Source organism: Malus domestica, chromosome 15, assembly GCF_042453785.1.
Source record: "Malus domestica chromosome 15, GDT2T_hap1".
In the NCBI taxonomy this organism is placed as follows: Eukaryota; Viridiplantae; Streptophyta; class Magnoliopsida; order Rosales; family Rosaceae; genus Malus; species Malus domestica.
Window position 1 is genome coordinate 47736143 of NC_091675.1, and position 72089 is coordinate 47808231.

Here is a 72089-nt window from a genome sequence, read left to right on the forward strand (position 1 = left end):
GAGACGTTTGGTGGAGTATCGGACTGCAAGCAGGATAATAAAAAGTAATTCTTTTTTTTCTTTTCCTCTTCTAGAACTCTCTCCCTCTCTCATGAAACCTCTCTCTTCCTTATGCCTCTCCCTCTTTTCCCGTCAAACCCCATCTCCCTCTTCTCACAATTTACAAAATATAAAGCCCAAATTTTACAAGTTTCTCACATATCAAAATACAAATACCAAATTTCAAAACCTTCTCCCTAATTTCACAATTGAAATCAAAATTGCCGCTAGGTCTATTGTAACGCTCCTGGATTTACAATGTCGGCGATGCTCAGCTTCTTCTCCACCACCGACGAAAACCCCAACTAGTACTTGGGCATTTGGTACGCTCTAATTTTGGTCCCAACTTAAGTCTAGGTCACACGCGAACGCGAAGATCGGTGTTGAGCTTCTAGTGATGGTGGTCTGGTGGTGTTGACCCTAAAAACTACTAAGCCTATGTGGCGCGCAGGCCGAGTAATTAGTAAGCTAACTAAGTCCTTCGGTTGTATGCGGGGCGTGCCAACTCGTTGGCCGAGCTTGGCCAATGAGTAAAATTTGTTGTTGTTGCGTTGGGTGCGCGACTGACTTCTGAATCTCACAACTGCGGCCGAGGAAGGAACACTCTCGGCCTTCGGGTTCTAGAGCCTGAAGACAAGGCTGCTCGTTTTGCGAAGTTCAATATCAAATTCGGCTTTCAATGTGCTGAATGTAATAATTTGTGTTGATGCACAAAACCGGAGGTCTTGGAACAACATAAATCCGACCATGAATTTGTAAGAAAGGTAAATAACACAAGATGTATCGTGGTTCACCCCAAGGTTTGGGCTACGTCCACACTTATATTGTATTTCTGAGGGAGAGAGAGCTCTGAGAGTGAGAGCTTTGAGAAGGGATGAGAGGGCCTAGGAATTGGCCTCTCCTAATTGTGAGAGTGGGGAGTCCTTTTATAGAATAAAGGCTCATCACTTATTACATATTTGCCATTTCCTTTATCACATAATTACATTTAAGTCCACCGAGTATTTGTACGAGATCTAAATACGAGGTCCTAAATATGGTATAAACAGTAGTCCCCCAAGTCTTCAGTTAAGAGAGTTTTTTGGTTGGAAACTTGAAATTCAGTTCATGTGTGGGCCGAAGTAACTAGATGTTGTCTTGAACTGATGCTCGATATAAGGCAATGCTCAATCTGAAATGATGCTCAACTAGAAGTAGCACACACTGCGAAGCTGCTCGGCTCGTGGCTTATGTTGCCTTAGTTGGCTCGGTTTTATGGCGTTTGAAGGTGAGGGAGTCCCTTTTATAGAATAAAGGCTCACTCCTCAATACATGAATGATGGGCTAGAGTTGATGCTATCTAATAATGGTGAGGGAGTCTCTTTTATAGAATAAGGGCTCGCTCTTCAATACATAAGTGATGGGTTAGGAGTGATGCTCACGGCGAGGCGGTTGCTTAACTGGTGGCGTTGCTCTCTAATGAAGGTGAAGGAGTCCCTTGTATAGAATAAGGGCTCGCTCCTCAATACATAAGTGATGGGCTAGGAGTGATGCTCGCGGCGAGGCGGTTGCTCAGCTGGTGGCGTTACTCTCTAATGAAGGTGAGGGAGTCCCTTTTATAGAATAAAGGCTCACTCCTCAATACATAAGTGATGGGCTAGGAGTGATGCTCACGGCGAGGCGATTGCTCAGCTGGCGGCATTGCTCTCTATGAAGGTGAGGAAGTCCCTTTTATAAAATAAAGGCTCGCTCCTTAGTACATGAATAATGGGTGCTCTCTAATGAAAGTGAGGGAGTCCCTTTTATAGAATAAGGGTTCACTCCTTAATACATAAATAGTGGGTTAAGTCCCCCAAGTATTTTTCATGAGGCCCAGTTAAGGCCCAATATATGGTGCATAATGTAGTCCCCCAAGTCTTAGGTCAATAGAGTCTGTTGGCTGGAGACTTCAAATTGAATCCATGTATGGGCCAAAGTGGCGGTTGTTCGGAGGCAGTATTTGTATACCCTGCACTGAAGCTTTGTAGGTGAAGCTTTAAAGCTTGAGCTATGTAAATGAAGCTTTTGAAGCTAGAGCTTTTGTAAACGAAGCTTTTGAAGCTGATTGACATGAGTAATGCTCATGAATGTTTATGTTGATTGACATGAGTAATGCTCATGGATGTTGACATAAGTGATGCTCATGAATGTTTATGTATGATTGATATGAGTGATGCTTATGAATGTTTATGTATGATTGACATGAGTAATGCTCATGTATAATTTGAAGTACTGGGCGTACTTTTGATCACCTGGTTGGTGGCATGAAGGAGAGTACGGGTTGTACATTTCATCACCTGGTTGGTGGCATGAATGGCTAGTTGCCAAATGATATTAGAGTACGGGTTGTACATTTCATCACCTGGTTAGTGGCATGAATGGCTAGTTGCCAAATGATATTTAAAGCACGGGTTGTATATTTCATCACCTGGTTGGTGGTAATAGCGGCAGGTTGCCGAATAATTTTGGAAGTACTGGGCGTACTTTTGATCACCTGGTTGGTGGTAATAGTGGCAGGTTGCCGAATAATTATGGAGTACTGGGCGTACTTTTGATCGCCTGGTTGGAGCTATTTTGAGCTTATGGGCATTCGCCCTCTACACAACATTCTAGCCCATTTATTTTGGGCTTTGCGGTTTTTTTTTTTTTACCCTCTGATGAGGTTTATACAGATGTCTCCGAAAGATAAAAAATAATTTACATCATTCAGAAACAAGAAAAGTAAATCACATCATTCTGGTGGGGTGTTTATTCCTTGCTTTTGCTTTCTCTTTTGCTTTCTGCTTTGCTTTTTTGCTTTGCTTTCTGTTTCCCACTGCGCCTCTCTCTGTCTCATCCCTCCCTGGCCCTGCTCCATTTTCTGAGCACATATAATAAGCTGACTCTTCCTCCCTTGTATACAACCTTATGCCGGAAATCTCATCACATGTGATCAGACATAAAATGACCATGGACCCTGTAAATGCCTATTTCAAGAATAATAGGTCCATTTTTCAGAGCAATCTCTTTGCAGACTTGCATGCTTTACAACAAACACATCTATAACTTTTCCTGGGTGGTCGACAAAAGCAATCCCTGTGGGTGGTCAACTAAAGCCATCCAGACTCATCCTTGACGGTATCACCGACAGAAATGGTTCGAGGAGTTTACGGGTGACGGTGATGTGTGGGACCAGTCGGCTACTAGTGATGCCCATGTCGTGATGACTGGGCGCGGTCGGAAAATGGTGGGCATAGTCGTCGATCCCTGGTAATGACTTCCTCCTTTTTCCCCATGCCACGGCCCTTCTCCGCCCTTCCTGCTTCAAAGACTCTGAGATGTCCGTAGGAACTGGATCTGCAAATCCAAATCCCTAGAAACATTCTTCTCCACCTCGGCAAAGGTCGCGGCTTTCTACTCCTCGATTTGAGCAACGGCGGATGACTCACGCTCCGGGATGAAGGCTTCGCAGTGGTCGAGGGATTACAAGGTTTTGCGGGAACAGGATTCCAGGGATTGGATTTTGGATTCAAGGGAATGGGATTTCTCGAAAATAGATTTGTGGAGGGAATCGAGATGGTCGCAGAGGGTTGTGAAAAGCTTGGTAGAGGTGGAGTGAAAAACCCTTCTCAGTAGCGACTTGTAACGGAAAAAGTGTTAGCGAGTCGCTTATCCGACTCGGGCGAGTCAAACCCGAACTCTAGCTCGATGCAGGCTTTCAACTCATCGAGGTCTTCGTCAGTGACGTTTTTGCTCCGTTTGAGGTTTGATCTGCCATTGATTTTCTTGCAGCAGTGTCTTGCCTCATCACGGTATGTGTCCGGGGACCACGATCACTGCTTGTAGAGCGGTGGAGGAGGAGACGGCAGGTGGGGTTCAGACATGGGCGTAGCAGCAGGTGGCCTTTCGACACAACTTCAACGGCGACTTGGCAGAGCTGCCAGCTCCTGATATCCTTACAAGCTGACCTTAATCCACTGCAAGCAAGGCCTGATGTTGCAACATTTCTAGTTGTTCCTTACTGATACTCTTGGTGAACAGTGGACCCATCTACCCTCTTTTTATATGCAATTTGTGAGAGAGAGAGAGAGAGAGAGAGAGAGAGAGAGAGTTTCTTCATTGTTTTAGAGCTTTGAAGAAATCAAAAATTGCAGATGGAAAAGGGATGGAGGGAGAAAGGAAGCAAAAAGAGAAAGTGATCTGTAGAGAGAGAGATGAGAGAGAGATATGGACTGGTTTTCTTGGGTTTTTCTGGGAAAGCTTTGGGTTGTTGGGTTTTTTTTGCAGATTCACAATGGTGAGGTTTGATGAAAAAATGAAAGAGTACCGACATAGTTTTTTTTGTCGATTCCCACAGACGGAGCCAAATGTTGATGCACAAAACCGGAGGTCTTGGAACAACGTAAATCCAACCGTGAATCTGCAAGAAAGGTAAATAACACAAGATGTATCGTGGTTCACCCCAAGATTTGGGCTACGTCCACACTGGTTATGTATTTATCTGATGGAGAGAGAGCTCTGAGAGTGAGAGTTTTAAGAGGGGGTGAGAGGGCCTAGGAATTGGCCTCCTCTAATTGTGAGGGTGAGGAGTCCTTTTATAGAATAAGGGCTCCTCACTTATTACATATTTGCCCATTCCTTTATCACATAATTACATTTAAGTCCCTCGAGTATTTGTACGAGATCTAAATACGAGGCCCTAAATATGGTATAAACAACTTGTAACACCTCACTTCACCAAAAAGGCTAATGAGATGACCTCTGCCAATAAGGATTCGAAAATCCTTCTCGACCGAGACTTGGATAGATAACCAGTCGGCCTCGACGCAATGTTATTTATCCAAACTGAATATGCTCCGCGGTTGGCTGATTCTACGGCAACAGTGCTGTTTATCCAAACTGAAGATGTTTGTCGATTACCTTCACAATACTGTTTATCTAAACTGAAGATGTGTTGGCAAAAAAGAAAATAAAAAATCTCAAGATGTTTAAGAGGTTTCGCGTAGAGCGAGGGTTTGCGCAGGGCAGTTTGTGTGTTGAGTTGAAGGTCTCCTTCCCATTGTTCGCGACTCTGTATTTATAGTGGCTGATGTACTTGCTTGGCACGGCTAGATAGAGTTTGACTGCAACTCTAACTTGCTGAATAAAATTTGATCTGTGGCCTTTAAATTTCTGCAACCTCCAAAATAAAGCCCATCCGGGCTTTATCACACCACATCATAAACCTAATCCACCTAGGCTTCTAATCTTATTAAAAAAACCTCCAGCAGAATCCTTCACTTCAATCACACAAAAAGCCTAGTCTACCTAGGTTTGTTGTGTCATCATCTCAACCTAGGCTTATCACATCACCACCAAAATCCAATCTTATCCTATCCTATTTAGGCTTCTTCATAATCTTTACCCATGCATGCATCCTGATCCCCACCATACTTTAAATAAACAATAATCAGTTTGCACCACACATTCGCACGCCAAAACACCCAAGTCAGCTTGACTTGTGCTGCCATGTTTCCAGTTGGAAATTTATATCTTATCTTTCATAATAAATTACTATTAAAAGATAATTATAATAAAACACCATAACATTATCCTTTAATAATAATAAAATGAATTATCTCCACTTTTCATCTAACGGTGTGAAATTATGCTCACTCAACTATCTTGATTGTACGGGCCGATGGTGTATATTCGGGTCCAAACAGGTGGTTACAGTCGAGCAAGACGAGGAGAGAGGAAGAGAGCGGTGATGGTCTGATGGTATTATGTCATGAAGAGAGGACAGTGCAAAGAGGGGCCAGAGTAGGAGAGAGGACAAAGAACAAAGAGAGGACGCTAGCAAGAGAGCAGAGACAAAGCCAAGGTCTTAGCTAGTCCCATGGTTTTCTTAGGCTCTCACTAAGAACCTCTAGCCACACCCTTAGTCTAGGTGAGTCCCAGTTAATCTCATTTAACTTTTGTCCCGCATGGTAAGAAACACGAGACTAGACTAATAGTTACTTCAGTCTAGTCAAGTGATAGTGAGGGCAAACAAACACCTCTGTTAGGGCTAAATGTGGCCTATGCCTCTTGACTTGAGATGGCCTTAGTAAACCTAACTCCTTATAAACCTATACAAGGTTTGGACCCTCACCTAAAAAAATTTATTTTATTACTATCTTTAAACTATCACAAAACATGCCACTCAGTATCATAGTCTGATGGTATTTATCTTCACTTATAAGTGAGAGGTCTTAGGTTCGAATCTCATGAATGGCGGATTCGATACCAAATTAGGTTGCTCATTGTGTAACTTAACTGAACTCCCCCCTCCCTTTAGTGTAAAATATATCGTTGTACTAAACTATCACAAAACATTACCTCCTCATCACTATGAATAAAAATTAATAATCAAAAGAAACAATTTATAATATATATCTTATAAAAGGAAAAATTTATAACTTGTGCGGAGAAATCCTATAAAATGATTATAAAAAAAAAAATTTAAAAGGGGCGTATGCTTCACGAGAAAGGACATCAAGATACAGGGTTGTAATACAAGCGATATCCTTTTTCTGGTCGAAACTTGAAGGTAGAAGCAAGACCACTAAGCAGCAGATATTAGATGTTGAGTGACTACATAGACTTCTGAAGAAGAAAGAAAAGCAATTGCTAGAAAGGTACCAAATCCCAGGTTCATCTCCTAGCAAATAGAGAGGTACAAATTCATCAACGATTCAAAGTATCCATATTATGAAGAATTTAACATTTCAAGCAGCAAAGTTAGCACTACGCAGCTGCAGGAATCGTAAAATTCTTGAAAGTTATCAGCAGCATTTCAAACCTGCACCAAGGACGGAGGAATGACATTAACAATTAAGTTTCAGCAACGGAGTCCAATAACCAAGGTTCAATGCAGGTATATCCAAAATTTTCATAATTTGAAAAGGCAACCATGCTACTGTCAAGCAAATATTACATGGTCTACTCTTAAAGACAGCATTGTAGAATGCAGAGTTCCTCAAGATGGCAAATAACACATTTCGGAGTTATCATAATTAGTATGTCCTCCTTTCATTTTCCAAAATTGGCGGTTTTTGAAGTATCGCCTTATTATTCTACGTCCATCTCATGAGTTTATGTCATGAACTTAAATGTAAAATCAGCAACCAATCTACATCACCCTAATAATTCAAGGTCCAGAGAAACTATCTCATCCCTGTAATTCTGATCATTTCTCCATACGGACAGTACTTCCCCGCTCTTCCTAAAACATAATGGCTCGTAGGGTAGACTTCTTCGTGAACCTGAGGAACATAGAGTTATCAACTTGGTCCATGAATCCTCCATGCAATACTCTTTCATGACCCATATTTCAAGAGAAGACTCCTTCGGATAATAATTACGAGACTCCTTGAATAGAGCAATGGACTTCCCGTCACCTGAAACAGACAGTCGCCGGTCCAATCCAACCTGTCTAAAACACTCTGGCACCATTATCTCTCGAAATAACTCATTACCCACATCGAATGCCAATATGACGACTATTTGACAACCACCAGTTGTCAAACACTGCGCAGCCTTCCAATGAATAGCTCCATTAACAAAGGCTTGAGGTACGGGAGGTTCCACAACTTCGCATGCGGGATCGAAAGAAAGTCACTGACTTTCTTATAGACGGGTTGCATATTATGAAGGTATAACCTAATCGCGTTCTATCATCGGCAAGGAAGGCCAGCCCGTTACAAATGCCAACAACACGAAGAAATTTATTCCACGTGGGAACGATTGGAAATTCTAGCTTGCAATACTCATCAAAAGTATGGTTGTCATAATGCAAGGTGTAATGATCCTCTCTTGGCTTGCGATAACCAGCGCTAGGAACACAGTGGACAAACAGGAGGTGAGTGCAATGATCCTCTCTTGGCTTGCGATAACCAGCGCTAGGAACACGGTGGAGAAACAGGAAGTGAGTGCCAAACTGGTTATTAAAATCGAATGCACGGCGGAGGTGAGTGCGAATAAAGCTAGGTTTTTTAATCATAGAATTCCATGGCTTGCACACCGAGGTGCATCTGATCAGAGATTTAGGAGGTAATCTAAGCAGGATATCATGTACGATTTCGTCAGGAAAATTGTGAATCATTGCTTCAAAATCCAATTTCGCTGCTGCAATTTCCAAAGATATAGATTAAGAGGGAATTTAATTACAACCCAATAATCTAAAACCGAGAACCGAGAACAAGAAAAGATCAAGGCAAGTGTTTTAACAGCAGAGTAACATTCATAGAAATTATAAAATAAACAGTAAAATCAAACCCACCAATGTTATAAGAAATAAGCTCTTAAAAACACCATAAAAGGGCTTCAGAAACTCACAATATATGATGAAACAAAAATGGTGGTGAAAGAGCGAGTATGGTTCTGCTGCTGCGTAGCTGAGCCTGAAAAATGGACGCTTTCGGGGTTTTAGGGCATTGCGTTTGGTAGGTGATTGTGGTGAGAGAAAGCCTCTCTCTCTCTCTCTCTCTCTCTCTCTCTCTCTCTCTCTCTCTCTCTCTCTCTCTCTCTCTGGTCCCTGTATTTATATGCCGGTTGCAGATTAAGAGCTTTATCAAGGTTTTATCAACGACTCATTTGGCGCGATAATTGTTTCTAATTTCTACTTTAGCCCCTTATTTATCTTGTCCTACCATTTTGCCCACTCACTAAACCGGCTGCTTCCATATTGACCGATTAAACCAGTTCATTCGTACTGTCACTCAGTATTAGAGTTTGATGGTATTCCTCTTCACTTGTAAGTAAGAGGTCTTAGGTTCGAATCTCATGGATGACGAATTCGATATCAAATTAGGTTGTTCATTGTGTGGCTTAATCGAACTCTCCCTCCCCTCAATGTAAAATATACTAGTTCATTCATACTAGCCGGATAAGTTGATTTACCCTGATTTTGACCATGGAAGAGTTTAATCAGTTCATTCGTACAAACTGTCATCATTTTTTGGTTTTGAGAACTTGTAAATCGGCTAATCAAAGTCAGACCGACGATTCATATGTTTTCATTTATGTTGTTTTACTTTTACACATGTAGTTCTCGTATCAGTTTGTAAGTGGAAAGATGTGTGACTAATGCCTAGATGAGGATGTTAAAATCAAATGTCTAAAATCGGTTTGGTTTGGCTTTCTGTTAAAATCAAACTAGACCAAATCGTTAAATTACAATTAGTTTGGTTGCGGTTTTGGGGAAAACCAATTGAATTTAGACCATGGGCGGTTTTCGGGTGGATTGGATCGAAACCAAGGTTTCAAATTTTCATACCAAAATTTCAAGTCAGATAGAAATTTGCAATTCAAATTATTCGGAATCTGTATAATTTGTAAGTATCAGTGTACGAACTCGTCACAATGTATAGCAAAGGTGTTTTGGGTAACTCCTTACAATTTCCACCAAATGTAAAGCATTTTATGGGGTAAATAAGAGATGCGAGGTTTAACGGAGTTACACAAAAGTACCATTGTAGGAAGCACTACTCACTTGAGTTTTTAGTTAATTACGCAAAAATCCAAGGACTAATGCTCCAAACCTTTTTCTAATAAAATGCATCTATAATTACCATGTAAACAAACCATTTTTTTAATTTAAAATGACCAAGTAGGTAAACACCAGGCACCCGAGGGTTCATAAACTACAAGAAGCAACACAGAGAAAGGTAATCATACATCCACTTTCATTTTCTTCTAATATCGAACTCGAGTAAAGAGACGGCCACATTGCCCTGACTAAAACTTGTGATTCCTCGCCAAAAGATTTTGATAGTTGCTCACTAAAGAAAAATGAGGTATTTTGTAACTGAAAATAACGAAAGAAAAAGACGTATACAGAAAAACGAAGGTGGTCACTAAAATACTACAACCTAGGCGGTATTCTTTTTTCACTTGTTAAGTGAGATTTTAGATTTAACTTCCACAGGAACTGACCTATTGTGTGACTTAACCCAAACCTTCCACAATCGTTGCATCCAAAAAGGCCAAAAAAAAAAAATGCATTGACAAATACATCTAGGCCTCGTTTGGCACACCGTATAAGAGCACCGGATAATATTAATAGTACAAAACAGATGTTTGGTGAGCTTCATATTAAATAAGCACCGGATTATTTAATCCGGGCCCACTCATTTTATACACCTCCCACCCGCTTATTTATCCCAACCAAAACCTCTGTATAACTTAATCAGGTAGAATGTCCATCTCTCTCGCTCACTTCATCCTCCCCCTCTCTTGCTCACTTCGTCCCCCCATTGCTCCGCCACTCCTTCCTTCCCCAATAACACCGACCCCCGAACCTCCACATCTCCTCCGCCGCTCCCAGCAACCCAACTCCTTCTTTCTGCAGAATTCTCATAACTCGAGCTGCAAAACCCTAACTTTTCGAATTGGGTTTCTCTAGGAATTGCAGAGAATTATAGGACTGGAGATGTTTTATGAGTTTTTAGCTAAATTGTTCCCTGATTTTGTTGATGGATTTGGGCGATTTGGGGGTGGGACAGAGAGATTTGGGACAACTTTGTGGCTGCTAGGTTCTTCCTGCATTTGACAACTTTGTTTTTTTCTATTCTTTTTCTTTTCCAGTAATCATCAAACTGGGTTTGGGGGGGGGTGCAGAGAGATCTGCGAGAAAAAAAAAGATGATTTCACTTTTTTTTTTAAATTTTATTTTAAGTTTGATTTCTCTTATCCGGTATAATACCAAACACAGTATAAATAATACGGTCATTAATCCGATACTGCACCAAACGCCCGATTAATTTAGTCAATACTATCCAATGACTATTTATCTTATCCGATAGAAATAGTCAGTACAGTCCGAGTTGCCAAATGAAGCCCTAATGTCATATGAAAACGGTTGCAGGCAAGGCAGCAGGGAATTATATATGTATCAACTCACAAGGCAATAGAGGAACTTTCACTTTCTATTCTGTACACGGAAAGGAAAGCTAACGAATACACAAAAATAACATCCTCATTCCTTATCTACAGAGTCACAAAAACTAAACGAAGAGGGGGAGAAACAACTTTCAGCTGGTACAACTTTACAGTTGAGAACCGGATAATAACATCTCTTATGTTTTCATCAAATTTAGGGATTTGATAATGGTTTTGCATGACTTACAAGATTTCTGCCAACAGCAATATCGGTTGCCTCAGATCAACTTCTGGCATTACAGAAAACAAAAACCCGATTGCCCCTCGTTTACAATCTACCATTATGCATCTGTAATAACAGATAAAAATCAGAACTAGACTCATAAGTATCATGTTATGAAATCAGTACCTTCCACCTCCACTGTCCAAAACAAAAACATCGCAAGCTTCAGTCACGTATTAGTATTAAAGTAGGTTTAAAGGGGCAGATAGCACAACCTGTAAACTACTGAAGTAACCAAGAAGCACGACGAGAGCATAGTCTGTATAACTATAACGTTTTGCTAATTAACAAACTGACAGTCAGCAGTAAAATATGGTCACACCAATTTTACTATTGGGATAAACTAAGACATTATATCACCCATTACACCACTTCAATTTCAAAGAGTATAATCAAAATCGTCATGCCTTTTGGCAATTGGCAAAAGTTGAGGCAAGCCATACAAACGATTGTCCTATACTTCCATTAAAATTCTACTTGAATGTAAGTAATTTCAAAATTCAACAATAAGCATAAGTTTTAGTGAAACTTTGAGTTTACAGTTTACATATAAAATTTGTCAATCAAATATGACCAAACCATAGCTGTATGCCTTGAATCAATTTAAGTTTAATTCTAAAATTTGGCAATTGTTTAATCGATTTAAGTTTAAATGTGTGGGTGCATATATAGTCTTGTGCATGTGTAGATGCCTGTGAGTCCCAGGATACCAAATATAGAAGATTCATCACCCATCATTTAAATGGAGTGCAGGAAGAACAAGAAACAATGGAGTTTGAAAAAAGGAACAAGACAGTAAGACATGACCATTACCTCCATACTTCCATAAGGCTTTGTCAGCTCTGGGCACACTCAAATGGGTGCAAGCTTCCTTCAGCAAACTCATGCATTCGAAAATGCTCCAAAATTTCAGAACGGCTGTACCTACCATATATGGCATTAGTCAGTGGAAGAAGAGAGGATTCAAAGACAGGAAACCAACAGTGCATATATAACTGAAATGAAATCAAGAAATAGACTAGTTAGAAGATCTAAAATTCCGTGTGCACAATCATGGATTCATTTTTCCCAGCACATGCTCGTATTAAATTCAGAATTTAACGCATCATGTTGAGACTAAGTTTGGGGATTTCGGGTTAGACAAGTTTGTTATAATTATATTGTTATTGCAGAAGCACTTTCAGTCTTTGTAACAAATGGGATAATCATATAGAGTCGGACATTTTCACAAGTCTTACAGGATAGTCTCACGATTATGGCTTAATCTGCGCTGATTGGATTCCATGACTACCGAAATGTTAGCATTTTCTGGTCCCGCGGCTCCACCAGCCACAATAGATGGGACTGAGGCACTGGGGGTCCAAATCTAGAATAATGAACCAAAACAAATTAAACATAATTTTGTAATTCCAGACCACAGCCCACCCAAAAGAAAGAAAAGGGTTGACTTCATAATACCCACTTTTATTGTGTTGTCAATTCCACTAGTTGCCACAACACAATCAACCGGATGGCACTGTACACAGTTCACAACTGCAGAGAGAAACGTAAATATGTTAGTAAATAAAACTACTAAAGGAAGTTGGCAATCTCATTATTTTCCGTGGCAGGGGAAAACAATACCAGCTTCATCTCCTTGAAGCATTTTTATCAGTCTACCAGTTCGCTTCTCCCAGACAAACCATCTGCCATCATCACTTCCGCTAGCAACATATTCACCTGCAAATCAATATAGATAACAGTACGATCATGAAATATTTATGACAACAACCAGTCTGTTTGAAAATCAAACTTGTTCTTTTACTTGAGATAAATGGTATAACTGGTAAGTGCACACATAAGTTCCACTAAAATAAATAAACATAATCACCATTCGCACATGACAATGTCAGTATGCAGGGCATTAATGCAATTTTAATTATTTTGAAAAAATATTCTTTAAAGCAAGATGAATTACAAAAAAGACATGAAACTGACAAAATTATCAATGCGCCCAAGATCAGATCCCAAACACACAAATATAATTGAGGATATCATGTACATTTTTATGATGAGGCATTGAGGTAACTCTGCTATGTAGATTCATCTAAAGGAAGTAACCACACACTACCACAGCACATAAATATAGAAAAGATGCAGGTATTTGACCTTTAATACTATCATTCATTACCAAGAATGACCAAGTCCTAATAATATCAAGACTCAATAGCATTGTATTCTTAAGTAAGATCTACACCAAACAAATGTACCTCGCTGGCCAAGAAAGCTGGCCTGTTTTATGTCCGTTCCAACATTACAATGGCCAACATATCTCTGTTTCATATCAATAACTGCCTCAGGCTGAAATTTAAATTAAAAAAAAAAAACAAAGAAGAATGTATTAGATTAAAGAGATTTTATGGACGCTAAGGAAAAAAACAAAGAGGATCTAATTTGGTCCAGCACAAAGTTAATGCAATTCAACCAATAAAATAAAAGAATCAGTGCATGAAAAAAATGGACTTTTCTGAGCAAAGGGTGACAGACACCCTAGATTGATGACAGTCAAAAATGCACCTCAGACTTATTGTAAAAATAAAACAGAGAAAGAACAGAGAATATTAAGATAGAAATAAAACTAAACTAAGAACAACTTCCACTCTAATTTTATGTAGGCAATCCCATTCTCCAACATTTCCTCATATAATTGGAATCCTAAATAGTAAGACGCCAAGTTATCATAATTACATTTAAACATATAATTAACCTCTACATTAATTTTCTAAGCTTGTGCTTAAACCTAAAAAGAGAAATTGTCTTCTTGCATCCTTCATTAAAGGGTGTATGAAGACTTATCACAGAAAAGGGCAGAGAAAGAATCAGTGGCTGGGCAATGAATACCTAGAATGAGGTATAAAGTATAGAACAAATCACATAGAAGTCAACAACTTTTTTATACCATCCAACACAGTGAACCTATACTTGGACCAATTACACTAAAGATCAAAGAAGAAATCATAATCAATCCTCTACAAGTAAACAAAGTAGGAACACAATAAGATATAAATCAGCACAATAGCAAAAGATAATGCCAACAACACCATTGTATGTTATCAATCTGAAAACACCAAAGATTCACATCATAAGTATGAAAGCAACCTGATATGGTATTCTTTCATTTTGAGATGACGAAGAAGGGGATCCAGATGGGCCGTTTGCACCACCAACTTCTCTAGCAGAATCACTTCTTCGATGAATTCTCAAGTTTAAGCTTCCTTGTACAATGTTGGGCTCGATGTCATGCTCTTCATCACCTGAGATCGACGTTTCAAAGTCCAGCTCTAGTTCCTCATCATAATCAGAATCTTCTCTTTCAGATCTTGGACCATCTTGTGAAACATCACTATTACCCTCTGATCGGTAGAGTATGTCACTCAGAGATAGAACTCTTTCACCTCGAGGTTCAGACCTGGGTGCTCCATCATTTGGCTTACTATTTCTTTCAGATTCAGCTAGACATTAAAACAAACAATTACAACTGCATTACAATGAATCAATACAAAATATGCCATAAATTGATCTTTGCAAATCATGTTAATTCACAACGTATTCATTTTATAGGATATTTTTGGCTCAGTAATCCAACTACCATCACCGAAGTACATTGAATCTCTTAAGTCACTAATCCTATTATTAGTCCTCACAAAGTTAACTGAGTTGAACCAAGCAACGCAAAGAATCGCTCCTAAGTGCTGATCTAAGCTGCACACCGGCCCTCAAGTCGCCATCGATTTGTTCAATTACATGGCAAGAGTGTGCAGGATGTGAAATAGGGTGTGCAGAAATCAACTCACCCATTCACATTATTTTAGAATAAATGAAGAAATCAAGGTGTTAACTGTTAAGGATTTCTGTGAAGAAAACTACAACAGTTTTTATTTTGTCTATTTTGATTTTGCCAAATATGGTTTCCCCAAGTAACGACTAAAATTTATCTTTATGCTATGAAAAAGGATAGGAAAAAAATGTCAAATATACTTGGTACTCTCACATCGAGGTTTTGGAAGTTGGCATGTCAAAGACGCCATGTCAGTGCTAACTAGAGACACTCATGTATGCATCCACAAATTATACAATATATCGAATTTAAAAAATAAATAAAAAATACTATTGTCATTCCAGTATGCTGTAGTTATTAAAAAAAAACTGGAACAAGGCTAAGAGGGAAGCACGATGTTTTAGTCCTAGTCTACTTAAAATGGTCAAATCAACACTACTGTGCTGAATAAAATTAGAAGCTGATCAATTGAAAAACTATTTGGGGACCAGGGGAATGCACAAGACACAAAACACTGAAAATCACAAACCTGCAGCAAGATCCCTTTGTACACGCTCCAATCGTTCTGCTACTTGAGAATTTGATGGAGCTAAAGATTGGGCTGCGATAGCAAATTCCAGAGCTTCTTTATGTTTAGCCAACTGCAAGGAAATAGCAATTACCAACCAAAAAATGCTTAACAAACACAAAGACAGGTACAAGTTTATAATTTCATCGCATTTCCTTGTTTCAGTCATAAACGAATAAACAGTTCCTCAGTTAGGAGAAAAATTTAGGCCCTCAAGAGAACAACATAAGTGAATAGTCTACGACAGATTTCTTAAGTAAATTATAAATAAAAAAAGTTTAATAAAAAAATTAACAGTAATGGAGCAAATCAAGAAAGAAGTAATAAAACAAATGAAAGTTTAATTAAATTTATTCGATTATAAAAGAGTCACTTTGTAATACTAATATTAGTCTTAGTAAAAAAAAATCATCATAAACCCAAGCCAACAAAAGTTTAGAGTCTAAGAACCATGCCAATTATACCCCTTCTATGTTAAACATGTATAAGAAACTTTTCAAAGAAAGTATAACCACAGATTTAAAAACCAAGGGTTAATCTAGTATTTTATAATAATTAAACTCAACTTCTATCGACCCATTTCTCTCTACCACACCCTATTTTGTCTCCTGTGCAACTTTCAATATATTGCAGTAACTCCCATCACACTAGTGTTTATAAATATTGGTTATGTCACTCCAGTTCGCTCCCTTCCCCTCTCTCCAAATGAAAAAAAAATGATTTGGGAAATTGCACTTGCTGTCAAAGCATATTAGGGACCAATAATTTATTAGGTTAAATATTGAAAATCGGATTTATGATCCTGGCAAGGATATCCCGATTATATAGGAAAAGGCAACAAGTTTAAACACATTGTTCAAAAACAAAAGGTTCTGTTGCAATATTGCATCTTCTGGAACACATTAACTTGGTAAAAATTTGGTCCTCTTAATCTCAACCCGTCCTGTCCAACAGAAGACTATAACACGACTCTAGACGTAACAAAAGGAAAAAAAAAAGAAATTTGGCCAATTGGGAAAGTCAAGATGACTGCAGAGAAGATAGTAAAAGGAGGCTGGATTAGTCCCAACACTTAGTGACAGCAATGTATGACTAAACCAAAATCATAGTCAACAGCAGGAAGCACCACAGAATTTACCTGCGACAAAGCTTTGGACATATAGTAATGAGCTCTGTAAGAGGAGCTAATGAGCCTCCGAGCATTATAACAATCTCTTATAGCCATATGAACATCATTTTTCCACTTGCGCTGGAAAAAAAGAAAAAAAGAAAAAAAGAAAGAAAGAGTTAAGTGCCCTTCAACTAATGAATATGTTTCCAACCAAGTAACTTCACATGATAAAAAATACCTTAAGCAACAATGCCGCACGAATACAAAGGCAATCATGCTTTAGTGTAGGCCCAATATCACAACCGTTTCCATCCAACACCTCATTGCACGCTTCAATGCCATAAAAATAATCTGTCCCCTCCTCCAAGGCTCGCTCAGCAATTTCAATTAGATTCCTGCACTTCTCAAACTGAAACAACTATATTATATTAGATAAGCCACAAATGGATTTGCTAAAGAATACCAGCTACTACCAATTCCTTTCAGACAAAATAAAAATGACTAGGATGCAAGTACAACTAAATAAGAAAAGACGCACACCCTAGCAGCAACGTTGCCTCTTTTGGGAAGACCATTTCTGAACACATTGGATGCTGGTTGATGCAGTTCGACACCATTGAGTATAGGACTGAAGCTGGTTAGTTTCAAAACATCTCCAGAAGTATACTGCATAGCACTCTCACCAGCTGGAATTGCAAAACCAATATATATTGTTTAGCTGGAATGTACTAATATGATACAACCAGATGAAGAGAAAAATGACAAAATAACAAAGTGAGATCAGAAATTTTTATTGTCAACTTGTCATAAATAGTCCAAGCATAACTGGACGTTCATCTGAATCAATGATAAATTAACCAACAATATTTTTATCCTATAACTACAACTTTGCTACGTAAATCACATCATTTAACTGCATAAGCAAATTATTTTGAAGGATAATTAACATACCATGATTTACATTCATCAAATATACGTGCTCCCCACTATAACTAAGTAGAACCTCTTCTCCATCTGGACTAAATGCAACATGAGTCAAATGCAAGCTAGCACGTCCCTGAAAAGAAAAAAATACTTTCCTCAATATATATTTGATAAACCAATTGGTATATACATTAAACTTGGGCATACAAATCAAACATTCAAAACTTCCGTCAACAGTTTCTTCTTGCCCTCAGGTTGTATGTGGTGGGGGGAGATAATTAGGATAGCATGAAAACGTTTATCCTTCAAAAGTAAAAAGGAGTAAATAACAACTAAAAGAGTCAAAATGTTCAGGGGTCAGAGAAAAGAAGTTACAACTGAACACTAACAGTTTTCCAAATCATATCCACAAAAGCCCGAGCAAAAGTTCCACATAAATTTTTATGTTAAAAACTGTAACATCACTGACTGAAAATATAATCCATAAAAGAAAGTACAAGGCATCCAAAAGTTGTAGCAAATAGTTTGATGCTAGCACAACCAGCATATATTTTACCAAACAAAAACAGGAATCTGAGTTTTTATGAAGACAGGAAGCAGTTGAGTAATTAAGAACTTTGCACTAACACGTTCGGAGAGATGCATTGGACAAAAATAGTTAACACAAGGAGGTGGAGCTGTCCGTTTCCGACAGGATGTCAGTGGTGGCAGCATCCTTCTATCATATAAACGGGCAAATGCATCACTGCAAACATTCACGACAAGAATCAGTTCAAATTGAAGAGTGGCAGGGATGTTAACAAAGTCATTGCATTAAGAACCAACAACAACAAAATACCTCCCACCAACTAGGAGTAAATGAGGTCTAGTGGAACTGATATCACAAGATTTTAAAGAAAAATTTTGCTTGGGGGGATCAGCAAGTGACTTCTTTGCTCCACACCGCAAGTCAAGCTGCCATTAAGAATATATTTGAAAACAATGATTTCCAAAGTATTAGGACACACAGGTAAATAGAAAGCACCTAACGTTCCAGGCTGCAAAAGAATGGTATACTAACAAATCTACACAATTTTTTTGCTAAAGGCAATTTTAATGTGGACAGATAAAGCTCTCTGGTTACATCAAAGAGGTGAACTACAATTAAGATTCGAGCATATCTCGCAAAGGACAGAACTACAGCAATTAATTTGAAAATTGTACAATATTTAGTAATGACCACAAAACAGAGCGCACTTTTTCAATGATCAAGCTGTTGCCCACTAATTGGGCTCTTTGACTCAGACTTGCCCCAAATAAGATTCCTTAATTTAGGCTTCCCATGTGAGTCTCAATGGAGAAAATTCATCAATACTGTATTGTAAATACATTTTGAGAGTATTAGAAAGAGAGAAAAAAAAACAAATACTCACTGACATGAAGATTTTAAATAGTAGTTCATCAACCCAGACATATTACCAATCAATCATGGACGTGGCACATTTGAGAAACAACCTCACAATCAAAAGAACAATTTCACATTCCTACTCTGGTGACAGGTAAAGATAGCTACTATCATGTATTGAAAATATGGAAATAAGGTTTAGTTTTTACACAAATAATATATACACATAATACTAAGTCCTATTTTGCAGTAAGTGATGATTGATGAAACTTGCATTATTTTTCATAGTTACAAGGACACATCAGGAGTTTATACATATCCATTCGTCGCAAATTTGTAATACCAAGTAGTATAGATAAAGTTGGATTCTACAGCTTGTCAATGGCTTTATTTACTGGTCGAGTATCAATTCAAGATGAAATTCCTTAAGAACATTAACCTTCATTATTATAACTTCCTTTTCTGTGGATGCTTGACAAGATGCTAAGGAATAATTTACATCTAAAAGTTTGATGAAATTGTCACAAAATAATGAAGTGTCATATTTCCTTGACAACATTAGTTGGATATTCATTTTCAAGAAATCATCACCATAGTAAAATGTTATATGGAGCATGATCAACTAACGACACAAAACTAATGATTTTTATTTCTTACAAAATAAAAAGAAAAAAGCTAATGAATTTTATATCACGGAATGAATTTTTAACAAATTTAATTTGTTGATGCAATCTTGGATTTAATTCTTCTGATGATGACCAATTATCAAATTTAAGCCACTTCGATGTAGCCTTATTCCAGTAAGAAGGTTTGATTTCTAATATAAAAATGTCAAAATTTCCTAATTCTAATATAATATATATGGAATGTTAGTTATTAGAATGACCGAAAATTTGGCATATGAAGTGAGCATGACCAGAGCGTTAATCTAACTGTTGAAATTCAATAAAAAAAAGTCCTACAGAAACCTATTGAGGGCACAAAAAATATAATGCATGCCTTCTAAACTATCATAGAAAACCAATAGGTGTTTTCATCTCCAAATTTAATAGTCCGGTTTTCTTATACTTTATATTTTCCACCCTCTGTCCTGATACTCGCACTTTTGACTTGCTATTACTTTTTTTATTCATGCAAATAAACCCCAGTTTAACATTCCCTAATCCCATTCAGAGTTCCATCTAATTTTACTATCTGAGTTTACAACATGACAAGTTGATGTTTTCATGTTAAATTAGATGAACTAAGATCTAATTAACATAATTACTTACCAAAACATTGCGACATTCTTGATTAGTGGATCCAGCAGGTGGGCAAGAAGTGCCCTCTCGGAAGTCATGCTGTCTCAAAGTTCCATCTTCACTTGCACTCCATACCACATTGGGATTTCCAACTTCAACCTGCCATAAGAGGCAGGCGGAAACTATGAGACAAATTCGATACTCATAAAACCAAGAACAACCCAAAACATAATTTTCTTTTCTTGTGTCAATATAGATACTACACAAAAATTTGACGTGAAATTTCTGTACAATCTGGAATCTTACAGCTAACTTTTTTACTCTTCTACTATGGCATTGATACACAGCTGATGGAGAAATAGTATTATCATCAGTTCCTCTCCCACTTAAACGAGACAAATTAAATAATCGAACCTGCAAAAAGATAAGTTTAAATTATGTTCAGTATTTAAAGTCTAGGCATAGAGTGTTCACATTCACAGTTTATAAATGTTTAAACATTACTTCTGCATCTCCAGCTCCAGAGACCACAAGCTCATCAGAAGTTTCAGGGACAAATTTTGTACAAAATATGTTCGCACTGTGCCCAGTCTCTATAGAATGCAAAAGCTTCCGACTAGAGTAGCTCCAGATATTTATCTGCAGAATATGGAGGCATTAACAACTTGGTCATGATGCAATACATATACAGCTGCATTTCACTAATATACATCTTCACTTTCCCTTTAAGAAGAGTTACCAAGCTTTTGACTTCAACAACAAAAGCCTATTCCAATGGAAAAGAATGCTTAACTTCTCTTCAAGCACCATATATCCCATCCATATTTCATCTTTGCAGAAGTAGTGACATAGGGAGCAATGTATGCAATGTTAAAACAATTCTCAATGAAGAAATACATGTGATCCACCAGATATATTATCTCAATGGAATTTAACACATGTATCCAAGTCACTAGGATGATTCTGCATCATAACTAGGTAGAATAATATTGGACACCATGCTAATATCATATTCCGTAAAATTTTACAATCCCCTTCATGTATGGTGGTTCTATCCCTGTGCTAACTATAAATCATTTGGGAAATGTTATAAGTAATATCATGGAATTAAGTAGTTAACATACCCGTGTGTCATCTGATCCAGACATTAAAAGCGAGCCATTCGAATTCCAAGCAATGGAATTAACACAACCTTGATGCCCCTGTAGAGAGAGCGAATCATAAAATGATAATTATAGAAATGTAAACATATTTATAAATAAAACATCACCAATTTCTAACTCAGTGGATTTTTTTTCACAAATTACATCAAAGAAGAAAAGCAAACATAGGAAATAAGCTAAAAGATAAACTATGACAAGTCTCTTCAAATTGAATATGCAACAGCCAAATTTTTGTACTTCCAAACCATAGCTCCGCACCGAAAGCTCAACAACAGAAATCATACTATGTACCAAAGAAATTTAAGTACCAATCAGAGTTCCACAGTTGTTCATGCACGTAAATGCAAAGAATGAAGTTTCAACAAAATGACACACCACAGTCTACACTATTTCCATGTGTTTAAACTTTAAAACATTTATGGCACGATATCTCTCATGCTGAAAGTGCATCGGGGGACAATGTGATATGATGAACCTCTCAGTAAGACGACTAGGTGCTCTGAATCGTACAAACTGAAAAATCATGACTTCAGCCCATGTGCAGAAGTTTGGCTGTCAGTTGTCAACCCTCCCCCTCCCCTCCCTCCCCCCCCCCCCCCCCCCCCAAAAAAAAAAACACCACACACAACACTCCTAAGTTCAGTAGGCTGCCTGGTGCCATTACAGTCTCAAACTCATCCCGAGACAATTAAAGTGAGTCTCTTAAGCAGAGTACAATTGAGGTAGTGTCTCGCCCAATTAGCAGTTCAATTCAACCTAGTCCATAAACCAAAATCCTGAAAGAAAAATTGATCATATTTCAAATGAAGTGGAGTTACAGTTGTTTAACTAGTTTGTGGTTGAATCGTGTTCCCTCTAACTGTTAATACACAAGTAACAGCTGAAGAACCAGAATGGATAATTACAACTAACAAATTTCAATTGCCTTAGAGCATCTCCAAAGGAGTTAGCAAAAAGTTTTTTTAAAAGTGTCATTTGCTAACTCATTTGGTACTTTTATGCTACTTTAAACATGTGTCTCTTCAACGAACTCTTCAAATTTGATCTTTCACTTTAAAATATTAATATATTAACTTTATTTTATCTTGTGAGCACAAACTTTAGTTCTAAACTCTTGACTAAACAATAATTTTAACTAAATATATTGCGGAACCCAATTTGAAGTAGCAATTGATCTTTTACAAGGTGAGTAGCTAATTCTTTCAATTTGCTAATTGGGTTGCTACCCCCGTTGGAGATGCGTTTTTCCTACGGGACATTGCAAATTAGACTTTGCTACCCAATTGCTAACTCCCTTGGAGATGTTCTTAGATCATCACATATTTCACCTCATATCACAAGAATTCACATTTACTACAAACTAGGGCAGAAGAAAACATTAACCGCAAAAGAAATGAAATGCCGAAAATAAAACCGAAGCGAACAAACCTCCAATTCTCTTTCCTGAGAAAGCCTTCGCACCAACGACGAGTGCATCTGCAACCTGTGATTGGCATCCTGCAAACAGCACGCAAAATCATTCACCCAATCTTCACAAAAACAAGAAAATCCATGCGAATTGCGAGCCGAAATTTCCAAAACGCGAAAGAGGGAAAGAGGAAGAACATACGTGCCGAACATCGACGTATCGTCTCGCAATCAAGTCGTGGATGTTGCCGTCGTGAAAAGGGACGCCTTCCATTGAAGAGAGAAGAGCCGAAAACCCGAAACCAAAAACCGAAACGCGATCGTGTACCAGTCCGATGATCTTCAGTAAGCTGCTTGCAGAAGAAGAAGCGCTTCTTGATTCTCCTCCTCGTCCAATTTCTAATGTTTCCTACACAATTTATTTTATTTTATTAATTTATGTCCTTATATATTTTCTAATGTTTTTTATATTATTATTGTCTAGAAGATTACAGCATGATGCTGTCGTTTGGGAGTGAGATCGACGGCCGTGAAACGTCTGGGGGATGTTTAACCGCCGTTGATCTCCTTTCTATTGGCGGTGATTGATATGGTTGAAACTGGACACGTGGGACCCGCCGTATCGTCATGTATTGTTTTGAAGCGCTAAGTGTGGTCAGGGATACGGCATGTCGTTTCCGTGAGTTCTGGTTTCTGGACCCATTGACCCAACGCGGCAAGGCTTATGCTGTGTTGGAAACTCGGAGGATGGACCGTTCACAGGAGATTTGGATTTTAAGTAAAGAGGTTATGAATTTGAGATTCTACGAATTAGATACCCGTCATCTTTTTTGTATACCTGCGAGTTACGGGCATTAAAATTTGAGACTTAATGAGGTTAATCTTTTGTTGTATTTGCAAATCGCCCAACCTATTCGAGAGATGAGAGCTGTGAGCTGCCAAAATGAGGAAGAGAGGGGAAAAAAAAAATATATATACATATATATATATATATATTTTAAATATTTTGTTTCCACATGGCGCAAAGTTGGCTCCACATCATTAAAAATTAGGATTTTGTCACGTCATCACTTAACGATTTATTTAACATAATTTTTAATGGGGGTAGCATATTGCAACAAAATGTAAACTCCTTGTATGATATTCCAACGTTTTAAAGATGATATATGAGGTTGCAAAAATGTAATTTAACATTTTTTTTTCTTTAATAATGTTTAAGTGTCTTTGATTTTTATTTTTTATTTTTTATTTTGGTCAAAGGTAAGTTTTATTACCAACAATAAAAAATTACACAACAAAGGCCCAAATATAAGTAAGCACAAAGCAAAAGCGAACCTTCCAAGCTAAACAACAAGAGGCCAAACAATGTTGAAGCCCAAAACTAGAAACAAATTGAAAGAAAAATCGTGAATTCTGCTACCACCGTTGCTACAACACTACATCTCGATCAGTCACCAATTGAAAGAAGCCAGTGGGATTGCCACGAGTGACACTGATAACAAACGCAAGCAGAGAGAAGGTGGTGGTGTGGACACCCGAGCCTGTGTGAAGACTGAAATTCTTCATACATTTTGTCGGTAAATGTCTTGGTAGAAGATATGATTTCTTAAAATTGAGGTTTATTCATTTTTAACTACGTACATAACAAGAAATTTTCTTACCTGTCTAATTTCTAATGATTAACCGAAACAAATTTCGGTGAAGGGTAATTGCAGATCGATTTGAGATGTGATAAATGAAGGACGGAGGCAAGTACGAGGGGTGGAGAAATAAGTGTATGACAAGACAATGTCAGAATTGTGGATAAGGAACATGGGGATGGGATAACAAGGGTTAGAAGAAAGAGAAGGTCAAACCTGAAGGCATAGTCTAGTAAGATCTACGGCTATTAGGGTTGAAGAACAAGGTAGATCGGAAGGGAAACCATTCACACCACTGTGAGTTTAAAAACTCTCACAAAGAGAGAGAGTCTCTCACACGCAGAGAAGGTAGATGCCTTTGATTTTTAAGTATTTGGTTTCTTTTACATTTATGTATTGTTTTTAAATTTTACGTATTTTAGTATAAAATAGTAGTTTAATTAACAATACATTGTAGTTGAATGTGTAAGTAATGTACTATAGTATTTCTTAGGATGCTAAAAGGTAATAAAATATTGAGAGGAATAAAATGTAGTCCCATGAACATTATTGTCCGTCAATATTCCTTGAAAATTATCTTTTTGTGTTGTATTTAAGAACGTTGGCAAAATATAACCAAACCATTAGAGATGGCCTTAGACGTGTTAGTTTGAATTGTTGTGCTTTGAAGACAAAATAAATTGCTGGTGCTTAGGGGTGGGCACGGGCCCAAATTTTGAGGAACCGCACCTTACCCGGCTCGTTTGAAACAAGCTAGGTCCACGGGCCCAATATCGTTGACATCGCCAGAGCTCACCGGATTCTGCAGAGAAGATCTAGAAATTGTCCAGGGTTAGAATCAACTCTATTCCTTCACCAAATTAAATCAAAACCCTCCAGAAATGATGGAAATATTCTATTACATTCAATCCAAGAAGACTTGGGTTGAAATTGGTTTCGGACTCGACGAAACTCAGCCGGAGTCCATGATTGGTTTCTGAAAAAATGCTCGTAGGCATTCAGGGGTTAAGAATCCCAATTCCCACTTAAATTTCACTCAAAATTCATGTAAGAGTCTAGAAACTTACCAACAAGCTCATAATTTTTATAATGGGGGTTTAAATCCGTCTCTAAGTCGCCATAATTTGGACAAGTCTCCTAGCTGAATTTTGGAGAAATTAACAATGATGAAATAAGGGTTAAAACCCTCAAATTTCATAGCAAATCCCAACATACATCACTACATAACTCAACCATATACAAATTGGTACGGATTTGGACGAATGACTCATCAAAATTCAATAAGTTGGCCTAGGGTTCTCAGGCTCGAGAGTTTACTACTGTCGCAGCTTCAAATCTTCCATGCAAGCACACAACATGATCTTCAAGCCACCCAAACACTGATTTTGGTGGTTCCGATTTGAATATGGCCAAGAAAATGATGGTTGTGGGTGATGGTTTCTCAGTAGAAATAAGAGAGTTTTGCAAAGTGAAGGTTAGAGAGAGAAGGAAATTCAAAAAACGAGGGAGAGAAATCAGACCGAGAAAGTGATAGAATCATAGATGGTAGAGATTTAATAAGGTAGGAAATCAACGGTCCGGGTCGAGGGCCCGTTTTCTCCAATTTTTAGAACCACGCCGCCCAGTTATATACTTGGACCCGTCCCGCCCCGCCCCGTTTTGTATTTATTATTTTTGGACTTGCCCTGTACCACTCCTACTTGTGCTATGCTATGAGAATGAGTAGTTATAAAATAATATAGTAAAGTGTTGGTAAACTATACTTGTAAAAATGTTTATAGCAAAAAAAAAAAAAAAAAAAAAAAAAAAAAAAAAAAAAAACAGTGTTATAGTATTTGGTAAATTTTTATGTAAAACAATATAAATGTGTAAAATGACCAAAAAGTATATAAAGTTTCTAGGCTTTTCTTCCTTTTTCGTCATTTTTCTTCTTTTTCTTTATTTCTTTCCTTCTTTCTGGGTTTTTCTTCCCTTTTTTGTCATTTCTCTTTCTTTCTGCCAGAAAGTTTATGAGCTAACGAACATATCAAAAAAAACGATCGGGATGGATTCACGTGTCACGCCCCGATCCCGACATACGTCCAAGATCAACACGTGACGTCACCACATTCCTGTTTATCCATCATGTCTTGCCTCCAAAACAACCAAAACACAATCAATAATTCAACCACGCAGTCATTTCCTTTTATTTCATGGCTGCATCTAACCGTAGCTTTAGACTGCCTATGTACCCTAAGAAAGGATCAAGCTATTCGTAGTTCCCTAACATACCTCACGTTATTGCAAAGTCTGATAAGAATTCCATCTCATATCAAAGCAAGCCATAATCACACCAATAAACATCCAACAAAGCAATAATTCAATTACCATCCAAGTCATCCAATTATGCACATGATCAAGTAACACCCAACAAGAGTAATCAACCAATGAGATAAATAATAATATAAGATGGATCCTTCAACTTGGCCAATTCCACTTGAAGTTTAGTATAATCAAACTCCGTAAATGTCTATCGCATTTCCCCAAACTAGATTCCTAAGCATTGCTCTTAGTTACTAATACACAGATCCTTCAACTTGGCCAATTCCATTTTCACACTTATAAGACATTACTAAATGCATGACATGAACTTTAATTCTAGTCAAAGTACTTGGAATTACAAACCGTATAAAGTGGTTTAGTCACAAACTCAATACGGATAAGTAAATTAGAATTAAAACTGAGAGATGAACGAATATTGCAAAAGCAGCAACCTCTTCTCCACAAAAGCTGCAGAAAAGTAGTTTCAATCAACTAAGATTAAACCTGATTTTGAACACCTATAACTATACTGGTTGATGCAAACTTACATGGGTTTGGAAGCTTGTTTTGTGTACTTTAAAAGCATAAAATATATGTAGATAATAGGGTTTTAAGTTGAAAGTTATGAAAGTTACAAAATAGTCTCATAACTGGAACCCCAGTATTTGCTGCTATCTGACAATTCGGGACTTAAGTTTGAATATGATTTTGACATATCAATACTCAATGGAATTACGTGAAATTAGATGGGTTTAGATCACGAACATGTCTACTTTTAAACCACATACTATACGCTAAAAAGGAATTCAGAAGGACATAGAACTCAAGAGCCAAAGTAGGCTACTTGAAACCAAGGTATTAAATATCGATGATATCGGAAATATCGGTAGTCCAAAAATACGGAAATATCGATGAAAATATCGGGATATTATCGATATCGATAAAAATAATATGGAAACCACGGAAATTATAAGAAAAACTTGGAAATTTTTATTGAAACTTTGCAGGATGTTTATTTAGTCAATTATCTATTAGTTTATCACAAAAAATTGGAAGGAAATGATTGCATGATGGATTTAATTGATTTAAGTTAATTATATAGCGAGCTGGCAAACATTGTGAGTTTAGAAAATGTGTAGTAATTAATGAAATAAGTTTAAACACACCTAATCATTTATATATAATGAATTAGTACAATATTTTACACTTTATACATTGCATGATAAGATACATGAGTAACTTAGTACCACATAGAGTTCTTACGAGGTTCAAAATTTTCACTATCTTCATCATCTCTATGTATAGAGTAAGTGTATTGTGAAGAGTAGTCATCAAATGATAAATCCCCAAAATAATGTTGCATGTAATTGTTAACATGCCACCCACATGCAATCCATATGTAATTGTTAACGGCATTTTTGTCACATTTTTTAATATTTTATTTTTGTTTTATATAAATTTTTCTTGTTTGTTGTGCCACAAATCATGTGGCTGGTATATAAAGAAAAGAAAGCACTGAGTTTCCAAAAAAACATAAATAAATAAAAAAAAGAGGAAAGCTACTGTTCATGAACAGTAGTCATATTATGACGTATCATTTTCAGATCAGAATCAGACCATATTGGTTAGAGAGTAAAATTGATGATCACTGCACGTGTTGATGATCGCTGCACTCTTTCTTTTCCATTTTTTTTTGTTTTTTTTCTTGGGTTTCACTTCTCTGTTTGTCATTTCCTGCTTTTTTTCTTTCTCCGATTCTCCCTCATTCCTCTCCTTGTTTCTTCTCCGGTTCTCCCCTATCTCTTCTCTGCAACTCTCCTTCCCGGAGCACAGACACACCACACACACCCCACCGTGACCTCTACCACAGTGGCGCACACTTTGCCGAGCATCATCACCACCTGTGGACCGTTCCTCCTCCCTTTCTCACCTCCCGGCGGCCGCGAGCACCATCAGGCAAGGGGAGGCCTTGTTTAGGCCGTACGAGGCTCTCAGATGATCAGATCCATCAAATCCGAGCGGGGATTGCTCCTTTTCAGGGTCTGAGCATGGATTGCAGAGAGAGGATTGCTCATTTTCACGGTCTGAGCGTGGATTGCTCATTTTCGGTTGTCGTTGCGATGATGACGATGGATCCGGCGCGATAATATCGCGATATTAGTACAATAATTAAGTGTAAACGTGTGAAAATATCGTTGTCTAAAAAAAACGATATTATCGGTGATATTTCGCCGATAATATGGATTTTTCAGTCCTTGCTTGAAACATAGTTTTTCTGCAACTTAGAACCTATACTCTTATGATTCAAATTACACTTCCAGAATACTTCCACACAATTCAGAATTCATGTTTATAACTTTGGTTTCAATTATATTCAACAATTAACAAGAATTGACCTTTTAATCCAAATTCTAGGACCATATATTTTGATCAAAACACCCAAAGTATAAAATTAAAATCAATAAGAAAGATTGATACAAAGCAGCTATGGAAGGAATAAAGAGAGATGGGACTCGTTACCTATGCTGCAGCTCGATAAAAACAATCATATTTTTGTTATGATTCAGACAACATGCTTGTACACCTTTCTTCTCAGTTCCTAGTTAACATCTTAATTCCTTATTCCTCTTTGCTTCTCCTGGCATCTTCTTCTATATTTCCTTCGACTTCTCTCAAAGATCCAGATATAGTTTCTGTCCTCGTCCCCCTTTTCTTTTCCCGCTCTCTCCCCCCTTTTCTCTTCCTCCCCTTTCCAGAAGCCTCATTTTCCCCTATTTGCTTTACTTTAGTTAACATTTTATAATATTATTAGTTTTACTCTTTAAATTTAGAGTTATAAGAATACCCTTAACATTTGTGTTTCGTAAAATCTTCATTCTGACTCTAATTTCCTCTCCACTTGCGCTCGTATCAACGAGTACTATGAACATGTGCTAAGACATACATGTCACGAGTTCAATTGTCAACAAAAGTCAACACTTTCTCTTCTAGGAGTATTTTGGACATTTCACAATTTTCATAAAATAAAATATAGTAACTTATAGACAGGTTGTAACATCACTGGTCTAGGTTTAGGGTTGTAAACGGAAGGTATACAATAGGTGAGGTAGCGGTAAGGGCTACTGGATGGTGCGATACGGATCTGGGCGAACATAACGTGTGTGGTGGGACCGAGCAGGCATGGGTCGTGATACTGTGTGTAGTACGAACAGAGGTACATTTAGGTGTGCTAAATGGTTGGTTAGCCGGTCGGATAGCAGTGTGGTGGCAGCTCTGGTCAGGTAATAGCGGCAGCTCATAATGGTCAAGCGAGCACTAATGTAGTGACTATGTGATTCAACATGCTAAATGCGTGGTTCAAGCGAAATAGGTACGATAAAAAAGAGAAAGGGAGGGTACAGGGTCGACCCTGAGGGTAGTCAAGGTAGACGGTCGCCTAGGGCCCCTAAGTTCCCGGAGGGGGGGGGGTGGGGGGTCCATATTTTTTTATACATCATGTATATAAAATATAAATAAAGAACACGTAAGAAACATCACAATTATTTCGTTGGTGCAGTGGAAACGGTTCCATTCCGTTTTCATTGGGGTGGGTAGTTCGAAACACCTTGTAGGCATTAGTTTTTGCTTTTTTCAAATCTATGAAATTAAAGATAAATTGTTCTTTAAAAATTTTAAAATTACAAGAATCAAAAGGAGTTAAAATAATTTGTAATTTTGAATGAATTTAAAATTTTCAACTTTAGAAGAAAAAAAATATAACAAAACCTCATGTTAGTGGGTGGTTTATGTTTAAATTCATATTTATTTTCAAAAATATTTTAAATAAAAATTGTGTAAATAGAAAAAACTTGAGTTTCTTAAATAAAAAACATACAAAGGCCAATCGTCACACGCCTACGCGTGTGACAAGAGGCTAGTGAAATTAATGGCCTCAATTGTCCAAATGCATTTTTTTTCTTTTGCTTTTAAAAAATAACAAAAACCAGAATAATCGTAACTTTGCAATCCTTTTTCTTTCAACTTCCCAGTCTTTCTATTTCTATTGAATGTTTAAGCAACTATCATTTGGTCATGAAGATTGTAATTTGACGTAACCATAACTTTGAATTTAAATTTTCTTTTTCAATAATTTATTGTTAAAATTAGGTTATTCTAAAATTTGATTCGCTAGTGTGTTGTGATTTTAGAAAGAACACAAGAGAACCACTTGGCATTGTTGAATTATTATATTCGTCAATCAAGTTTTATTGTTTTTTACACTTAGTGCATTTGCATCTAAACGCATGTGACATGTAATATTAAGTAATGTTAGTATATCTTTTTTATTTTGATATTAATTTTTAATGATATTCGATGAAGAAATAGACTTTTTATGTAATTAGCGAATTCTTTTTACTACATACCAATATACAAAGAGTCAGAGGTCTGAGAACTTTAGGGCCCCACTTTGAAGACTCGCCTAGTGTCAAAGCACGTCCCGAAATAAATTATCGATGTCGTGAGTTGACCATTTTACCCTTGGACATGAATGTGGTGGTGTGTAATATGCATGTTAGTGGTGGTCCAAACTTACATTTTTCCTTACTTTTTGGACCAAATTAGAACTTAGTTTTTGTGGTTTTGGTTGGTGTCCCACGTGGACCACTCACACATACATAAACTCTTCCTCTCTCTTCTTTCCCGTGCTCTTTCTCCCACAGACTCACTCTCTCTCATTTCCTCACGTACGAATCAACAACAACACTAGTGGAAAGTTGCAGATCGAGGGTTTAAAGGACACCATCGTGTTCCTGAGGTTCATACGAGTTGAATGGTGCCATTTTTAGGTAAGAATTCCTTCGAAAACCCTAGTTTCTCTCGAACTCCGATTTAGGTACTATTCATGCAATCGTAAAATCTCGTGTTTCTGGGGATTTCAAGCTTATAGGTAGCTTAAGGAGGTCCTCACAAGGCTAGGAGTGGTTCGTTGGAAGATTTTGGACATTGGATTATCGAGAACCACGAGTTTTAAGAATTGTCGGAATATCGAGGCTTTTTCCGGTGGGTTTCTGATGGTTTCAAGGCTCGACTCAGGTGTGGTTTTGTTCATCTTGGTAAGATCTTCAAAATGGTTCAAATTTCATGAAGTTTGGTGTTCAAATGAGAGAGATATAAGGTTTTGAAATTAAACCCAAAAACCTACGACTCGTCGAGGAAGATGAGGGCATATTCCATCAGTTTTCACGGAATATGCTAACGGCGTTAGATGATGCTGTTAATAATTAACGGTAAATGCTTATTTTTGGACGGAATATTCCCTAACGCCGTTAGGGTTACCGTCAAAGTGCCTGGCACGTGCCCACGTGTGGGCGGCGCGTCTGGCCTTGCCTTGGCCGGCGCGTGGATGGTCGGAAAATTTTTATAAAAATATGGGAATGTTCGTGAGGTTGTGTAGATCACATTGGTATATTCAAACATCCCAATTGAGCAACGTATGAGAAATTATTAGCTAGTATTGGTTATGTGCTTTTAATTAACGTTTTTATAGTTATTTCGCATATAAGGGAGGCTTATCCCTAGGACGAGCGCAGTCAAGGGCAACTCGGGGCGACCCTTCGACATACCAGTGAGTGGCCTTTTGGTTTTAAGTATATACTTATATACTTGATATTTTCCCAGAAAATGCATTTAAATGAAAGTATGCCTTGAAATGTCATGCATATAAATTTATGTTCAGTATATGAATTAGTATATGATGCATAATATATAATTGTGGTGTTGTGGACGCTCAGGTAAGCCCAGGTGAGTTCATGAATTGTGAATGTGAATAACGGTTTTGATTAATTGAGAAGCATAGAACTCATAAACCTTCACCCCGGTGTTAGTGATTTAGCCAGAGATATGGCACATACCTGTTTATAAGGTCACATCCAGCACCATATACTCATATTGCATCCAATTAGGCGCACAGTCTTATCATACAGACCATCATAAGTGGTTCTGACTCATATGTGACTAGCGATTTTTTGCCCAGCTATCATGAGAGAGTAGTATTAAGCATAATTATATTACACCCAGTCTTGTCATACAGGCCCCTTTTTAGTGGTTCTGACTTATGTGCAGTGTAGTGCCGTATAGGTCATTATAGTGACTCCGGTTAGATTGACTAATGAGTTATGAATTCAGCAGTACAAACTTCTATAGGAGTTCCGGCTAATATGTTATTTTCCATGAATTTATTCTCACCTGAATTACTTATTCTGTTATATTTTGGCATGGCATACTTATGATTATGAATATGTGAAGCATGAATTGAATTGAGATATTTACATATATATTTATGCATATGTTTATATTCTATTTCTGGGAAAATTATACATGTTTTACAGCGAGGGGTTAGAACTTTTGAGAAGTGAAATGGTTTTGTAAAACAGTTGTTTTTGCCCAATCACGTTTTCTGTTTTGCGCCCCTCCAGGTTTTAGGTAAGCTTGCTGTTGGTGACATCGAGGATTTCGGCGGTTCTGACATAATAAAATATTTGTAGGACATCTTCTGGTACTATATAATTAGTACTTGTCCTACTGGACCTAAACTTTCTATGCTCTGATTAGGAGTATTTACTTTTGTATCTCACTCCTAACACTTCCTGTTTATTAGTGCACCTTAGTAGCTTTCAATGTTTATTTATTCATATAACTCTTATCTTTATTACTTCTGCACTGTGCACATGGCTACGTCACCCCCACGTGACGGCCAGCGTGCCTTGATCTCGGTCGAGGTGTGTCACCTAGGGCCCCCAAATTCTCAAGGCCGGCCCTGGGAGGGTAGGATGGCCACTTAGAAAAAATCATTAATTGGGACTGTTCACCCCTGTTTTGAGATAAAAAGTCGGTTTTCCAAGGCTATGTTTGATGATTCGGCTTTTTGGCTTATTTTCACCCCCAATTATAAAAAACAAAAATTGGTTTTAGCATGCTTTCCAAAGACTAACAAGACCCCATCATGTATTAAAATTTTCAGCAGCACTAAACTGGTACTAAATCTAGCCACTTTTGGACTTTTTCGTGTGTGCCTCATTGTTATTTGGTTGAAGCCTAATTTCTGTAATTTAATGTTTTGGGTACAAAAGGGGAACACACAGAACACTCGTGCAAAGAGTGCAATGTGGTATCCTCCCCTATTTTATGGGACAATTATGTACCTCCATTTTTGGGATCTTGTATATTTAGGCCTTTTGTTATAAAATTTCAAATAGACAGAAATCTCATAAAAGTGGTTCCTAAGTTCGTCTACTTTGGTCTCTAAGATTGAAAATTGATAGAAGTGGTCATTGAGTTTGTCCACTGCAAATCATTTTGGTCATTTCATGAAAACTTGTCTACATTATCATTAAATTGTCACGTGAGCGACTAGGTGGGCGACCACCTTTTAAAGGCTTTATTTGACAAACCAACACATGTTAGCCCAAGTGGTTCATGAGATTTGTTTAACTCTTTATTTTGGCCCATAACAATGAAAATCGGTAGAAGTAGTGCTTGAATTTGTTCATCGTCAATCCTTTAGTCATTCCGTAAAAAAATTGTCAACACCCTCGTTAAATTGTCACGTGAGCAATCACATGACCACTTTTTAAGGATATTTTTGTTAAACCAACTCCTCTACTTAACGATGATATTTTGGTGAAGTTTGGTGGAGTTTCACCACCTTTACAATTTGACAAGTAAACACATCCAATGAATATGTTAATAGCCCTCTAAAAATAAGTATTCAAAAGTTGATATGCTCATTGCATCTCATTATGCACACATTTTTCATGATATAGGCGCTTACTAGGTCATACTTTTGTGGAGTTTCTAGATCTTCTCCATATTCATGAAATGACTAAAATAATTTACGATGGAAACTTATGAACCACTTCTATCGATTTTCATTATCAGAGACCAAAATAAAAAGCTATGCAAATCTTAGGAACCTTTTCGATTAAAAAGAAAGGGTTAGTTTGACAACAATACCTTTAAACAAAAAAATGACCACGTGGTTGCTTACTTGTCAATTTGACAATTATGTTGAAAGATTTTTTACAAAATGATTTACAATAAACAAACTTAGAGATTATTTCTATCAATTTTCAATCTCATAAACCAAAATTATATTAATACTAAAGACCATTTCAGCTAGCCGTACACGTGCCCCTCATGCACGTATATTTCTAATGCAAACTCAATGGTCCCCCCCCCCCCCCCCTCATTTCACAATTACATTATTAAATCAAAGAAAATATTTCTGCAACAACAATACTTCATTCAGCAAAAACAAAGGGAATCACATCACAACACACAAATATTGAAATACACATCGCTGTCTCGTATCATAAAGCTTGCATGCAACGTAAGACATAGGCATCAGGACAATAGTAACTCCACACCCACATGCAATTTACATCCCGCACCCCCAAAAACCACACTTAAAAAATAACCATAGTAACATCTTTAACCCCATCATCTTACTGGGTAAGTCTGTCGCTTCACCTCGAGTAACAGTCGTTCCGCTCACATGGCTGTCATGGATTGAACCCTTTTGATCTGCAGAAATTGGTTGGTATTGGGACCCTCTTTTCGCAAGTTGGTATGATGGGGTTGGTGAAGGCCTTCTTGCTCGTGCAAACTTGCAGGGAGAGAGAGAGAGAGAGAGAGATGACAAGTAAACACAAAAGTGAGAGGAAAGTGAAGTTTTGGGACCCAAAAAAACACAAGGGGCGTGCACTCTTCATCTCCTTTGGTGGGACCCCTCTCCTTCTTCTCTTTGAATTCACCCCATGCCAATATATGACACGCTCTCTTTCTCTCCAGGTGCGCTTGTCGCTTTCTCTTTACCCTAAAACAAATCATTCACCATTTCAATCAATTAACACAAATGCTTCAAGAGGGTTTCAAGCTCGATTCTTCCTCTCCGGAACCGCTCCCGTTTTCACCACCATAGCTGGAACCTACTTCATGCCGTACTATATACGCAAACACGTATGTACACCGACTTATTCTCCAATATTACTAAACGACGATAACTGATAATGAGTAATACAAAGTGCCTACTAGAGGCACTACTGCAACTGACATATTGAGACTCAGAGGGAGTCAAGTCCGAAAGCCTTGGCTTTGAGCTTCAACGATTTCAAGTAGTGGATTGCTTCATCGAGCACCACAATCGCATCCTTTCCCTTTCCATCGGGAATTATGTTCTGCAGAATGTTAATGGTTTCGCGGATTTTCTCCTTTCTCATCTTCTTGTTGCTGGACAAGGAATCCACTTCTCTTAATCCAGAACTTCGCTGGCAGGCACAACTGGATTCTGCATCATCCTCTAACTCCAGCGATCGGTTGTGTTTCATGGGACTAGCAGTGTCCATTACGGATGGCACACCATCGTTACCACCATCAAATAGCTTCCGCTTTTTATTCATTCCATCAGAACTGGCAACTTCTTCAAACCAATTTTGCTTATCATGAACTGTCGTTGTACTCGGAGAATGGCCTGTGCTAGTAACTTCATCATCCTCAGTATAATCGCTATCACCATCTGAATAGAGCAAGGCATTCAGTTCTTCTGTGTCTTCATGCATCTCACTTTCAGCACCACATTCATCATTTCCTCTGAATTCATCAGTCAAAACTGCTCCCGACAGATTTTTAAAATCTCTTTCATTTCGAGGATCATCCCCATCCAAATAATAAGCACCTTGTTGGTCTGGATTCCAAGAAGTACGGCACTGCAACGGATTCACTATCTCAGAACTAAAGACCAAAGTTGTCCGATACCCTGAAAGATTGTTAACAAGGAGTCTCTTCTGTTCAAAGGCACTGTCTGCGTACGGTACGAATGTCCCCCCATGACTTTCATGACAGGCAGAAGAAACTATCTCTTTGAGACCATTGTCGGTGGCAGGCATGAAGGCCTGTCTGATACGGGGTAAGCAATAGAACCAACCTTTAGGTTCATTTGGTTTGCCGACTTGTGGTTGCGGCAACTCTGAGGATGCATATGGCGGCATAGTACCATTTGTCAAAAGCATATTAGTGCCTGGTTTCCCATAAGCAGTAATGAAGTTTTGTTGCCCCAAGCCATGTGGAGCACCCATTGCATTCGGATCGGGTGGTTGCCAGCCCAAATGCTGCTGAGAAATCCAGGTTCCAAAATCTTCACCCATCCAACCAAAACAACAACCTACAAGTTCAATCACATATAATTAAACTTCTAATAACTTAGAAAATCCCCCAAAAAAAACAAAAAAAAAAAAAAAAAAACCCAAAAACAATAAACTACAATTCATCATATCGGAAACGTAAAACGTACCAGAAGGACGTATGTACAACTAGAAATAGTTGATTTATGTCTCTCTTTCAGCAAGAATGAAATAAACTAAATACTCCAGCTTAACTTGAACACAAAAGCACTGAAATCTTCCTACGTTACAGGTTTCAACAAATGTCGAAAATATTCAGCCTGGAAAATACCCAAGAATCATATATTAGGCATCATCAACCATTATCCAGCACAATAAAAAGAACATGGAATCTACTGAAAATGAACGAATAAACCCGAAATATCGAATAGGGGCATCTGATTCTTCTTTTTTAAAAGTATTAACAACAAGTAGTAAATTCAATTACTAACCTGGCAATCCTGGAGAGGTTGAAAGCATGCTATTACTCTAACAATTATGGTGGCACCCCCATCAATCCCATTTTCATGTTTCAATGCCCGAAATCTTGTTTGGCCCGCTGCTTGGCACACCATAACTAAACAACTTCCCGGCACTTGAATTTTTTTGGAATGACAACTTCCAAACACCAAACAATTTCAACACAGAGCAATACACTAAAACTCAAATAGAGTATGAGAAAGTCTGAGCAGATTGATTGACAAGAAAGTGAGATCGAACCCGAAAATCGAAAGAGTGAAGGCAGATCAACAAGAACCAAATGGAGAAAATATGAAAAGGGTAGATGAATTTAAGCTAAATTACCCAAATACAAGCAAATGAGAGTGAATTGAAACAGAATTTCAGCTAAAGATATAGGCTTTTTGGATTCAAATCAACTAATCTGACGAACATAACAAGGAACGACGATGAAAAAAGTGGATCCCATGGAAAATTTTTAGGGTAAAAAAGGGTAAGAAAATTGAAGGGTTATATCAGAATTTCAATATTGTTCACTGCTCATTAAAAAGAAGAATTACAGAATTACTCTGCAATAAAGGTTCAAAGAGATGGCTTTGCGAACAACATCAACAGAGAGACTCAGCCACCACCGCATGCTGTTCTGGTCTTACCCACAATACGAATCTACAGATCTCCAACGCCTTTTCCTCAATCCCCTGCAATGGAAAACGAAGCAACAGATCAAAATGTTAGCTCTTTTTTTTTGCTCGGAAATTTTCCAATTCATTTTCTCGGGAAACAAACAGAAAGTCGAAGTCCAAAAACATGAATAAATCGACAAATCCGCCATTAAAAGCTGTGAAATCGAAGAGAATACTTACAGTGGAGAAAACCCAATTTGAGAGCGAGATTGCTTGAGGAAACGAGATCGAATTGCAGCTCCGGAAGCTTTCAGAACAAGGAATGCGAGATTGCTTGAGGAAACGAGATCGAATTGCAGCTCCGGAAGCTTTCGGAATAAGCAGAGGGCAGAGAGAGAGAGAGAGTGGCGATTGCAGGTACAGTCGAAGACTAAACGTGATGAGAGAACGGAGGGTGAGATTATATAGAAACGGGTTTTACAGAAATGTCCCTGGTTGGGGGTCGAATGACTCGAATTCTTTCTTTCTTTTTTTATTTCTTTTTATATTTTTATTTTTTATCCTGGGTGGACCCGTCACCGGTGGGTGATTATATTGGAATACTATTCTCTCTTTTTCTATTTTTTTTACGAATTTAACTGTTATAATTTAAGGAAAACTAATGAAAATGGCTTGAAAACTTTGAGTTTTAATGATAAGGACAAAATAAAGGGTAAAGTGAATAGTACCAGGATTGACTTTTTAGTGTAAAAATGTGGTTTTTCGTTAAAGTGAACAGTACCAGGTGCTTTTCGTTAAAGTTCCCTATAATTTAATCACATCAATATTTTATACCGACATAAGAGTTTAAGTCAAATAATCAAGGACGTTATTTGCGTGGTATGTTGACGACGTCGTTGGGTTCGAACCAACCCTATATTCAAAATTGCCGACATACCCTTCTAATCTCTACTAATTAATAAAACATTCATTGTCAATTAAAACCTTATGAAATTATCAGTTTAACCATCTAAATAAAACAGAACATGAATAAGAGATATAGAGCAGAAATGTAATTTCATACAACCAAATTTTATTGTTTTTTTTTTCAAAGTCTCACATACATGTAATCCTAACATATCTCTAATTAATTAAAAAATAAAAAAAAGGGTAAATTACACAGTAGCCCCTCAGGTATTGAGCTTTATTAGAACCTCATACAACAACTTTAAAACATTTCACTTTCATACCTCATGTACTATTTTATTTCAAAACAACACCTCCGTTAGATTTTCCATCTAATGGTCTGTTAAATGCTGACGTGGCTGCCACATTTGTATTGATGTGACTGCCACATGGCAAAAATAATAATTTTTATACATTAACAATATTATAATATTAACCTTATTTAAAAATAATAATAAAAAATAATAAATAAATAAAACAAGAAAAACCCGAACCCAATCCCCTTCGTTTCCCCCACCTATCTGTAACTCCCCCATAAGAAGAAGAAACCAAACCCATCCCCCTTCCCGCCGAAGACCTACTTGTCTTTCCCCCCTCGCGACGACCCACTTGCTGTGAAACCCCCCCTTGCGCGACGACCCATCTACCGTGACCCACCCCACCCCCAACGCAACAACCCACATGTCGTGACCCCCCCCCCGGCGCAACGACCCACCTGCCGTGACCCCCTCCCGCGACGACCCACCTGCTGTGAACACCCCCCATCGGCGCGACGACCCACCTGTCGTGACCCCCCCTCCGCGACGACCCACCTAGGCACCTCTGCCCTTCCCGTCGATGATAAGCTTGAGACCCCCCCTGGACGACGGTTGCAGGTATTTGGGTTGTGGGTTGTGGGTTGTGGTTTTGCAGGTAATGGGTTGCGAGTTGTGGTTTTGCAGGTAGTGGGTTGCAGGGGTTTCTAAGAAAACTAGTGAAAAAAAAAGCAAATAAGTGATTAAAGGTGGGGGCTTTAAGGTGGGAGAGGTGGAGGGGGATATGGGTTTTGGGGGAAGGAGACGCGTGGAGGCAGAGGGTGGCGGGGGAAAAGGCGGGAGATAGGTGGAATTCGAAGTTCAAACCCTAAAGAAGGAGAGGGAATGAAGGAATTGAAAAAAGGGTGTCAGGGAGTGTGTTGGGGTTGGTGTGCAGGAAGAAGAAGAATGGGAGAGATGGGTAAGGGGGTGGGGACGGACGGATGGGAAGGAAGAGATGGGTAAGGGGGTGGGGGTGAGATGTGGGGTTGTGGGGAAGGGGATCTGGGTTCGGGTTTTCTGGTTTTTTTTTTTTAGGGTTAATATTATAATATTGTTAATGTATAAAAAAAAAAATTTGCCATGTGGCAGCCACATCAGCACAAATGTGGCAGCCACGTTAACATTTAACAGACCATTGGATGGAAAATCTAACGGAGGTGTTATTTTGAAATAAAATAGTACGTGAGGTATGAAAGTGAAATGTTTTAAAGATGTTGTATGAGGTTGTAATAGACCTCAAACTTGAGGGGTTTCTATGTAATTTACTCTAAAAAAAACAAAAAAAAAACAAACTTTTCACTTCCACATTCTCTGTCACTCTCTTCATCTCTCCTTCTATTTCAAAAACAAAAATAAAAAAAAATTCTCACACACCCCCATTGCTTTTTAGTTTTCTTGTCATGTTTAGTTATAATTTTAAATTTTTAAGTGCTTAAAAAAAAGTCATCTTGCACTTGTCGAAACATAAGTAAAAAAATGCATGGTAATTTTTGCTGACAGTTGCTGTTAAAAACATTTTTTGTTATCCTAAAAACACTTTCAAATTGATGTTAAAGTAGTTTAAATGAAAATCACCTTATTATAGCATGACACACTAGCATCTAGTCTAATAATAACTTCATTCTTAATGATGTGATTATTTTATACCCCGCATGTTACCATGTATTAGCTCTAGCATATTAAATCCTATTAGAATTATGTACTAGTCTTAAAAAATTTCTTAATCCAAACACAAAGAAAAGAAAACATTAGCAATTGCTCTTATTGTAAGCACCAATAACTTTATGATTAGTCATAACAAGACGTGATAAATAAGATTTTACATCAACGGCAACCAATTACTATACATTTACACATGCGTGAAAGTTGGTTCAATTGCACCATTAAAAACGGATAAAATTAAGTTCAATTTAACCGCACATAATGAGAGTGAGAAGCACTTGCTATTTTAGATGGCAACATAATTCAAACTTAGTTGCTTCTCACTTTTATGCTACAAACCGTGGAAATGATGTAGAAAGGGCAATAGATATGGTAAAACTAAAAGAAGAACGAAAGGCAAAATTTGGCAAATGTATATACTACTTACAAAAACCAAGATTATAAGGTAAAAGGAGATGGTATCCAATGTTTTACATGAACACCAATTATTTGGAGCTTGACCATTCAAACCATTGGACTGTATACATGCATTTTTGGGGTCCCACTGATCTTTGATTGGGTAATGTGATTTCACAAACTCACACTCCACCTGACAATTGTATCGGTATCCATCGGTGGCCTACTACTTTAGGGTTAGGAGGTTAAGAGGACGGAGTAAGATTTTCTCTTTTTCTTTTTTCCCTTCATTTCTCTCTTCTTTTATTTGAATAATCGCAATTAAGTCACGTTAATATTTTATATTAATTTGTTATAATAAGAGAAAGACAAAATAAAAAAAAAAATGTAAGAACAGAAGATAGAAGATGATGAAAAGAGGAAAGGAAAAAATCATAATCCTAAAAGGAGAATAGGTCTACGGGTACCCCGCCATATATAGGTACAAGAATACTTTTGGTTGATGTGATATATGGATGTGTCGAGACCTCCAAAGTAGCCATCAATGGTTGGCCCGAACAAAGAGCGAAGAGTCGGGTGCATTTGATTAAGCTTAATCAGCAAATGATTTAGAAGAAGATGGTTGTTTCCAGGGATTTCTTTGGCACCCGCATTAAACAATGATAATAAGATATTATTATAGTAATTTTAATACAACATAGAAAGAAATATTACTTAATCGTAATATTAAGTGGCAATAAAATTATAATGATCATCTTATAAAATGTATATTCTCATAATTGATATCATAATATTTTGTAAACCAAGAACCCTAATACACTTTTGTCTTTTCTATCTCTCGCACTCTTCGTTTTCTCGTTTTGTAACTTCTATCGCATGCATCGGATGTGTAATATCCTCTAGTATTTGTATAACAAAAGCACATCAACTTTAAAAAATTATGATCATAAAAATAAAAAAAATTATATATATATTACTTATTAGATATATGGTCGAGACAGCCGTACAAATAATAAATCAAAGTATTGCCTTATTTAATAAACTGCAGATTTATCATAGGATTCTAATTTGATATGTGACTCACTTTAAACAACCAGAACAAACAGGGCTTGGATTAAAAAAACATGGAATAAAAAATAAGTGGATCGAGCAAAGAGACCTTCTGCCCTAGACTTTAGTGCCGGCCGACTGTGGGGAGCTAGGGCATGGCATATGGTTGTACCCAAAATATAATATAAAAGGTAGACCCATGATTTGCCCAGGTAAGAAGATCCATATTACCTAATTATATATGTATTAAGCTTATTTAATTGTCATTTATATACATGCTTTCATGCTCTCTTGTTTGGAGTGGAGGGAACAAATGGCCACGCCCAATCAAGTCCTTCCCTCCCCCTCCAATCTCATTGGGTTGACCCTTTTGGTGGCACTTAAACACTCTCCCATGTACAAACTACAATATGAGATGTAAAGCAAACCCTAATTAATAATTAAATATAAAAGCAAGGTTTCTTTTGTCCAGTGTACATCTAAAGGAACATGAATGTCGAGTCTGATAGTGCGACTTTGTAATTAAACTGGGCATTTAATGACTGAATGAAGATGAAACCTAAGCTAAGTGAGTATTGGTATTTAAAGTCTATTCACCAACTCGTCTTAAGCTCTCATGTTAGTAGAGCACCTCACTCGGCTTTGAGCGGATAGCTAACAACACAGTTGAGAATATACAGTATTTTTTTTAAAAGGAAAAAGAAATATTTGCTTTCCTCCGCACGTCTTATGTGTTATTTAATCATCATAGCCACTTTAGTATCATAGAATTTAAAACTTTATAATTTAAAAGTAAAATGTTGAATGGTCCAATTAAATTGTAACAATGACACAAGAACGGTTGTTGTGGATTGACCACTTGACTAAAGTCTCTTGGAACACAAGTGTTTTCCCTTTTCTTTTCTTTTTTATTTCGTTTTTAAAGTTGAAGCTTATATGGATGTTTCTGTGTAACGCACAAATACAAAATATTTTTCACTATTTGAGCTCTGTCATCGCTGATAGTGGACCCTCCATATTCTATGGATGTTCATCATGTTTTCTTCCTTTTTCTAAAAACAACTCGATATGTTATCTTAATCGAGTATATATTCTGTGAACTTAACACCTACCACTTCCCTTTTGATCCAAAAGTTGTTCAGCTAGGAGCTCACGGGTGAACAATCAACGGAATCATGGATGTTTGAATGTAGGGTTAATTGGTTAAATACCTTTTTCTTTTTGGTGTTTTAATCGGACTCCACCGGTATCAATCTCACATTCACAGTCGCACCTACGAGGCTGAAAATATGAGTTTGATAAGGGTGAGTTCAATTGTTGAGCTTAAAATATGAGTTCGGTTTTTAAAAATATGACTCTCAAAATTATTAAACTCACACCGGTACAAAAATCGTGTTTTCTAAATAAAAACTCAGGCAATTCGATTATTATATATATACAAAACTCAAACTTACATAACCTACTGTAAAAGACTTTAATACTCTTGTTTATGTTGGTTTAAAAGTTTGTCACGTGCAAAATTTAAAGCCAAATTAGAAGAAATTGACCAAATTTACTGATGGATTTATACTTAAAACATAAAACACATGTACCAAAACGAATTACAAACAAAATATAAAGACTAAAAATGTCTTAACAATCGAATGCAAAGTGTCGACTAGCAGTCTAACAAAAATATATATTTGTTTATAACTAATTTCATATGTAAAGTTTGTGTTGGTGTACATGGTTTTATGATTGACATGAATGATTTGTTTCAACAGTTAATCATATGCATATACTTTTAGGTTTAACTTGCCTTCAAATCATATATCAAAAGCTCATAGTTATGGTGAAAGCAATGCCAAGTGCTGTCATACATGACAGTTGCACATTTGTATATCAGATCAGTAGTAAGCATTGGTTGAGAGATTTAATTTGATCTTGAATTGTGGAGGAAATAATTTTTCAGGTATTTTTTTTCTAAACTTTGATGTTCTTCTAATATATGCAATTTTAATACATGTAATATTGAACATATTGGAAGAAATTATTAAGGAAGAGCAATCCAACCCATCAAATGCTTGAAGACATTACACATGTCGTTTTGCAATTTATCGTCTTTTATTTATTTTCTTTAATAGTAGATGGATAGTTTCTTTTGGAGACACCATTAATCGGCAGATTAACATAATAGGGTATATTTGAGTCTGGTGGGGGAGCGTGGGACATGAGACCATGGAGCCATTTGGTTGTGGATTCTCCAACAAACACATCCCACGCTTGGAAAGCAAAAACAATACTCTCTCCACCAGCCCGCACTAAAAGAATCATATGCCCTTCTTTTTCTTAAAAATAAGAACCAAAACCCACAAAAAATAATAAAGGAAGAGGAAAGTAAGGGAATCCATGCCGATTGGCTATTGCCATTGCCCTCCTCTCCTCCTCCCATATTTTACGGCAACGTACCACCCACTTCCTTGGACTTTTTCCACTCTTACTTTATATTAATGCCCTAATTATCTTACCAAAAGAAATTGGCCCATTATATTTAGAAAGTGTCAACCCTCTCCATCTCTCTTTGTTTAAGTTGATGTTTTTGCAAGTTAATATAAGTAGACAACAATCGTTGGTTGAGTTGGTAATGATCATTCTTTTTACTAGACTAAGGCTTAGGTTCGAGTTTCGCTGCCGACAATCCTTCTTGGTAAACATCTGTAAAAACCAAAAAATAGGCTAAGACCCCCTCTGTAAGTTTTAAAATAAGTTTGTGGTATGTCCCAAATCTGAGATGGATAGCCTCCCCTCCTCCTAAATTTTCTTTTATTAGAAGTTAATATAATTAGTAGTAGTTCGAGATTGCACGATTCAATTTTGAGTAGGTGTGGTTAGGCTTGACATTTACATCATCAAACACGTGAAGCCAAGCACGCTTCCATGAAAAAATGAGGATTATGATGGGCAAATTTCAATTGTCTTCCTTCAAAACCCTAATTATTGAGGTCCTCCTGATGTGAGGTTTTGATGCTTATAAGTCATGTTTTCAGACCTAATTATCCAGCATTTTTGTTGTTAAGTGACGTTTTTATTAGAAGCATATATAAAAAATTTCATTAAAAATTCAAGTACTACTCAAGCATTTTCAATCAATATATATGGCACTAACAAAAACACCTCAAAACAAAAAAAAATCATAGTTTGCGTGTGATTATACGCATTCTGTTGTTACTAACTCACGTATTATAATATAAATTAACAATATCGTATGCGGTGTGACAATCACATTCAATTTTTTTTGTTCAGGAAAAAAAAAATTATCCATAAGATATCGCCTGAACTATATATCAAACACGGTTTGAAATATCTTGTTCTATGTCCCTTCGATGGCAAGAAAACAGAAACTTTCGCATCAAAGTCTTGTAGATGTGATGTTGAAGAGGTAAACTTCTCATCCACCCACTAGATAGAGCTAAAGTGTTCAGATTGGGGAGAATTGTTGGCGCCCCTTGAGGCAGCACTACTTTCTACTTATATGGTATTTGAAAATTAGGTATCTCAAGTCAAAAATAAAATAGTAACTCTACATATATGGCAATGGATGAATAGCACTTAAATATAAGTACTAGCACCTAACGTTTTGTTTTTTTTTTTTGAAAACTAAAAACTCATTGGTAACTTCTTCCAGTTTTCTAAAAACAAAACACTGGCCACTAAAATTTGAAAACTCAAGAAAATAATTTTCAATTTTTAACTAAAAGTAGTTGACAATCGAGTTTGCAGTCTTTTTTTTTAATAAAAGTAAAAACAAAAACTAAGAACGAAATGATTATCAAACAAGCCTTTAACTTTTTTTAGAAATCATAATCCTTGAAGCCCAAGTCTTATGACGCATATATAAAGAAGTTAACCCTCGCGCACTAATTACCGCTAATTAAGTTGTAATGAATCACAGCGCGCGTGCATTTTTCCAAGTAATAATAAGGGCAATACCAATGTGACATATACGGCTCATGCTTCCAGATAACTTGTTTTCTAAGGTTGAAAATGGTGGATGAGACATGATTAGGCTGTTCATGGTTCACATGTTTTCACTTTTCACCCAAGTAACAGTAAAATTTCACATCTGGGTTACTTTGTGTTAATTAGATTAAGACCATTAAGTCAAGATAATCCACCCACAGCAGTGCTGTAATTATCAAATATTGACCAATCAAATAAACACCTAACTATTAGGCCGATCCCTATTCCCACAAAGAATATACACAGGAGCGCAGCGCATAATGCATGCGAAATGTGAAAGATGAAATAAGTAGGAAGAGAAATGTAGACAATGTGGGGTGGTGAGACTCGAAAGGGTGCAAGGACAAAAACGAAAGTCCCATGGGTGAAATAATTATCATATTTATTTGAAATCTTTTGGTTTGGAGACCAATTCTAATAAAACTTTTAGTTAAAATATCATATTTTTAGCTTAGATACCAATGAATATGTCAACCAAAACAATTATATAAATACTACGATAATTCAAAATAGTTACATGATTACCGTTTAATCTTATTATGTTTTTTCACTCTTTACTAAGACATTTTGTGATAAAATTCATCACTTAGTAATAGGTTGTTAAGTTATAACAATATCAATGATATAATGAACATGCATGAGCCTATAAAGTTTATTAAAAACTTCCATAATATATTATATAAAGAATTTTAACCTGAATAATAAACATGAGATTAAAGACTATAGTAATTAAACTTTACCTTAATGTAACTCCATTTCTCTCACTTATGCCCACAATTAACATCTGCAACGCATGCATATTATCTGTCAGTCAATTCTAATAATTTTCAGTACTAGAATTTCCTTTTCACTTTACTACATGTAAAATCGCAATAGGTAAAACATTTTTTCTTCAACTCATTATGTTTCGAATTTTAAAATATTTAAATGTTTTAGTGTAGAATTTATAGTGATTTCACCTTAAAAAAAATGCACTATAAAGTTACTAATACAGGAGAAAAATAGGTAGCTCAGCTGGAGATAAAGATGAGGGATAAAATTTTAATTGTGTACTTATCTGAGTAGTTAATAAAATTAATCACTGACATTTCAAGCAAATATACTAAAAAAATTGGAGGGTTTTTGAGGAGATTAAAATAGGGAGAGATGAATAAGAAAAGGGAAGAAAATCTAAGAATGCCAGACCACCAAATCTCCGGCACAGTGACAAAACAGCAGACTTTATGCGAAAAAGTTAGTCACGCGACTCCCAAACTTTTATTATCAAGCCGTCTTATCTCCCCCACCAGAATTGCTAATTGCTGCCACCATTTTAAATAATGATAAAATTTGAAAGAGATCTAATTTTATTGCTTATCTTTTTAAATATGTCTAATTTTTAGTGACTTTTGATTTTTGAAATAGGTTCAATTTTTAGTCTAATTGGACCCATATCAAAAGACCTCTTTTATAATTGGGTAGTGCTCCAAATTCACGCACTAAATTTATACACTAAATGATGCGGCATTTTATCATTTGATACAAACTTAGAACATAAGTTTGGTGTGCCTAACATTATTTATTATATTTCTCAACTTAAATGCTTACATGGCGAAACTTAGGAGGGTCACCTCCATAGATACTTTTACGTAATCAGTAACACCACATGTCATGCGTTTATTGCATAATTAAAGTAATTTTGAACTAAATTTTTTATCACATATGTCACATAATACTGCATCAGTGACGCCATAAGCACAAGAACAATATAATATACCATTAAAATCCTTCTCGCCACGCCCAGTTAAAGATGTGACAGGCAGGTACCAAGAGGGTTGTTGTGTATCACCGTTGGGATCTAGTAGCTGTAGGTGCATGGGGCGAAGAAACTTAAATAGGTGCATGCGTTGGGCTCGTGGTTCCACGAATAGAGGAGGAGGACGAGAGTTTTTGGGTTAAACCATTGTTAAATGGGCTTTCCAGCCCATGCACGCGTCCCTATGCTCTGTCGCCTGTCTTTGTCTTTGGTCAGCAGGAGGGCTATACGGTTCGTTTGGCGGATGGTCGACATGTGGACTAGAGATTGAGATTTCTAGGGATGGGGCCTGCCGCATCAACGAGAATTATGCGGACGCGGTAGCCGCCAGTTTAGCGTGCTTTGTACGCTCTTTGCATGCTTTGCGGTGATTTTATGGGCTTAGTGCTTTTGCATTTTGACCCCTTTTTTTTGGGGATTTTTCACTTTCTTTTCCTCCCCAAGCACAGCTCCTAGGTTTTCCCCTTTTTTCACTCACCCAAGTTTCCAAATTAATGCCCTTTCTACAAACAACATAATTGACCCAACATCGCATGCATAACAAAAAATGAAAAATAAATAGGAATACCATAACATGTGTTTGGGTTAATATTTGAACTTTGGACTTAAAAGAAAGAAAGCCCAAAAGAACTAACGTGATGAGACTTGCCCAAGGCCCAGCACCACACCCAGCCATCCATCTCAAGACAGCATGACAACTCATCATTAATGCAAAGGCTATGTGCTTACAAGAGAAGTGACAACAGATGGAAATCAACCTACTCTCAGCCCAAAAGCACTTTCTAATGGCAGAACATGTAAAAAAGATGATGATGCACTGAAGTGCCGTCGGGCAAAGCTTGCAACAGCCAAGACAAAATGCCTATAAAAGGGAAGACATGGCCCAGAGACAATGACACTTAACCAATCAAACAAACAAGCATACAAACTCTGCTTTCGAGCCAGTTCGTACCTTCCAACCCCTTTTAAAAATAGTTCCCTTAGAAAGACATCTTTTGTCCGGTGTAAAAGCTCTACTACTTTCTCTAGATGTCGTAGTATAGATCCATTCGTGCAAACTTGTTTACCATCCATCCCTTTTTAGCACATGACCCTCTATAACCACAAAGAAAAAAGGTTGCAAGACGTTCAACCTTGCCCGACAAGATGAAATCTTACCCGACTCTCTTTGTCTTGTCTTTCAACAAATAGATCTAGTATTATGATGTATTCTCCAGTATGTATTCGAGTCATTTCCAGTCATTTGATGATTAAAAGTTCCATTAGTTCTCAGATCTGGTTTACTTAGTGGTTTTACTATCATAAAAGACTGAATGGGAACTAGACCAATGACTTAGTCAGATATGGACTTCCACAATTTAAAAACATATAAGATAATGAACTAAAAGTCCTTGATCTCAAGGCACATAAAAGAACTTAATGTAGACTTAACTCATCTACGACAATCCTTAGATAACAAGAAGTCAGAATAGCTTGGGGTGCAAGTAATTGACTTAAACACACTTGTTTTACATATGCCATATTGAGATGGCAGTGGCACGCCTAGGCACATAGTTAGTTTTGATTGTGAGCCTCAATGCCTACACCTAAGGCCCCACAAAGGCACATTTCAGAACTAACTCTGTCATCCTTTTGCAGCCTCTCAACAAGTAGGAGCCCAACAACCAACCAAGGTGTCAACTCATTAGGGAGCTGTGTGCTCAAGCTAGGGACCCTCTCCAGCGAAATTCCTACCTGAACATAGTTTTGGCATGCCAGGTGGGATCACAAGTCTTGTATGCCATGAAGACGAAGGAAAGAGCAAACCTGCAGGTGGAAAACAGAATAAAAACCACCCCAATATATACCAAGATCAAACATGGAAAATCTCCCCAAAGATCTACAAGGACCTGTCTTGACGAAAAGCTCGACTCCTTTTGAGAAATCAGGAGCAAAGGTCACAAATGAAGACTTGCAAGCTACCATGGAAATTGTGTTAAAGAGTATGGAGAAAATCTCTCTAGAAACTAAAGGGCAAGTAAGCAGACTCTATTCCCTAACAGGGAATCTGTAAAGAATGGTAGATCTGGAGTACTCTACCCTAGAAAATAATAGTACTAAAGAGATAATGAGAGAAGCCAACCCTGTGATGAAGCTAGTTATTCCTCTGTTTCTTTTACTTGAGGAAAAAAGGAATAAAGGAAAAAACAAGGAAGGATCTGAAATTAGTCAGCCGGTGTTGGAAGAAATTATGGAAGCAGAATTGTCCGACCCTCTATTTTCACTAAACAGTAAGGGGCAGAGCGGGCAAGAAAGAAAGAAGTATGGGATTCCCTAGTTGATCAGGGAATCCAGCGGAAAATGAGAGCCTACCAAGGCAGACAAGCCTCCTCCTTATAGGCCACCACCATTGGCCACTAAATGAGGATATGCCAAATAGAGGAAGCCCGAAGCAAGAAAAGTGATTAACTCGGGCAACAATCGTAGCCCGAAGTGGGAACTTCTTTATACCACACCTAATAATACAATCCTAACTATAAGTTAAGGTTGTTTAGGAATTCATTGACAGGGTTAGCATCTCAGTGGTATTCTCTTTTACCCCAAAATTATATTGCTAACTGGGTACAAATGGAGATGGCCATCAACAATCTGGTTGAGGTGAAGCAATACGAGCATGGGTCTACCGATGACTTCATAATGAGGTTTAGGAAGACAAGGATGAGATGCCAGTTTCTTATCAACCATGTCCAGCTTATAGCTATTGCTCAGAAAGCCTTGAGGCTACCATTGAGGAAGAAGTTTTATGATGTGTAGTTTAATGAGTTGCAAGAACTGGTGATTGCTACCACCAAGTATGAGAAATTGTTAATCGAGGAACAACAAGTAAAGCATTCCTCCAAAGTACCCCCATTCTACAAAAACAAGGTTGTCATTCATTAAATGAAGTTTGAATGGATGGAGCTAGAAGAGAGTGATGGTTATGGAAGAGATGGAATTGATATGTGTGCAGCAGAGATGACCACTCCCTTCAAGCATTTGATAGTTAAAAGATTGGTCCAGCCGGTTAAATACTAGAAGGTGTTCATGAATGATGGTGGATTTATACAAATGAAACCCCCCAAGTATCAAAGTTATTCCTTCGATTTAACCGAGGCAACATAAATTTATGAAGAATTGGTGCGGGCAAGAGTGATTGTGCCTGACAGCACCAAAAGCTGCCTAAGCCCGATGAATTAAGGGGAAAGAAATATTGCAAGCTACACTACACCTTCAACCACTCTATTACCAACTGTGTCCAGTTTAGAGACTGGATACAATACCTCATTGTCAAAGGAAAGTTGTTGCTGGAAAAACCGCAGACTAATATGATGGTTGAGACTAATCATTTTCCAGAAGCCCCAATAGACATGATCAACTTGACATGGGCCTAGAAGGGGAAAAGGAAAGCCACTTGGGAGGTGAAGGCTGAAAAGAGGCAAGTTGATAGGCCAACTGAATAAGCTATCAAGTTGCCCAAGAAGCCCAAAACGGCCATAATCAAAGGAGTGATGTTATGTAATAAATGTCAATGTGAGTGTGAGTTGGAAGTACCAACAGCATGAGCCATCATTGATAAGGAGTTGATCAAAAGAAGAGAGAAAGAATAACTAAAAGCCCATAGAAGTATCTTAAGAACAGCTGAAAAAGAAACCTCAAGGAATGTCTTCCAAAGGTTAGGAGGGGACTCTCAACCAAAAGGCTTGTCAGAAGCGTTCAAAAATTACAAAGCTTCTGAAGAGGTGGAAGACAGAGAGGCCAAGATACCAAGATGGGTAGATGTGAGGCTACCCCAGCCAAGTTATACCAGTGGAGATATTAGAATAAAAGGGAAGATAGTGAACCGGTCACGAAGAAGAAACCTGCCCAACTCAGGCAGAAATGGTATACAGTCGGAAAAGATTGAAGGTCTGTCAAAGAAATGGGAGCCTCTATGATCAGAAGGGTCCAAACTTAATCGGAAGTCGATCTTCCTCTTGAAGATCCGAATGAGTTGAAAATATTAGTGCTATCGAGGACCAAAAGTGATTGTCCCAAAATGTTCTTCCGTCGAGTGCTATAGTTTTAGCACCACATTTTCACACGGGACATTTCTGGAAATTTTAACGAAAATAAAAACTTCGTTGGAATTCTGATAGTTGGTATACTAACGAGTACGGCTAAGGATTCGAACTATTCTTGGTTTCCTATTTCAAAAGATTTGGTAGAAATGACTATATGGTAGTGGAATTGGTAGGTAAATCCCCCGTAATGCACAACTATGACTATATGGTAGTGGAATTGGTAAGTAAATCCCCCGTAATGCACAACTATCGATATGGTAGCCTTGCCTCAGGGCCATTGACTTGTCTTAAATCTACATCTTTCCTTGGCAGAGACATTCTTCACTTAAAGTTTAGAGGCGGTCTCCAAAGCGATTTTCTCAAATGTCAATAAGTCGCCTAATCCGCCCAAAACTTAGGAAAACATAACAAGTTTTTCGTAGTCGACGAGGTGGCAAAATTCAACATTTAGGCTCAAGAATCGAGAATGCTTACATCACGCGTGTGATGAATGCAATATTGCCCAAACTTATGCTCTAATACCAAATTGACACACCCCGACCGGGAATGTCCACTTGGACTCCGAATCGAGCTGTGCTGGCCGACACTTGGAAGGTGATGAAGCCATAAAGTGTAGTGTAGTGGAATATGTGAATAAATTTAAACCTAAAAGTGCCAAATTTTAAGAGTACGTTGGTGAGCAGGAATGAACCCATTTCACACGTGATGATAGAGCATAAGTGAAGTACAGTATGGTAGGATGAGAATTATATCATTGAAGGTAATCTCCAATACTAGGATTTGCCAATAATCTTCGTCAATACGAAAGCTCAGCTACTAAAACCTGGAGGGGCAAAAAACAAGGGTGAGTGGGCCTGAAAATAAAGTTTTATAAAAACCTTTCTAAAAACATGGTAACCCTTCGCCGTAAAACAAGTATAGTTTCCAGAAAATCATACTACGTATAAGTATGAAATCAAGTGCAAATCAACAATAACTCCAGAGATATGCCAATCACAATATCTCAACAGTAGCATAATAAAATCAGATGCTCATCGATCTATGCTAGCACATAAGTTGGAGTCGCCTAATGCAACATGTACGATTGAACTGATGCTCATCAATTTATGCTAGCACACAAGTCAGAGTTGCCTAATGCAACCTATACGATAGAACTGGGTGTAATCATAATATACGTTCTAGTGCTACAATCACATGAAGACTGGCGCTATTTGTAGTCGCATACGAGTCGGAGTTGCCTATTGCAACCTGTACGACATGACTGACACGTACTTGGATCCAAGGCGACCATGCGGTGTGGATATGAATATACACGTGAAAGACTGGCCCTGGCCTTAGCCCTGGGCGAACACTAACATCGGGTGTAGCAATGATGAACAAATAACATTAATATAGTCATACCATAGCCATTCAACAATTCTAATCAACATCGTACTATTCATGATCATAAATATAATCAAGGCATCTCGTTATAGTAAGCTTACCTGTGCATCACATAGGAATAGCATATTTCATCATTTCTAGTATAACATTCATCAAAGTCGTAACTTGGATTAAGGCATCATGCAGGATCCGAAATAATTTCATAAATTCCATCATTTCGCTAATGCTTATAAATGTTAGTGTAATCTAAGCGTACGTAAGAAATTCTTTTTCAAATGCATAAATAGAAACTATCAATCACACACACACACACACACACACACACACACACTATAAAAAGGAAAAGACCCATTCACCTACAGTCCGCACTATAACTCCCTAGAACGAATATCAAGGCATCACGAACAATTGTCTCCTAGAACAAATATCAAATCACATCTCAAAATTCTTATTGATAGATTATGTAATTTACATAAAACACATCCTCAAGGATATTCTAGAATGATTTGTAACTCATTGACCAAAAGTTAATCGTCAGTCAAATGTCGACGGTAGGGTCTACAACCTTATGTAACTCGATCTGGAAGATCCACAACTCGTATTTCCGATCCGTAACTTCCCAAGAGTTTCAATAAGCTTCTAGAACAACATACTAAATTATTACCATGATCCGATGGTCAGATCTCTGCCAATCACAAATCAAGTGGCGATCAACGTTTTATTTTATGAACTTACAAATCTAATTCGGGAAGATATATAGGTTGGATTCTCAATCCGTAAGTTCTTATGGTCCTCAAATATTACGTACTATAACATATTAAGGTTTGGTGACGATCCAATGGTTGGATCGTCGAATCATAAAATGGTCATGTGTCGTAGTATTCCATACTAGGTTCAAACTATCGAACTATATCTAACGGTTATCAAATTGACATCAGAACATCAAATTTAACTCATCGGCCCGCTGGCCACACGCCACCACACGTGAAGGTCGGCCGCCTCGACTCACCAAAAAATCGAACAATTCCAAAAATTCCCAAATTTTACAGGAATGAAGATCTCAACGAGTAGAGCCAGTTTTATACATGTGGCCAAGTCCAATTTGGTCAGGAAAGGCCCCAAATTAGCTTGCATCCGTTGAAAACCCTAGAAATTGGTGTGTTCAATTCACCTTCTCAGTTGCTCCGCCGCCTCCAAGGTTGTTTAGAGTTTTCTCCTAGGCTCAAAGGGAGTTGATTAAGGGTGGTTGTGGGTGGTGCAACTCGCTGGAATGGCAGAATCGCCGTTGAACACCCTCGGGTTCTCCAACACTGTTCTTCATGGTTTTGAACCAAAAACCTTTCAATCTTGGGCGGAAATGGTAGAAGGGAAGTTAAGGAAGAGGTCTTAAGTCCAATTCTTGCCAAAGAAGAATTTGAATCATATTATTAGTAGCCTATTGTCAGGCTTAGCCCACCCACTCACCCCCGTTAATGTAGATAATATCATTTAGTAAAATACATTTAGGTCAAAAGTTTAAACTATTAACAATTCGTAATGACTAGTTGTTGCCAAATTGGTAAACCATAGTATACCTAGGCTTTATAGTTAATTAGTAGTAGCTAGACATATTCACATTCCTTTTAGGTCACGTGTACATATTAGGCACATATGCATGTTTAATTCATGAATCTCCCATCTGAAAGGAACCCAAACAAACTAATTAGGTACTTTTCTTTCTCTCCCACTAAGCTTGATGATTGTTTGGCATATATCATATACCTATGCAATGCCAAACCCTAATTATAACATGAAAATGAAATCAACCTTGAAAGTGAAACTTCAATTTTATAAAAAAATATATACTAACAAGTCATTGACAACTGTAATTCAACTTCTCTACCACATTGATATCTCATATCGTGGTATGTTGTTTACAAAATTGTGCTCTCGGTCACCAAGTGACAAAAAAATGTTTGGTCACTTATTCTTAGATTTAATATTAAAGATGATAAATAAATAAATGTACTTTTAATGTTTCATTTTCAACCATTAAATTGTGAGTAACCATGAAACTTTGGTCAACATATAACAAAATTGCATAGATAGATAATACCTAAAAGTGCCACTACGTACAATGATGAGCTTCAAGTGCTTTATTAGCCGCTTGACGCATGAAAGAGGGAAATGAGAATCTAGCCTGAGCTAGACCTATTCTTCAAAAATAAACTTACATTGAACATGTTTATCATTATTAAGGCTCAAAGATATCACATGCAAACTCCATCGAGCCTCGAGGCCCAATCGCTATACGAGCCTCAAGTGAAGCCCAGATACATGAAGAGGTGTGGAATCAAGAAATGAGTGTATTCACAATCATGTTGCGCTACGGTAATTAAGCTTGGTATTTATGTAAATCACGCCATGTCCATGCCTATTCACCATGCCAAGCTCTATCACGCTAACTACTATTCACGCTAAAATAAGCCTAAGTCACATGCTCAGGACTTGCCAAGTGAATTGTGGTGTGATCGGTTATGAAAGTTTATTGGACCTATGTGGAGTCAAGATTATGGAAGGCTTTGGGTTGCTCGGGAGCTCAAAAATCCAAGCCCATAATTTTTACAATCCATATGGGACAGTTTAAGATAGAATCAGCTTAGTTTCCTCATTTCCCTAGCAAGCTAACCAACTTAGTTAGGAGTGAACCAAGTCTTTTAGCCTTATAATCATGTGAAGAGCCAACAAATCATGCATTAATTGTTGGTTTTCCCTTCTTAACTCACGCAAAAGATCAACGCACAAAAGTCATGAGGCGCACTACCAAAAGTAACATATGTTGAAGGTTAACCCAGGAAAGCAACGCCTTGGGAAGAAGACACAGGGGTGGGTACAGGTCGGGTCGGGCTAAGTATAAGAAGTTTGAAAATTGGAATCGGACCTAACCCAGCCTGTTTTAAACACGCTGGTTCGGGGCGGGTCTACGGGTCCATTTATTTATTTTTTTGTAAGAACATGTGAAATTTTCAGCTTTCTAGATTTTAGGTTGATTACCACCACCAAATCAAGTCAATCAAGGAAAACATTTATGAAAATTTACCAATTATTATGAACAATATGCCAACGAAATCAAAGAAGCAACACCCCAAAACCAATTTAAAGAAAGAATCTAAACAATTGGTAAAAAAGAAAAATCAAAGAAAGAAGGCGACTACTAATATACTTAAAATTGTTGTAAAATTGATGGTGAGTGCAGTGAAATAAATAAACAAAACACAAAATTTACGAGGTTCCTCTACAGTCAGTGTGACTGGAGTACATCCTCAGGGCAGCAGTGATGCTTTCATTGTAATCTGAAATAATAAGAGTACAAAGATAACTCTCTCTTTTTTCCTCTCCTCTTCCTCTCTTTTTCTCTTCCGTGATTCTGTCTGTATGTTTTTCGTGTGTTGTTTGTTGTAGTTGGAGCACTTTATTTATAGAGCGGCTCTATACACACAATTTCTTACAATTTGAAAATTTACATCGCATCTTTTGACAAACACACATTTTGTTTCCATAGTCTATGTCAACATTCATGAACATTGACAATAACAATGCCATTGTTGAATATCATCTTGCACACACTTTGAATAATCTTCCAAGATCTGTATGGGCATTCACTTCTCACCAGTATTTTCAACACTCCCCCTTGGATGCCCACATATCAACATCAGTTACCTCGTTAAAACTTTGATCTGTTTTGGATGCTCCCCTTGATGAGTATCTCCCTCTGTTTTCAAATCATTTAAGTTGATCGTTGATCATTCTGCTTCAGTCTCTTAGTAAGAAAAGTTGCCGAAATAGGTGCTTTACTTGTTGTTAACTTTCCACTAGCTTGTTCTTGAACTGGGCTGGATGACTTTCTGCTAGACTTGATCCAAATGTCTGAATTTACTCCTTTTATCTAGAGCGGAATTTGATTCAAGGGTGGTGAACACTTGATCTTGAATCGGACTTGTGATTTCTTCAAGGACCTTCGAGGCTTGATCTTGAATGAAATTGGACCATGAGGAGCTTCATGTGACAAGTGATCTTCGGTTTTGTCAGGGATGAATCAGCACGTGTTTGTTGCGCTTGTCTCCACATGCTTCAATGTACCATTTTCACTTTCCTTACTTGCTCCCCTTGCTTAAGTAGTATTTTCCCTGCTTTTCCCCCATGCATGCGTGACATCTTCTCCTGCAATATTTGCCCTCTGATGCAGGAGTGGAATGCAATCCTTGCATTTGGATGGTTCATCACTTCTTGGTGACTGGAGACCCAGCTCCAACAATAGTTGAAGATGACTACTCGAGAGCTAGATAAGCAATCATGAAAGGTTCCAGGCAATCGGTTCCTTACCGGGAGTTTGAGTGGAGGTTCCGACATATTGCTTTCTTTATCCTTGTCTTTGCAAGTAAGAACAAGGACAAAGGAAAGGACAGGGAGATTGCATGATATGAGATACTCTTGCTCTCGTCCCTGATGATATGTGATACTCTTGCTCTGGTATGACTTGTTTTGGAGAGGTATTCTCTGAGAGGAAGAAAACTGAGTATGTTGAGAGGTTTGGTTGCAGATGCATCTTTGACAATGAGAGAGAGAAAGTTAAGAGTTTTGGATGTATGCCTTGCCATGGAGGATGAAAGTCGACATATATAGGGATTTCCCCAATAGCAGGTAGTGGTGTGGACGTGACTTTGTCATCCACGCTTGTCGGCAACAGTGTTGTAGTTGGAATAGTGAAATTCACGCGTTTTCAACTTTATTAAAGATCTTTGACAAAGTTGTACGTGATATCCAAAAGCTAAGATTGTGTCTGAAAAATGCCAACAAACTTTATTCAGGAAAATCTGGCTTTTGAAATTCAGAGAGCTGTGCTTCTTCGATCTCTGAACAAGTGGCTCTGTTGCCTCTTCTTTTATAGAGGTATTGATTGTATTCAAATTTGCACACTTTGAAGATTTCCCACTTGTGAAAATTGTCTCTGCTGTATTTATGAGATTTCACTATATCCAACCTTTTTCTTTCATCAATTTCTGAAAATGGCTTGCCCATCTAACATTTGCTTAGATTTGAGTCTTAGGACTAATACAGGCGAGCCGCATCAGGATAATATATGGCGCCCGTCTTTCTTATCTTCAAATGGTCATCTTACGGTTGGGGACTCTGTGATGAAGAATGACCTAACCGCTACAGTGGTAGCTAGGAATCTTCTCACTCCCAAGGATAACAGAATCCTTTCAAACTGATCTGATGAGGCTGCCGTTCAAGACTCTTTGGCTCTCAGTATTCAATGTGCGAGCTCCGTTTCTAACATGGGCCAACGCCTACTTGCTCGAACTCGCCAAGTTGAATCATTGATGGCTGAGGTGGCAAGTCTTAAATAAGAGATTAGAGGGCTCAAGCACGAGAATAGAGTGTTACATATGCTTGCACATAATTATTCAACGAGCATGAAAATAAAGCTAGACCAGCTACTGGAATCCGAAGGTCGGACTTAAAATGACAATCAGGGGTTTAAGTCTTTATTCCAAAGACACCCATTGTCTCAACCTTCTGGAGTTTCACCAAGTACTAAGGTTTCAAATAATCAACCTCTAGTGCCTCCCCCTTCTGGGGTACTTCCGAGTACTGAGGCTTCACATGAGCAACCTTTATGAAAGCTCCCTCATGTTTTCATGTGTATGTACATGTCTGTAATTCCTCGGATATATCAATAGATAAGCTTTATTTCATTCAATGTATTGTGTCAAATACAATAAAGCATATACTTCACTAAGATGTGGTACTTCTGGACCAAATATCAATTTATCTTTACCCTCACGAAGATAAATGATCTTTCTTAGTGTCTACATCATTTGAGTATTCAACTCATAATCTTCAATCCATATGGTTTTTTAATATCATAAACATCATGGATAATATTCGTGTTGGCGTATTGTTCGATCTATAGTTTGAGACAATATTTCTCTCAACACTTTATAATCTTTCTCGACTCTTCAGGAGTCCCAATTTAACATCATCAACTCTTCAGGAATTCTAATTTAATGTCATTGATTCTTGCAAGAGATTTTAGTATGTTGCAACAATATCATAATGATAGTACTTACTAAGGCAATTATACCATCCATTGGTATTGAGTACATAATTTATGCTTTACCCTTCGGGGGCTTACTTCAAGCAATTTGAATCCTTCAGGGATTTTCTGCACTTCATGACACATTTTCCTTTGGAATTTAGACAGAGAAATTTGCTCCCATGTATAATTGAGGAATTTACTTATGGAGATACGATGTGGGCGACTCATAACCCTTCGTATATAATTCTCCATTCATATGAACTCATTTACAAGAGTATAATTTCAGGTTTTAATTAGTAACCTTGTGTCATATCATGTGAGTGTAATTCACTGTATTACAAATGCCCAATGTAACCTCCTTGGTTCAACATCTTTTGGCTATTTGTATTACATTCAAATATATAGGTCCATTTTCCTACGTTCTTACAAAATTGTAATGGAATTGCCTTTCTCCATCTTTGTTTTTCGTTGAAAAGAACGAGACTCAATATCAACACAGCTCATTGATGATTTTAGTAGCTACTTGTAAGAACCAAAATTACCATTGGTTATCATCAATCCGTGATCCCATATTCTCATGTGCATGCACATGCATAAAAGCTTTTTATTTCTTTGGATATCCATTGCCTTTTCAAGGGCATTACACTATCTCTTCCAGGATAGTCGTAATTTAGAGAATGCGGATCATAACCTCTTCTTGAGCGTTATAGAGCTTGGATCTTAATCTCCACTTCTAGGAGTTGAGTCTTTGGAACCTATACGTCTATCATGCTTCATGCATGAGACATCAACATTCCCATGTCCGCAGATTGTCCTTTCTGGGATGTGTATCCATGCGGCAACTGTCATGCTTCTGGCATGCAACAGTTATGTTTTGGAAATGCAATAGTTCAATAATGTAATATTCTTCTTCTTTCGAATGACTGAACCTTTTTGAGTCTGAGGGTTTGTCACGCTTCAAGCGTGCAACAGATAACTCATTTACTGCCTCATTATTTTGTCCAAACAGGGATATCAATTCTTGTAAGCACATTTGCAACAAGTATATGTGATTTCATCACTTTCTTTGCATCATTAAATGCATCTGGCATTTGATTGTCACATCATTGCATCATTCAATTATTCTTACTTCATTTTCTTATTGATTGCTTCATGAATCAAAATAAGACAAATTCTCTTCGTTCTTCTGGAACGATCATTTCTCGTCATTCTTCTGGAATGATATTTTCTCATCGTTCTTTTGGAACGATATTTTCTCCCCTTAACATCGGGAAAATTGTCTTATCAAAATGACAGTCCGCAAACCATGCAGTAAATACATCCCCAATCAAGGGTTCTAAATATTGAATGATAGATGATGTTCAACATCAATGCCTATTTCAGTACATTGTGGCAGTGCAATAGGCACATAGATAACACAACAAAAAACTCGTAAATGTATAATGTTTGGCTAGTGCCCAACCACGAGTTGTACTGAGAAATATTGATGGTTGGAAACTGATCTCAACCGAACTTAATAATGCGTCATGTAAAATGACATGTCCCCATGTAGAAAACTAGTAATTTCGTTTTCATGAGCAGAGCACGGGTAATCAATTTCATCCGCTTAATAAATGCTTCTGCTAAACCATTTTAAGTATGGACATAAGGAACTTCTGGTCCTTATTAAATAGTCTATGGACTGAGACATTTATGACCTTTATTACAATTAAGTTGAGGCACTGTGGCATTTCAAACTTAAGGTACTTATCAAGAAACTTCATGTCCGATCTAGGGACTTCATGTTTGATCTTTTTGCATGATGGAACTTCGGGTCCAATCATTTTATGTGATGAGGATCAAGAAACTACAGGTTCTGATCTAATTAAGGAACTCTGGGTCCTTGTTATACTCATCGTAACAAAAGATAAGTACAATAAAAAAAATTAATGCAATAGGCGGTAATTCCAGCCATGGTAAATAAATTGCATTTAAGTAAATAAAGCTTGTGATAAGGGCTTTAATTTAGCACCATTCACATAAATCAAAACTTAAAGCAGTAGGCGGTAAAACTGTCCATGATAAATAAATTGCTTTAAAGTAAATAGATCTTGTGAAAGGATTTTAAACCAACACCAATTCACATAAATAAATATATATTTTCTCTTCTTTCTTTTCAGATGGTACGACACCATCCAAAAAGTCTTCACCCTTTGGTTTTTTTTTTCTTAGTTTCCACAAGGTGTCTGACACACCATCATTTTTCTTTTATTTTATTATTTAGATGGTGCAGATGCACCAGGCACCAAAACCTTTTTGTTTCTTTCTTTTTCAAATGGTGCTATGCACTATTGACTTTTTCAGATGGTGCCATGCATATTCCATAAACTTCCCCTTTTTTCTTTCTTTGTCTGTCTCTACCAGTCTCGAAACCCAGGGCCAGCTAGGTTGTTGTGGAGGTCACACAAAACCAATTCAATCTAAAAAAGACTACCAGAGACTGGCGTTGTTCTTGCATGGCCCAGAGAACATGGCATCATAAAGCAAGAACCTCCATACAAAGACATAGAGGACAGCGGGGTTGATGGAGGCACAAGAGAGGGAGGCCTGTGTGGATTCATTCTTGCCATCACTATCTCAGACAACTGAGTATTCATGGGAGTTCTCGAGATCTGTCGAAAACGACGCGATCTGGGTTTCCAAGTCTAATGAGATTCTTCTGGATCTCTGGAAACCAGTTGTCAGGTACGAATTTTCTTATCTCGTGACGACTTCAGGTCGTTGTAAATTTCAATTCTCACCGAAATTCGGCGGAGCGCTTCTGGCGCAGTGGGAGATACAAAAAATGGACATACCTTTTATTCTGTTAGATTTTTGGCTAGCAGAGGTGGGAGGTAGGTAATGTTTCACCGGATTTATGGCGTTGTGTTTTCCACTGACATGAGAGCTTCTCGTGCTGATAACGTGTTGTAAAATTGATGGTGGGTGCAGGGGAATAAATAAACAAAACACAAAATTTACGAGGTTCCTCTACAGTCAGTGTGACTGAAGTACATCATCGGGGCAGCAGTGATGCTTTCATTGTAATCTGAAATAATAAGAGTACAAAGATAACTCTCTCTTTTTTCCTCTCCTCTTCCTCTCTTTTTCTCTTCCGTGATTCTGTCTGTATGTTTTTCGTGTGTTGTTTGTTGTAGTTGGAGCACTCTATTTATAGAGCGGCTCTATACACATAATTTCTTACAATTTGAAAATTTACATCGCATCTTTTGACAAACACACATTTTGTTTCCATAGTCTATGTCAACATTCATGAACATTGACAATAACAATGCCATTGTTGAATATCATCTTGCACACACTTTGAATAATCTTCCAAGATCTGTATGGGCATTCACTTCTCACCAGTATTTTCAACAAAAATATGATACAGACCAATATAAGAGCTTTTTAGTTGCCAGAAAGAGGGAGGCGGAGTCGAGTCAAGGGCTCGAGTCAGTGAATTGGTGGTGATGTGCATAAACGTGAATGAATGGGGGAGAATGATAACAGAGGAGAAAATGGAGTATGAAATCCAACGGTGGAGTTAAATCCAATCCAATCCAACACTAGTAGTGGTCCGGATCGGGCCCTGCTGCAACAACTTCCCCCCCCCCCAATTTGTGTACATAAATTTTGGAACCGCCCCATACCCGCCCTAAATCGCTCAAACCCATCCCGATCCGCGAGTCTAGGACCCGGTTACCCAACCCTAAGAAGGCATGATGCAGGTTTCACGAGGTGGCAGCGCCTACCCATCTTGCACCAAAACAGAGGTGGCAGAAGAAAGAACTAGGGAGAAAGGATTTTATCATATGATTTCGGAATGATAAGACAATTAGCTTGTAAATATGAAATTTGAAATACTCATAGTAATTATTATTAATGTATAACATCGTACATATTAAAGTTAGGTTAACCCTTCTTATTAGAAATTCTAGCTATGCCAGTGCATCTAGGTCTCGGAATTATAACAAGGTCAGTTGATTTTCATTGACAAGTGATTGATTTTTTTGGTGGATAAATTTTTCTCCTCAACGCATTGTATATTGTTTTCAAACGCACTTTATCTTCTTAATCTAGCTTAGAATAGTAACATAAAATGTAATAGAAAAAAAATATATTCCCATTGGATAATAGGTTTTATGAACGAGAAATGATAAACACGTCAGTTTTAATTTCTCACACACGTTTATTTAATCATAACTATTATTTTGCGTTTGACTTATTCTGATGGCTAAAAAAGAAAAAAAAAGTTGTGTAAAGACTAATAAAGGTATTCCGTTTACTTTTGTATCGAGACGTCAAACTCTACTCTAATGTGTAAATGGAATAATATTTTGAAGAAGAAAGAGGCCAAGAAGGCCGATGGACAGAAAATTATATAGCTTCGTGGTCCATTGCTTTCGCATTGTGTGATTGTCCATTGTAGAATTCAAATTACCTGATGGAAGGTTATTTCTACTCTCTCAATTATGGGTCTAGTCGACCCATCAAATTAAAGTTGTGGGCCGGTTCGAGACATGCCATTCGATTTGTTTGATTCAGTAATAAGGACTTGCCAAAACATAATGATTATCACTATTTTTGGTAATTTTATGGTTTTTTTAACAAACGATATTATTTACATTAAGAGAAGAATGTGGGTTTAGCATCACAATAAATTAGCAGTAATATGGTTCAAATTCGCTTTTGGAGAAAATTTAACCTAAGACCCACTTCCAAGTTAATAACTTTATGGCTTTTTTGGTATTATGGAAATACAATATAGTTTAGGAGATCACCTCATTTGAACCATCAATCTAAACCGTCTGTTCTGGCAACTAATATGTACATGCAATGTGAAATTTATTCTTAACTTTTATTATTCATGTTTTTTAATTGAATTTTAAAGTGTATTTAAGTTATGTTTAATTTAATACTTAGTTTCGAGGCAAAAAGAAAGTTGAGGGGCGATTCAATGTTTTTACTATCGGGTTTCTAGACCCTTGATTTCCATGACATAGCCAACAATTATGGACGTTATATCAACTATGAAATGTGTTTCCCTCGTCGAGCTTTACGTACCACGTAAACTTGAGCTTATTTCGTTAACGATGAGAAGTGGGGTTTCCAAACCCACCACCACGGGTGTTAAACAGATGTAAAACTTGAAAAATTACTCTCTAGTAAATATTAAAACTTTGATAAATTTTTAACAATCTACCATATTAATGAAATTGATTCATTGAAATTGGTACTAGGCAAAATCCTCCGCAGCAATATGTAATAATGGGAAATACAATACCTATTTCAACTTCCAACCTCCCTAGAATAACACAAATGGACATCAACAAAACTTCAATATTCGGACAACAATCATAAACTTAGCTAGTCACAAGGTCCAGTCAATACAGATAACAGTTGTCAGAGGTAGCTAAACTCTAGATTATGGTATCAGTCCAAGATTCAAACGACCATTTCTCTAAACACTTGTAGCAACATTTAAGGTTCAAGGAGATCTTAGTCCCAAAAAACTATTAATTGGGTAAAAAACGGATGAACTCCCAAGAGCTCCATCCACTAATAAAAAATCAAGTTCATATAGAAAAATACATACACAAACTCAAATCCTAGATTAAACTCAAATAAGCATCTTGTACCTCTATGCAACTTGTATTTCTTCAAGGAGATTTGAGTTTGGTCTTCACACCAGTGGCAACTGCAACATGAGCTCTTCACTTGCGACACAGGTGAGATGAATGAGAATGTAATGGGATGCAAGATGTGGATTCAGAAATGAGTAACAAATCTCCTCAATCATACATAAACAGATTGAGAGAATTGATACAAACTTTACCTAAAGATCTATATGCAAGAGCTATAAGCTCAAACCAAAAATGAGTCTAGAGTCAACTATTCCCATGATCATTTCTGTTTCCCCTGATCTTTTCTATGAAATGAAAATCCAGCTCAAAGGATAAAGTATCTGCAGCTAGGGTTTTGAAGGGTTGCGGGGAAAATACTACCATGAGCTAAGGGATAAGCCCAAATTTATACTCTCCAAGACTTAAATCATCATGCAATCATCACCCACATAAAATTCTACATGATTATAAATCATATTTCCGTGTAAACAGTTAGCAGTAGCCAGCTCACTCAGAATGCACATGTTCAATATTTATAGGACATGAATAAAAGAATGTATGATGATTCATTCAAGATTGAAGCAGAGTCACATTACAGTTTAAATGTGCATGTGCGCATACTTAACTAGGTAAACACCATTAGTCAAGAATCATAAAGGTGCAATTTTGATATACAAATGCATGAACCAAACCTTGTTTAGTGAGAGAACTTGAGAATTGATCAACATCCTTTCACTCTCCTAATCCTAGTTGGAGCTTGGTATGATAACATAAGAGATAAGGATTTAAAGCCAAACCTGACCAAATCCTAGACTTAACACTCATTAGTATGCAAAAATGCAAACATTTGAGAGATTCGGGAGGAAAAGTACCGCACTGGGATAAATAGTTCTTGACTTTGAACCTTTTGTTTGTGTTGATATTTAAACATTGGGCCTTGTATAAGGGAAATCCCAAAGGCACCAAAACAAATTGAACATGCTTGAAGCCCAGAATTGAAGCCTGAAACAAATTGAAGCCTTCTCAGCCAAGACATAGGCCATTAGCCTATGATTGAAGTGACAAATGACAGAAACCTGCTCACTACCAGCCAAAAAGTACTTTCTGATGGCACAAAGGTGTAAATACAAGATGACTCACTGTCCTCCAAGAGCTTTCGGACAAGAACAAAGCCCAGACAGTCGGACCAAATCACCTATAAAAGGAGAAAGAGAGAATAGAGACAAGGACACTCAACCAATCAAACAAACAACATACAAACTCTACTCTCAAGCCAGATTTGCATCCAGAAAGCTGAAACTCCCTTAGATTAAGTCCTTTTAGCAATAATTCCCTTAGAAAAGTCATCTTTTGTCTAGTGTAAAAGCTTTGCTACCTTCCCTAGTGTTGTAGTATCGATCCCCTCATGTAAAACTTATTTACCATCCATCCTTTTTTAGCATACAACCTCACTAAACTCAAAGAGAAGTGGCTGCAAGAAGTTCAACCTTGCCCAACAAGGTGAAATCTTGCCCGAGTCTCTTTGTTTGTACTTTAGTTTAGTAGATCTATTGTTTCATGTACTTTTCAGCATATATTCAAGTTATTTCTAGTTGTTTTCTACCTAGTAGTCCTATTTGCAATCGGATCTGGTTAATTTAATAGGCTTCTTTCCATTAAGAACTAACTGGGATCGATGAAATGGTTTAAAGGGCCCTGAACTCCCTTCATTTCGAACATACAAGATTATGAACTAAAAGTCCTTGTTCACAAGGCAAGAAAAAGAACTCGATGCAGACTTAACTCATCTGCAACAATCCTTTGATAACAAGAAGTATAATCGACTTAAAACACACTTGTTCTACATCTGTTATACTGAGATAGCAGTGGCACGCCTAGCATATTGTTAATTTTGATTGCGAGCCTCAAGGCCTACACCTAAGGCCCCACAAAGGCACATTTTAAACTAACTTCAAACTTATCTTGCAGCACATCAAGCATCAAGAGCTCGCCCGACTACCAGACCCAAAGTGTCATCCACCCTTAGGGAGCTGTGCGAAGGGCCATCCATCTTTGCCTCGAACACCTTTCATAGTAAATTATTATTGAATTTTTTGTCTAATCAATGAACGTAATATTTTGAATTGCTCAACAGTTTGTGTGAAGCAACAATAGCAGTCACACACTACTTTTCCGACACCCCGAGATTCTATGATGTGTCCATTCTGGCCTTAAACAATTAAATTGATGAGGTTGAAAACGTACAGTACACAAACCATTTACATTATCAACCTAATACTCAAACGAATTCATGAGACAGAAGTTCCCATTCTACCAAAAAACCAAAGAAGGAGACGCCAGATTCTTATCAAAAACAAAAAATCTACAATACTGAGTTGGCTTGAGTGGTGAGAGAAGATGGAAAAATGAGTGACAAATTTTGTACAACAATTTTGGACTGATGGGCCTGAGACGCTGATTTGACAGGGCATATATGAATGATGGACTTCAGCCCAAAACTAGGCCCAATGGTGCCGCACTAAAACTTGGGCCAATCCACCAAGCTAATAAATTTATGGGACCAAATAACAGGGACATAATGGTAATTTAAGCAGCAGATCAGATGGTCACCACCCACCGCCATCCTCTTGAAATCAAACCACAACCAGTCCCGCCTTTTCTCCCGCTATTTAAGTTCCACCGCGATTTCCAGCTCACGTCCACCTCCGAGAGCCGCCGCGAGAGGGAGAGATAGCCACCGGGAGCTTCCTATTCTTCGATCGATGGAGGTCAGTATGCAGATTAAGTTCATCGGATTTACAATATGAATCGAACTAATGGGAAAGAAATTTTCAATTCAATCGAAAGATTTCATTCCAGAAAAAAAAAAAATTAGGGAAACGAAATTGATGCGAGCATCATATGCGTGTTCGGATTCATCCGATTCGGTGCGGAATTCAATTGTATCGATACTGGAGGAATTGGCATGTGATAGGAAAATCAAATTTTAATATGTTCTTGTAAATACTCTCTTCTGTGATCTATCTTTTGATTATATGGATAGGATGCCCTACATGATTATTCTTTAGGTTCCAAAGCCCAAATATGTGCAGTATAGGCCAAAAGATTTTAAGAACCCCAGAGATATTTTTGACAATAGGGAAAGGCTAGTATCAGTCAGCATTTGCTCAGACCCGTGTGTTCATGTACTACTTATTCAATAAACACGTGACATCTTTTGATTGGGCCAAATCAGAAAATGAGTATATAAGGTACTCACTAATGAATGCCTAAGTATTATCCTATTAACTTTAGGATTATCCTTAACCTTATTGCTTTTGTTTTCATTTAGTAAGTCTTTAACTTGCTTTCACATGGATAAATTGATTATATAGTGAATTGAATTATTTCGAAATTTATGGACAAAAGTTCATTTGCTATGATTCATTCTCTGTGCCAATTCACTGTACTTGTTAACGATTTCATGTCCTAATATTCTTTTATTTATTTATTTGTATGTCTTAGTAACAACCTTTTCTTTCAAGAAGAATTAACAAGTTGAACCATGGTCCGACTGTCGATAAGAACTTTCATGTCTCGGAGTCTTATGCTCCTCTCTCTCATCTTATATTTTCACATGTGTCCTAAGTAGTATACCTCTTTCTTTTTACTTATCTATATCTCTCCTCACGTGTCTATTATCTCTGCCTGTGATTTGTCATTGACAAGCTCCTTTCCTGATGGGACGACTTTTGACCCACTACTATAAGGCTATAAGCCCCATGACCCCTCTCAGCCTGCTCTTTTATGTGATAGTTTATCGGAAGTGACAATTCAGCCCCCTCCTTGTTCCTTGAGTTTCTTGACAAATCATTGTTTCTCACCAGCCTGTTGCAGCTTCATGAAACTGGAAAAATCACTTTGGGTTGGGACTTGGGACCTTAGGTTAAATCTCTCATTTGCCACTAGGTTGGTAGGGCAAGCAATAACGTGAATGGTCATGTATTTTCTCTTTACCAAATGTTTAGGATAACTCATTTTTTATTTAATCAATGCCTACATCTCACCTGAGAAGTTTCTCCCAGAAAAGTCACAAATTGACATTAGATATTTGCTGTTCTGCATCATTTCGAACTGTCTTTTCATCTTAAATGGTTGACCTACTTACACCTCCGGTACACCACCGTGACATATTCCAAATCTATCACACGTCGTAATCTGTATTAACTTCTTCACATAGTGTTGCATGATTAGTAAATGACGTTATTATTTTGATTTTTCTGCATCATCTAAGTTGTTCTCTGTTTCATTGATCAATCAAATGTTTTGGCATGGTAATTGTTTGAGTGTGGCTTGTTGACTATAGCTTTTAGGGTTTGATTTGGAGGGACGGTTCCTTTACAGGAATCCGGATTCTTAGCGGATCCTCTTTGTAAAGATCATACAGATTCATTATTCGTGTCTACTCATCGTATATCGTGCGATCAGAAATTATTTTTAATATTTTTAATTAAAATTAAATACAAACAGTACCTAACAAAAACTGATCGCATGATATACGATGAACGGACACGATTTACGAATCTCCAGAATTCTTCCCAAAAAAAATCCGTAGAGGATCCTGTTGGCCTTTACAGGATTCTCTGGTATTAGTGTTGTAAAAGATTCTATAACCAAATAAAAATGGACATTGCTTAGTGGATAACAAATGTTTCTTCTCACTTAATTGATCACAAGTACTATCTTTTTTTGTTTTTTTTGTTTTTGTCAATCACGTACTATCTTAATTAGTGTGACGTTTATTTCTTATGTCAATATTGATTGTACTTAAGCCTGCCCATTATCACCCTCATAATGCAATATTAATTGATTTGATTTACCACCATCTTGTTTAATTGAAGGGAAAATTTGAAACCCTAGGCGACTGCCCATAATGCAATTGATTCTCTATGGAGAATATTCCACATTACAATTTCCTTAGTAAAACTTGATGTGCCTTTCAGGATTGTCAGTAAAATTAACTTTGTAAAATCTGGATGCACATGACATTATTCCTGCAGCTTTTGTTGATTAAGCTTTCTGTTGTTGTGATCAACTATTCCTTTGGGAGTTGTCACGTGTCATCTATGTAAAAAATTAAGCACTTCCCACTCTAGGTCTTATTGTCGTATGGAAAACTTATTGCGTTAGCAAGTTACGTGATAAGTGTTGTAGATACAAAAGGATTTAATCTCGTTTGTAGATTGATTATCAATACGTGTTTCTAGTAATATTTAGTATACACTAGTTGGTTTACATAATTTTTGTTTGTAGTCACTGTTATTGCTACTCTTTTGATTCCTCCCTTTGAGCATTATTGCCTTTGAGTCACAGGACCATTCCTCAAAGTGGCCAAGCTTATTCTCATTTGCATATAGGGCACCTTAATGTATCTTTAAACTAGACAACTACATAAAATACACTGTATACTTAGAAGACAATCAAACGGTTGATGCATGTAGAATTTAATGTAGATCTGCCGGCATATTCATCTGGCAAATGCGAATTGTTGCTAATTAAACCCCAATATAAAATACAAAACGAATCATCAGTCTCTTGGAAGAACGATACAAGACGGAGGATGTAAATTCATGCTACATATTAGTTTTTAATCCCTTAGAGCTTAAGAGAGAGGCTAATTACATAGAGATTCTTAGCTATTTCCGGTTGTGTATCCCATAAACACGCGGCGAGAAACATAGAAGAAGAAAACATACAACCAAGACAGTCTCTTGGGCTTTACAAATTAGGGCACGAATAAATGTCACTGGAAGGTAATAAACTAAGTGTTGCTTTGGGAGAGCATGTTGAGTCTGCAAGTAGATGGACAAAGAAGGTGTAGGTGGAGACACAAAATAGGTGCTTCAGCTTGTTCTGACAGAGATATCACCGTCTCTTGTCTTCCCAAAGTTCCCCTCCCCATATCAACAAAGCAAAATTGCAGACACCCCCATCACCCCCACGGTCGAATTCGACAAACAGTCAAACACAAACAGATCACTGCACAAAGTTTCCCCACTACGCCTCACAAATTATTAAACTAATCTTACTTGCATGTAATCATAATTAATTAAGACTGCCAAAGACTCTCAAGAACATATATAAATATTCCTGCAATCATATATTACTTTTCAGATTTCCTGTTTTTGTTCTCTTGTAACCAAATAAATAAACAAAACTCCAAACCCTAAACACAAACTGTATCTCACAAAACCGAACACGGCTTAAGAGTGCGAAAATCGCTACCCTTTTTCTCAGTTTATCTGCTCAGGAGTCTCTGGCTGCTAAGAAGTCTAATATTTAACAGCTGGAGAGGTTTTTTCTTTTCCTCACGCCATTCCTCCTCTCCCATCATTTTCCACATTTTGTTTTCTTTAAAAAAACTTGATAAAGCACACCAAAATCCTACTTATGTAACAAAGTGACATATTTAGGTCTCTATAACTCCACCTCAGAGGGTCTGTTTAGCTTCCTTCTTTTAGAATCCGAGCTATCGTGGAAGGAATTTGCACATGACCCAACTGTGGTTTCATCACTTTTATAGCTGAAGCATCCAGCATCCAACACCCCTATTGGACTCCGGGGCACACTCTGGGCTGACCCGCTAGCTTCCTTCATGGGGGTCCCACTCATCAATGCCATATCATGAATCATATTTACACACTTTGCCACTCTCTCCTGAAA

The 72089-nt window shown here is 37.5% G+C and overlaps 3 protein-coding genes and 1 long non-coding RNA gene across 7 annotated transcripts in view; 1 reads left to right on the forward strand and 3 right to left on the reverse strand.

Annotated features, from left to right (window-relative positions):
* Positions 1-10918: 10918 nt before the first annotated feature.
* Positions 10919-23276, reverse strand: LOC103401966 (protein ALTERED SEED GERMINATION 2). 4 transcript variants are annotated; one of them, XM_070813571.1, is made up of 20 exons: positions 23039-23276; positions 22858-22926; positions 21391-21468; positions 20771-20905; positions 20573-20680; positions 20297-20425; positions 18480-18595; positions 18269-18386; positions 17669-17774; positions 17258-17403; positions 16956-17126; positions 16745-16855; positions 15568-15679; positions 14360-14712; positions 13471-13561; positions 12845-12940; positions 12684-12754; positions 12460-12587; positions 12035-12139; positions 10919-11287 (listed from the first exon to the last, which is right to left on the reverse strand). In XM_070813571.1, exons 1-19 carry the CDS (start codon positions 23108-23110, stop codon positions 12058-12060), a joined length of 2292 nt encoding a protein of 763 aa, XP_070669672.1. In that variant the 5' UTR covers positions 23111-23276; the 3' UTR covers positions 10919-11287; positions 12035-12057. The 4 variants fall into 4 exon arrangements, 2 of the variants coding, with proteins under 2 accessions (XP_070669672.1, XP_070669671.1); XM_070813570.1 differs by having other exon boundaries at positions 12035-12145; positions 23039-23269; XR_011576009.1 differs by lacking the exon at positions 12460-12587 and having other exon boundaries at positions 23039-23269.
* Positions 23277-24176: 900 nt separating this feature from the next.
* Positions 24177-25052, forward strand: LOC139192229 (uncharacterized). The gene is made up of 2 exons (XR_011576220.1): positions 24177-24413; positions 24541-25052. It is a non-coding gene; the product is annotated as an uncharacterized lncRNA (long non-coding RNA).
* Positions 25053-35037: 9985 nt separating this feature from the next.
* LOC103401965 (transcription factor bHLH145) lies at positions 35038-38537 on the reverse strand. Its single transcript, XM_008340694.4, has 4 exons — positions 38296-38537; positions 37426-38130; positions 37105-37254; positions 35038-36975 (listed from the first exon to the last, which is right to left on the reverse strand). Exon 4 carries the CDS (start codon positions 36956-36958, stop codon positions 35879-35881), a length of 1080 nt encoding a protein of 359 aa, XP_008338916.3. The 5' UTR covers positions 36959-36975; positions 37105-37254; positions 37426-38130; positions 38296-38537; the 3' UTR covers positions 35038-35878.
* A 32966-nt stretch (positions 38538-71503) lies between these two features.
* Positions 71504-72089, reverse strand: part of LOC103401971 (cyclin-D2-1-like) — a 2670-nt gene continuing 2084 nt past the window's right edge. The window contains exon 6 of the mRNA XM_008340702.4: positions 71504-72083. Coding sequence (XP_008338924.2) covers positions 71844-72083 — 240 coding nt within the window. The 3' untranslated portion in view covers positions 71504-71843. The remainder of the gene's footprint in view (positions 72084-72089) is intronic.

Bases quoted from the DNA above. Each gene is read 5' to 3' on its own strand.
- LOC103401966 (XM_070813570.1), bottom strand. From the start codon at position 23,110: ATGGAAGGCGTCCCTTTTCACGACGGCAACATCCACGACTTGATTGCG. The intron at 18,596-20,296 runs GTAAGTAATTAT...TCTTAATGGCAG, and splicing joins AAGAATGTCGCAATGTTTTG to CTTGACTTGCGGTGTGGAGC. The intron at 18,387-18,479 runs GTATTTTGTTGT...GAATGTTTGCAG, and splicing joins TTACTCCTAGTTGGTGGGAG to TGATGCATTTGCCCGTTTAT.
- LOC103401965 (XM_008340694.4), bottom strand. From the start codon at position 36,958: ATGGGTGAAGATTTTGGAACCTGGATTTCTCAGCAGCATTTGGGCTGG.